This window comes from Corvus cornix, chromosome 2 (assembly GCF_000738735.6).
Source record: "Corvus cornix cornix isolate S_Up_H32 chromosome 2, ASM73873v5, whole genome shotgun sequence".
Lineage (NCBI taxonomy): Eukaryota > Metazoa > Chordata > Aves > Passeriformes > Corvidae > Corvus > Corvus cornix.
The window spans coordinates 68,378,659-68,439,606 of record NC_046333.1 but is presented as its reverse complement, the minus strand read 5'-3'; the positions used below and the strand labels follow the sequence as shown (position 1 = coordinate 68,439,606).

At 39.5% G+C, this 60,948-nt stretch overlaps 1 protein-coding gene across 4 annotated transcripts; it reads right to left on the bottom strand.

Annotated features, from left to right (window-relative positions):
- Positions 1-1,591: 1,591 nt before the first annotated feature.
- On the bottom strand, positions 1,592-27,996 carry ECI2 (enoyl-CoA delta isomerase 2). 4 transcript variants are annotated; one of them, XM_039549525.1, is made up of 12 exons: positions 27,891-27,976; positions 17,698-17,753; positions 17,019-17,208; positions 13,028-13,190; positions 12,049-12,147; positions 10,133-10,324; positions 9,240-9,309; positions 7,774-7,876; positions 6,089-6,209; positions 3,955-4,044; positions 2,973-3,116; positions 1,592-2,143 (listed from the first exon to the last, which is right to left on the bottom strand). In XM_039549525.1, exons 4-12 carry the CDS (start codon positions 13,148-13,150, stop codon positions 1,988-1,990), a joined length of 1,098 nt encoding a protein of 365 aa, XP_039405459.1. In that variant the 5' UTR covers positions 13,151-13,190; positions 17,019-17,208; positions 17,698-17,753; positions 27,891-27,976; the 3' UTR covers positions 1,592-1,987. The 4 variants fall into 4 exon arrangements, with proteins under 4 accessions (XP_039405459.1, XP_039405461.1, XP_039405460.1 ...); XM_039549527.1 differs by lacking the exon at positions 17,019-17,208 and having other exon boundaries at positions 27,891-27,981; XM_039549526.1 differs by lacking the exon at positions 17,698-17,753 and having other exon boundaries at positions 27,891-27,956.
- Between the last annotated feature and the right edge of the window lie 32,952 nt (positions 27,997-60,948).

Sequence of the window (60,948 nt, the reverse complement as noted above, 5' to 3'; positions counted from 1 at the left end):
TAGGAATTTTAGGTAGGGACAAAGGTTTTGGGCTTGCTTTTTCCCCCCAAGGTTTTACATTTTGCATTCTAGACCTACTCCACCTACTTATGGCTAAAATGTATTGATACTGATTGGTATTGATATTACATAAATATGTAATATCAATACAGAGTGCATTTTAATGTTTGCTCACTTGCAAATCAAGGAAAAATAATCTTCCAAAAAAATCTTGCAAATGGGAACATTTTTCTTGATTTCTACACAATTATGCAACATGTATAATTGTCTGTAAGTACCCAGGAAAGTTTCTAGATGCAGGAAACCTTTTAATGATGATCATAGTTTAATTTTTCATCATAAATTCTAACCCATTTGAAAACTTTCTATATCCTTGTTCAGATCAGAGATCTATTACATTACCTTCATGGAAGTGTTCACATGCAGGTGGAACAAGGGAGAGGCACTTCAACACAGCAGAGTTGTTACAGGATATTTACTGTAAATTCAGTGTTAGAAACACAAAAGCTGGCTTCATGATGCAGCCTGAAAGTACCGAGCACATCACTTCCATGCAGAGTTTTGTGGGTTCTGACAGACTCTGGCTTTCTAATTGTTGGTCTCAAATGTGCTCTTAGTCAAACAGATGTTGTATTGGCAGTAACTATAATGAATATAATCCATGAGTGTTGCAGGTCTGATCAGTGTAAGCTTAGAACACCTTATTTTCTGAAATGAGGCGCAGGTTTCTTGTCCTTGGTATTCGTGTGATCTATTGGATTATTTACCTGTGATTCTACGCAAGCACAGTGGCAGAGAGTAGGTGTGTTTATAACTGTGCCAAGCAGGACCTGAATCCTGTTGTACATTGCACCCCCATTAGGAAAATGGGCACCATCCAACAGTGACACCTTGGAAGGGAATGTTCAGGAACACTGATGTAATTCTCACAATCGAATTATAATAGATAAAATTAATAAGTGACTGTATTTCAGAAGAAATCCCAAGCTGCTGCTTTGTTGTATGGACTAAATAGAAATTGTCTTAAGAGACTCATCAGACTTTGTTGTACTTAATACCAGACACCTCTAAAATGTGTATAAATTACTAAAGATGCTAATTCAAAACAAACATTTTGTGAACATAGAAGTTAGGAACTTTCTAAGTGATCTGAGACAATGGTTTAACTTTTTCCAAAAGTTAACCAAAACCACTCAGGAGTTCCATTCCCTAGAGGTAACGTTGATTTATTCTCATTACTCACAGAGAGCAGTGGTTTATCTCCCATTGCTGGAAGAGGTATGCTGGCATCTACTGATCAAGGAATCCCTGTTTCTGCTACTTCATCCATCAACAGGTTATCAAGGGCTGCATTTTTGCTTTAGGAAAGCAAACACATCACACTTTTCCATAGAAAAGGGGTCATATGAAGCAATTAATGGAAAAATGCATTGGAGATTAGATCCACAAAGCTCAAAACAAACATCTTTTGAGTTGAATGTGAAGTCAATAGAATGCTTTTTTGTAGGACTGTTATATTAATAGGGCTCCCATGAACTACTTGCCCTCTCATTGAGGATGTTTCACAGGAAGAATAAGAATCACCACAACAGTAATTAAATATTTTGATTTATTGTTTCATTAATACAGCATTTCCTTCCCCACAGACAGATAAAAAGAATCACTCATAAGATACTTATTGAAGAGCTATCAAAATAGGGTGCTATAGAATCTCTTGATTCTTTTGAAAGACAATCTGCTTTAGTATTATTCAGAAACATCACTGGTGCCTACAGAATAACAAACCTTTTCTCCCCAACCTAAATATCCATAATGGATCCAAGGCACATAAGAGTGTATTAATTTTGTGAACCAGGTTTAACCCAGTACTCAGAACAGAGATATACCACATGAAAATATATAAGAATTATTATTTGAAGAGAAAGTTCATTAACGATGACGGCAGATTAGGCTACTGCCAGCTGGTGAATTATTCTACTGGTGAAGATTAGAGTTTTGATTTCCTCTGGAAGAAGCTGACAATAGCATTTACACATTCATCAGACAACCACCTCTCCGTCAGCACTTCACACTCTCTACTGTTGACTGCATGGAGCTTCTCCTTTTCCATACTTCGTAACAGCTGCTTTGACACTGCCAAGGACTGGAGAATAAAGAGAGGAACATTAGGAGGGTGAGTTTTCTATACTTGAATGCTTCAGGAAATAATACAAAACCCTCACTGCAAATAACATCACATCCTAACCCAACTGCAATAACATCACATCTCTCAGCTTTTAGTCAACATTTTTGCTGGAAGTATTTACTGCATTTAATTCCCCAGACTGCTAATAAGGTGTAGAAGGCTCATGGGAAGCAAACCAGCAGTCCACTAAGTGCTCATTATCAGAGTAGATGGTCAAAAGAAACAAAACCCATTCAACTGTCTGCAGTGTCAAATGCAACCCGCATTATCAGCAGCTGGCACAGCTGTCTCCTCCTGTTCAAGGTAACACAAGACCACTGTGACTTCAGTAGTCTTGCCAACCTTAAACCAGGGAGCAGGATCACTGAATTCAGCAAAAAGTAAAGCCACCCAGCATCATCTTGAGCACCCAGAGTGCACACAGTACAATTAAGATTGCAGAACCAGTGGTAAGGTTCTTAAATATAAACTACTGCCAAAATAAAAACCTAAGAAAAGCCACTCAAGGCACTCAGAGAGACACTGCACAGGTGGAGCAGTCAGGTAATTTGTAAGGCTTTTCAGCCACTGCATTTCTCTGGACAGTGCACTATCTTAGATGCACACAGAGCAGAAGAGAGGGATCTGTTTCCCAGCAGCAAAGGGAGAGATCTGTGCTTGAGGGAAAATATAATGATCCTCATTATTTCAATTAAGGATGAAGTGAAATGAAGTGACAGGAGAGGTTTGGCAGAAGAACTGGGAATGCTACAGGCTTACAAGGTGGAGAAAAATGAAAAATACTGACATTTTTGGGGAGGCTTGCATAAGCTTCTAATCTTGCCCAAACTTCCTTCTGGAAACTGCTGTCAGGGAAGACCTCAGTCACAAGTCCCTGGGCACAGGCTTCTGCTGCAGTCAGCTTTTTATTGAAAAGCAACATCTCACTTGCCTATGTAACAAAAAAGAAAGTGTGATTCAATAAGACACAAGACTTGAGCAATCTGACAGGGAAGCTGCATGCTTCCACATCACATTCATTTTAGTCTCTTGCTTGTTAATATCTGCCCTCTGAAAAGAACAGAGACTAGATTATTATGACGATGATTATTATTGTTATTATTAAGGAACTGCCAGATACTGTCTACTTCAAAGCCCCTGCTCGAGCAGGGTACTCAGTCCCATCATTCAGGCCATAATGAAGCAGTTAAGCATCACGCCCAGTGTCAATGCCTGGGCTTCACCACTAGGGACTGGCCTACAGTTCCTACTGTTCACTGCTGTACATGGACTGTACATGTCTTTTCGAGCAGAGCTCCAAGGTTGCAATCTGAAATTACCTCATCATAAATATGTTTGTTCACTTTTGCAGTGACTCCAAGATTTCTAGAACATGTACTGGCAGGCTGTATCTCACTGAATAGAATACTTTTGATACTGGGATATCTATGAAGCACTTGATCTGCTCTTTACAGATTTAAACCCTGCTCAAAAAAATACATTATATTAATGCATGAAACATCAGAGAAGTCTTTTAAACTGCCAAGACTTTTTCTGTGGGATATCAAAAGAAGAAGAAAGGATTTATGCTGTTCTGAGAAAATTTGGATTCTGCTTCTTCATTTTTCTTTCTACTTTTGATTTTTTTTTTAAGTTACTATTATGTAGTTTCCTCATTTCTAGAGCAGACAGAGAAAATAAAAGATGGACAGACTACACTTGCTCTCATGGTCAGAGGATACCAACACACGAAGGTCAGATGATCCCACAAGCAGTGTAGTCATTCTTACCTTGGCTAAGCCCATGATTTTTGGAAACAGGTAAGAGGAACATCCTTCTGGGGACTGCCCAAGTTGACTAAATGGGCTGTGAAATGTAGCCTGGAAAAAAAAAGGAACAAAATAAAGGAAACCTTACATCACAGCATGGAATTAAAGTACTAGCACTTAATTTTCATTTTAAATCTTCTACTGAGACAGAGTTCACCAAACACATCTGAACTGTTACCATAATAGGCTTCAAACGCCATCTGGAATCATTGCTTCATCCTTTCAATGCACCCCAGAGCTGGCTTGTATAATTCCATTCCCTTATCCAACAACCCTATTGATGAGTTACATTATTTGAATACAGCACTTAGAGAAACTAATGTGCAAAGTCTTTACAGAAAGGATGTTCATGTACATCTGCCTTAAAAGTTATTAAATACGTGTTCCAAGTAACTTAGGAGGCAAACAGAATTTTTGCCTTCCTGAAGGCACACCAAGTTTATTCTTCTCCTGAAAAATTCAAGTCACTGAATCTTCTTTCCCCAAATTTTAAGCAAATCTAAAAAGAGCCTGTGCCAGAAATGCAGCAAGGGGTCATACAAAATAATACCATAATTGCAAGTTAGAACTGAACAGTGAACCATCTTTTAGAACAGAGAACAATCAACTTTGAGAAGGCTTCCATAAACTTGAAGATAATAGGAAAATTGTCATGAAGGATAATCTAAGTAAAAGGCTAGCTTAGATCCTATAGAAATCCTCCAAGAACTGTTACCTAGGGTACAAGCAAAAGCTGTCCCAGCGCAGGTAGGAAGGTACCAATAGACTCTAAATAATGAGCTTGTCATGGACTTTAAACACAGACATACAGAAAGTGAAAACTATGTCAGACTGTAAGTATGACACTAATATAAACCTGCAGGGATTTAAAAAACAATAGAAACGCAAGGCAAAGATACGATGCATTTATCAGGCAGTAAAGGAAGTTCAAGTATGAATTTCAAGCCATTCAAGAAAGAAGGATAATATTAACAGGACAAAACATTTCATGCTTATTTGGATTAAACTTCAACTAAATCTATACTAACTCATGGCTGTAAGGAGATGATGCGCTGAGTGGAAGTGATTAGACTTCCAAATAGTCTTAATAAAATTGAGAGGTATAAGTAAGAAGATACTATTGAATATGGACAAGTTAAAGTTTGTCAGGAACAACTTGGTATGCAGCATATGACACACGACAGGGAAAACTGTTTTACTGGCAACTTTATAGCAAGGGATCCAGGTGTTAGATCAGCCCACAAGTATGTAAATCAACATATTGATTTTTGACACCCAACACAGTGGGATGTCAAATCAGAAATACAGCCTGCAGAACGTGGAGAAGTTCTTCTGCTCCATTTCACGTCAGTAAGACATGAGCTGACGTGTCCAGCTTGTGCCACTACGCTTAAAGAGACACAGAGCAAATGGAAGGAGTCCAGAGGAATGTGTCTACAGGCCACATGAGGAAAAGCTGAACAAATGTCAGCTGTTTAGCTCAAAAAAAGGAAAAGATTGAATAGAGAAGGTAAACCTGAGATATATCTAATAGGCTAAGTACACTGATGGCTAAGGTTATTCTAAGGGAGGATGAATATAGACTGCTCTTTAAACTGAAGAACTAGAAACAACAGGTTCACCCTGTAGCAAAAAAAGATATCTATGGACCATAATTGACTGAATAAATCATGCACATTAGACAAGCACATGACAGGAGTGACATGGTCACAAGTGACCTGTAATGAATTACTTCAGCCAGTTACAGAACTTCCATTCCAGAACAAACTTTTTCTCACCTTTCACACCTCAAACGGGCCTTACAAACATCATTTCACATCAGCTTTGAAGAGGGGCTCTTAAAAAAGAGTCTGTAAGCTGGAGTTAGTAACTTGATAAGCATAACTACAGCACAGGGAATTCCATGCATGTTAACCACTGATGTACCCCTGATGTACCCCTGTGCTGGTAATTAATACAGACAGGTGTTCCTTGATGTGATATACAAAACCTTTAAGACTTTTCTGAAGTGTTCTTTTCTTTCAGATTACCCCAAATCAAATATTTAATACAGACAGAGGCTTAAAGACTGTCTTGGGATAGGCCATGTACTTACCCTGTCAGAAGCATAGACAAGGTCACACAACCCAAGGACTGTTACACAGATTCCAATAGCTGGGCCATTTACCACTGCAATCAGTGGTTTAGGAAAATCAATAAAATGACCCACAAACTCTCTAGAGGGAAAAGAAAACAGAAGGTGTAAGATGTAAGAGACACATCTCAAGTGTTTTTCATCCAATAGATACAAATTTCAAAACACGTGATTAGACACTGCATAACAAAACCCAAGAGCTAGATAGAAACTACATAGTCTTTGGTTTTTCAGCCTCTCAGAAATGAATTCTAACGAAATAAGAGCTATTTGAAACAGCTGCATTTCCTTAGCAACTAAGAATCAAACATGTACATGTCAGCAGAGCTTTTCTAGTTCCTGCGATCAAGTTATGGAAGTGTTTTCCTCTTCAGCTACAGTTGCTGAATACAGGTCACTGACAAGAGTCCTCTGCCTGTACATCCATCCCAACTCCACCCATGGGATGGCCATTCCCTTCACAGACTCTGTTCTGCAGTGAAGCCCCAACAGGCAGCAACACTGGGATGTTACCACAGCACAGAACTCCCTAGTGCTCTTTGCACAGGCTCAAGAAACAGCATTTTGTTTCATCTGACAGCTGCTTCTCCATCCAAGAGGTGCGAAATGAATTCTCAAAATCAAGCATTTTCCAAAAGTGAACAGTGTTGTAAGAACTCCATTCCTCTGGCATCTCTGTGCATTGGTTGTAGTGGAACACTGTGCCTGTGTAAAAGTAACAGCCCAGCAAACACAGGCTTCTCACAAGAGCAAGGTTAAATACCACAAAGCACACGAGACTGCATTGTGCTGAACACCCTACAAAACACTGCAGGCTGGAACACTTGCCAGGTGCCACTGAGTAACATCTTCACAACAGGCTCACACTGCATCATGATCACTTCGAGGGGCACCTGTGACCCACAGAGACAGCTCACCTAAGTAAAAGCTACAAAACTGAGTACTTGCAGTTCATCTTTAAAACATAAATCAAAACCACTGCTTTTCTGTGTATTTTAGCTTTTCCACCAATTGCAAGTGCCTGAGGAAACAATCCAACTTGCAGGCATCTCTCAGATGCAATTATCACATACAGAAGTAAAAAAGAAGACAAAATCTGCTTAAGCAGGGAAAAAAAAGAAAGAGCCCCTTGTGTCAGATGATATCCCTGATCTTCTTGGCCTTAGAAAAGAAATTCATTTAACCGGTAAATTCAAATTTAAACCAATATCTCAGAATTACTGGGCAATTTTGAACAAGTTCATTACACCTGTCTCTATTCAAAGAAGTCTGACAGCAAAGGTATTTTGGCACTTCCTGCTAGTGTAGACACTGCTGGATATCAAAAACCCCACAATTTTTTCATGTACAGTTAAAACAATTTTTCATTATATCTGCATGTACTTTGGGAACTAAACAATGAAATCAAGTCTTCAGCATCACTGTATTTAAAAAGACTTCTAATATTAATCTATTTATTTCATACAATTAATACCACTTCCTCCCACACCATCTTTGTGTTTATGCACAGGGTGCGCCCTTAGACACAGTCACCTAAACAGATGAATCGTAGCATAACTGGGTCCCTGCTGTTTTCTAACCATGCCTGCAAATTATATTTTACCCATTACAGTAACTTATGCATATATGAAACCAAGATGTTCTACTTGAGTAATACTGCTCCATCCTTTGCCATCTTCTCCATTTCACCAGGCTGGACATTAGTGAAATTATTCAGATCATTTCCACTACTATAGTAGTCTCCATTTCCTGCAGAGAACACATAGGAGTAAATGCACCAATGGTTTCTGAGTAGGAAAGAGAAGCTTTCATTTATTACATTTACAAAAGAATTTTATCCCCAGTGTCTAACATTGTTAAGTCATTAGAGGGATTTTCTCGAAGTATACACAATATCTTAAAGGACATCTATGGTTTAAAAGTAAGTTTCTGACTGTCAATTTGTTGAAAAGAACGATCAGTAAAAAGCCAAAGAATATTAACTGTGAAATATTTGATGGGGAAAATTAATTTTCTTTTTTTTCTGTAACAGTGTCAGATGGAAAAAATATTTTATTTCTTTCCCTGCATACTTCCCCAGGTATTTTTTTTCTGTCAATTCACAAGCATTCAAATAATTAGATGCGAGAAACTTTTTTTTTTAAACAGGACAATGGAAATGTAAGTTGATGCATCTCTCTTCACCCACCTTCAAACTGATGAAGAAATCAAAAGTAGATAGAATAACCTATTTAATATGTGGTAGTTTCACATTTTTAATGATCTATTTAGAAAAAGGCACAGCAGTCTAAGGATAAGACTGACAGCACTGCATTGCCATGACTGTACTGGAAGATGGTTCTTCAGTAAGAAACAGATAAGCTGGTATTCAATGTATAAGCCAGTTTGAGGCACCACCAAAAAAGCAAGCAGCATTTAAAAGCTAGACTGCATGACTTAATTGCCTGAATCGCTCTATGTTCCATGAGGACATTCACAGGATGAGACCTACTTTACACTGCAGTGCTCTTATTCACTGTGTGCAAAGGAACAGAAAGGTTTGTGCAGAGGTGTTTGCTGTGGACTCATAGCTATACATGTGTTAGACTTTCCAGCTCCAGTTGTGTGAATCACCCTTCTTATCTTGTAACAGCTGTGGTGCCCAGTCATTGCTACTGAAAGGAAATTCAGCATCCTGGGAATGGGAACCAGGTGTCAGTAAAGCAGACAGTGGAGAAGAATTTGCATGCAATTACCTCAGAGTAAACAGGTTTAAGCCCAAATTCACCTTCAATTCACACTACTTAGTTGCCAGCCAAAACTCAAGTTTTGGCTAAATTCCTAAAAAGACACTTCTCTGCAATGAGGATGGACCAGACAGGCAGCTATTCAAAAGTAATAAAGCCCTTAGGAGTATTCCATGTCCATCTTCTCAGCTGAGAAAGATGTTTTGATGTAACGGCAAGCTTACTTAAGAATTTGAAACACCAGCTCGAAGAAAATCTGCCAAAACACCCTGGAAAATCTTTGGTCTATAATATAGGAAAGAATTTCCTCTCTTAATTTTATCTTAGTCTAAGCACAGGTAGGAATTTCATGTCAGTACTGTACTTTGGTATAATATAAAACATACCAGTAATAACTGCTATGGTAGAATCATTTTTTCCAGCTTCTTCAAGTGCTTTGATAATTTCTCTGTACATCTGCATAAAAGGAAAATCAACAAAGTACAAATGTGATGCTGCAAAAGAACATAAAAACGAGATTGACACTGACAACAAGGAACTCAAGAGACAGATTAGCTATGATCCTTTTAAGCACTGAAAAATTTGTCATGTGCAAGAAGTTTGGTATTACACGTGAAGTACTTCTGACCATAAAGACACACACTTGCAATACTCAAAACTTCCAGTGCAAACGTAAAGGACAAAATAAGGTCCTTTGCAGAAACAAACACTGACTTGAAACAGCTAATTTCAATACAGCAGTTTAAGTGGACAAAATAACACATGAAAGAATCAGCAGCAGTGGTGTGAAGACCCTGCTCTGGTATCTCTGCAGTTGTGAACCAGGATGATCATGATGCTTCCAACAGGAGGGACTTACTCATGAAGGTAACTACAGGAAACAGAGGATCACCTACACACGCATGCAGCAGTGCTGAGCCAAAGGCTGCACAAATGCTTTATTATACTCAAGGCTGCAGTCAAATCTTGCATGCAAACCACAGGCCAGTCCTCCTGCAGTTTGCCGTTTTAATTTAGTGCAGACCATAATCCTATATTGTTTGAAAGAAATCAAGAGACACAAAAAAGCCTAATTTGTAAAATTTTAGCTGAATGATTTCATTTTGTACTAGATGTTTATTCCTTAGGTTGTTGTTGAAGTCACAATACTAATCCCTCATAAACTTCAGACCACCATGCTTCAGTCACTTCTGCTAAACCTGTAGTAAGGACTCTAAAGATTTAAGTAGCTTATCCAGAAAGAAATAAATCATTAATCCTCCCAAGTTCATTTCTTTACCTGATGGTTGATGGCATTTTTCCTATCAGGTCGGTTAAACATTATCTTCGTGATATTATTTTTGGTAGTAACTATTAATGTTTCGTAGCCATCATGTCTGCCCTCTTCTGGAGAAGCCTCTTTCTGCTGGCTAGCAGATTCTGCAGAGACCAGACTTGAGACAAGTTCAGCATATTTCTGTCTGGCATTATCCTGCAAGAAAATAAAAGAAATTAAAAAATAGGGAAGAAAAAGAAAGGGAAAAAAAAGGAAAAAATACTAAAAAAAAAAGGTAAGATGAAAATAACACACACAAGATTATGAAAAGCTAAAATTTAAATCAGTTACAGTATTAATAAAATGGGTACCTGGATGCAGGGGGAGGGGAAGGTGACTGCTTCAGGAGAAAAGAAAACAAAAATCTCTATTATAATATATTCCAATGAAGGGGGTGAGGACGGGAACACATATTATTTGAACACTGCAGAACATGCTTCAAGTCACCTTAAAAGCAGCAGCAATAGATTCACAAAAGAGAAGTGCATAGATGCTTGGATAATGACATTTATTTTGCTGGAAGAGTGCCCCCATCCATGCCTAAGCTTACCAGAGAGACCTCTGTCATATTGCCAGCATTTACACATTTCTGTGGATCCTTTGTTTCTGCTTTCCAGTTGGACATTTCTCTAACCGAAGTTTTTATTTTAGAATAGTGTTGCCAAAAATAAGAGCACTGAAATGGATCTTACAGCATTTTAAAACTGCTTGAAGACAACAAGTTTTCACTTGCACTAACAAGTTTTCATTTAGCACTAACATGACACTCAGAAGCCTAAAGAATCCTGTCTCCCTATTTCTAAAGTAAGCAGTGATTTAAAAGAATTTTAAGTACTTGGTTGTTACAACCTATTGGCTTGAAAGGATAATATACTTTGAACAATTCTATAATCCATAATGAGTAGCACATGAAATTGTCTATCCACTCTCCACTCTAACTTGAGGAGCCAATTCTTCTCCTTAAGTATTTCTTGACTACTCCTAAAAGCAGCAGGGCCATCTCAAAAATAAATCCAAAACCTCAAGCTAAAAAAAAAAATCAAAATGCACCCCAAAAAACCTAAAGCAGAACAGTATGTTGTATTCATGAAATCATGCAACAATGTTTTGTTTAAAAAAATAAAAAAAGGAAAAATACAAAAAACCCCCTCTATATTAAAGAATCTTTTTGACTGAGCTCAGCAACTACTACTGAGCAGCAGCCCTAATGCAGCACAGCTGATTTGAAAAGTTTGTTTCCTTCATTTAATAGCGACTGAGGAAACCATGGTACCTATATGCAGTCAGACTTACTAAAGCCTGCATGAAAAAGGAATGCTTATGTATCTCTGCATCTTTATTCTTCCGGCTTGCTTCACTTGACTTCTCTAAAGGTTATTAAAGATGCTAAAAATGTCAAGATGTATTGAGAAAGAAAGAATGAAGAGGCTCTCAATACACCAGTTTTTCCTAGCCTTTTAGTCAACAGTGTAAGAGACTGACATTTTAAAATGACAAAGTTATGAATATGCTGAATTCAGAGATTTGGGTTTTGTTGTAAGAACTGAGAAGCTCAATCCATCTTTCTTAAAGACAAGAGCAGAATAGACCATAATACAAAAGAACACTACATTTACTGAAAATCACCACATAAGATCTCTTGCACAAATACAAGCTAGCAGCAATAACGTAGAACTAGGCTTACACACACACACAAAAAAAAAAAATCTCCAAACACTGAAGCAGTAAAGTGATTGAGGAATACAGAGGGAAACATTTTGATGGCTGAAGCAGAATTGCTCAACTAGCATGTTCTTGTCATCAGCCACTCACTTAAAGACCAGACACTTCAAGGTAGAGTAATCTACACAGTATCTAAGGGAAATTATGGGTTTTGTCACCTGAGACAAATTGCCAAGAGAGTTCCACGCATCCCACTTGGCTTTCTTGACAAAGTCCAGCATACCTGGTTTTGGAGCATTGCAGGGACCTTCAGTAGCCTGAAAAGAGAGTGAAACAAACTTATTTAAACCTTTGATTAAAGTATTCTATGATCAGTTTTCCTGAAGAGAAATAAACTATTGGAAAGAAATATTTCAAGTGGGAAGCAGGAAAGAAAGAAAAAGTACATTTATGAGCTCACTATTATTAATTAGTAAAGCTACCTGGAACCATCAGCTGTCTTTAAGGTTTTTTGAAATGAGTTACTGATTGCCTTCCTCAACATAACAAGCCACAGCCTGTACTGACCCTGCAGTCACTCCTGATCCACCAACACTTCCCCAAATACCAATACAAGCCCTGCTATGGACATAAAGCTATTTCTAGAAAGGTCCCCTTTCATACTGTGTAAAGAATAACCTTCACTCAAACTGTGGAGGAACAGTTCCTTGAATTCAAAATAGACAAACAAAAAACCCCAAACAAAACTTACAATGACCATACTAAAAAAAAAAGAGAGGAAAATACCACAGAAATCAACTGTCAAATGTCAACACCATTATATTATAGGCCCAGATAACTGTAGATACAAGAAATTTAAGAGGAAGCATGCAGCCTACTTTTTTTTTTTCCTAGGCATAAGCCATTTTCCAAAGCTGAATCAATATTATGATATGGAAGGCATCCCACAATGGATGTAATTTTGCTCTGTTTCTTTGAATAAAGGTTCCTACTCAAAGCATAAAAAAACAGGTTTGGCTTCCCTCAGAATTTAGGCATTTTAAGGGGCTAAAATTTCAAGAACAGAATTTGAGCACGTAAAATCAAGGGCCTGTTAATGCACAATACATTTGAACAGCCTGTATTTTAAATAAATTTTACAGGTCCATCCCCTCAGGTTATAAATGCTCCTTACTAAACAAAGTAAGTCAAGCCTACCTGTTTAAACAGAGCATAGAGTTTCAACTTGGTTTCATTCCCAGGATCCTTTTTCAAAAGCTTCAGCTGTTCTTGAGCCTTTTGGAAGTCCTTCTGGCTGACCTGCATGGTGGCTGCAGTCATGTGCAGATGAATCGCTGGAGTGCAAACAGCTTGTGCTGGCCTGGGAGTAAATGGGGAAAAAAAATCCCATTATTTGACTTTTGTGAAAGGCTAGAGGAGAAACAAATATGCTGCTTTTTAAGACATTTAAAGTAAATGTGAAATATTACATACAACACTAATCAAAACAACAAGAATGATATTAAAAGTCACAAGAAAGTTGCTTTAGAAGTTTGCTTTTGCTATGATATAATTAACCTTTGGACATTATTAAATTTTATTAATTATTTAAATCTCACCCCCTTGTACTCAGCGCCTTGAATAATGCATTCAGTTCTGGGCCCCTCACTACAAGACAGACATTTTGGTGCTGGAATGTGTCCACACAAGGGAACAAAGCTGGTGAAGGGTCTGGAGCACAAGTCCTGAGAGGACCAGCTGAGGGAGCTGGGGGTGTTTAGCCTGGAGAAAAAGTGGCTCGGGAGGGACCTTACCACTCTCTAAAACTGCCTGAAAGGGGGGTGTAGCCAAGTGGGAGGTGGTCTCTTCTCACAGATAACAACTGTGAGGATGAGAGGGAACAGCTTCAAGTTGCACCAGCGGAAGTTTAGATTGGCAAAGAACATCTTCCTAATATCCAGACAGGTGGCCAGGCACTGGAAGAGGCTGCCCAAGGAAGCAGTGGAGTGAGCCACTGTGCCTGGAGGTATTTAAAAGATGTGTCTATGTGGCCTCTGGGGACGCAGTTTAGTGGCAGATTTAGCAGTACTGGTTTAATGGCTGGACTTGATGATCTCAAAGGCCCTTTCCAACCTAAATGATTCTATGATTAGCAGCTTTATATGCCCACGAACTGAGGTGAGGATGCAGCCTGTCTGCTTTGTGATCTTTTCAAGTGTGTGTGCTTCTAGCTAGAAACATCTCAATTTGAAAGCCTGGTTCTCCAATCAGGGCAGCACAAGTGAAGACTAATTTCAAAATGTTCTTTGAAAAAAGACTGTCTGTAAGCTAGCTTGTAGGCACTTAAGAAAAAAAAAAAGGCAGTCAAAATATTCTGGGAGAACAACTTCCCACCACAAAAAGGCAATTCCACCAAAACCTCCCGCAAAAATACCAAACCTAACCCAACTCTACAATGCTTTGTAAAAACAGTTTTATTTCAGTAAAGTTTGGTATCAAAAGCAAAGAAGTCCAATAATTTTGACTTATTTCAAGAGGGTAAAAGCATGTTGTCACAGGGTTTTTTTTGGTTAAATGGCAATATACATTAAGCATTTTTACTGTTTTAAAGTGTTTGCAGTTTATGTCTGAACCTTCCTTCTCTATTCTATTAAAAAGAAAAATAGCCTAACTTTCCCTACTCTAACTTACAGACACACCTGTCTTGTTAGAACATCATACATAATAGATTTCATAATCAGTCTCATTCGAAAAATTAATGAATATCTCAAATGGAGACTGACAGAATGCTTAATCAACTTAATGTTAATATTTCAGTTACAGGACAATCATTTAAAAACCATGGAAATTCTGCCTTTTTATACAGCTTAATGAGAATTTTAAAGATGTTCTACAGCCTACCTCAAAAATACACTCATTGCTCTTATTTCTTAAAGAGAATTCAATTTCTGCTGCAAGCCTTAAAGCTGCAGGCAGAAAGTGCGAAGAATGTGAACTGCCCCCCATTAATTTTATTCCTCTTTCATTTTATGCAGCTAGATGGTTTAGGTGTCTCGTACAAATGTTTGTAAGATCTATTGGTTTTATGTCCTGTTACAGCCTTTCTTCGTTAATAAAATCTAAGTTCTGACATTTTGGAGATACCAAGTTTGAATGACAGACATGGAAAGAATTTTTTTTTTTTATACACAGAGTTTCCTTTGAAGTGAAAGAATTTCAAAATTTGCTTCAAAATTTGCTTCAAAATCTTATGCCAGTAGCAAGAAACCTATCTGAACAATACAAAATGGAATAGGCTAGCAGAAAAGGTTGCAGGAACAGAAAGTCCTTTTAACTGAGTTGATGCATTGTAAACTTATTATTAAGATAGCAGCGCATCCAGACAAACATGGGGTTAACAACTCTCACTGTAACCAATATTCAAGCTGGTGTGTTCAGAAGCCTCTGTCAAGAGTTTAATGAGTTCATCCCTTAAACAGCTGGGGATTATTTAGCCAACTTGTGGACTTCGTTTCCAGCATCAAAAAAAGACTTTCAACAGGAAAAAGTGCACCTAAATGGACACAGATACAAGTTTTTTTAATACTGCATCCCTTTCATTAGTCTGCTCCAGAGTCCCAGAACATGACCCTTTCAGATCCTATTTCCAAACATGTTTTTGAAATCACATTTACAGGAAGAAGAAATGAGAGCTCAGGAAGAATAATTGTTTGTTTTGGTTTGGCTTTTTTTTCCCTCCAACTTTGCTAGCCACCTTTGGAATTACTGGAATGCTACTGTCCCCAAGATGATCTGTGTATCTGCTACGAATTTTCTTGTCAGTCTAGGCAGTGACTGAGGTAGACACCATGTTTAAAAATGGAGATTTGGGTTTACACCATGTTTGACAATCTGGATTTCACTCCAGCCTGGCTGTGGTCAATATCATAAAAAGGCTTTAAGAATCTCTTTTATATACAATTTGATAATGATCATAAATTAATGAAAGTTGAGGATGGGCAGCTGGGGAGAGGAGAATGCCATAGAAGCCAGTCTGAAGGTATGTACACAATATTTGCTGTTAAGGTTGGCTTGGTTTTTTGGGGTTTTTTTGGGGATTTTTTTGGTTTTTTTTTTTTCATTTAGCAGGTCATGGTTCTCTTCCTTATTATGGATGCAAAGTAGACAAGTTAGAAGAGAATGAGAAAACAATTAGGTGAATAAAAAAATCTGGCTGGGGAAAAGTGGAATGATCTTTCAGTCAGTACAGGCTCAGAAGAACTTTGCTGTTTGGTTATATTCACTTTTGCTTGTAAGTTAAAAAATGTTTGGGTAAAACTATCCACTTCAAATACTTAATCTTTCTTCTTTTCCTCCTTACCTACTGATTTGTAATAGGAGATTGTGCAACCTATTAAAGTCTGTTTATAAGAAAAGGCCTTTTATCTTTCATTCTTCCTTGCTGCTTATAGCTCAATTCTCTGCAGGACTTGATGATTCACTCCATTCCCTCTGCCTTCTGATCTCAACAGACATTTCCTACACATCAGAGATGCTCATCAATTCTCGACATGCTAAGGCTAAGCTGATTACTATGATTTCTCTATTAAAATAACAACAAAGGATGAAAACACAAAGGAAAAATTAAGTTCTTTCACAATTAATTCATCTTGGACAGGACTTCATTCTTCAGAGGCACAACAAACAGCAGTAAGAGAGCGCCTCGATCCCAAGTAAATCACACAGAGTGAGGAGATGACTCGACACCTCTCAGCACACACAGAAGCGCTGCCACCTCTGGCACTGCACAGTGGTGCTGTGCCACAGTCCCAAAGGCAGAGGAGCTGGAGAGGCTGCTGCAGCACAAGGACGGAGAAGCAGGAGGGGCTGCTGCAGTACATTTTGGGACAACTTGCTCCCTCCATCTGCTGCTCTCTTGCTGTGATACTGAGTCCTTCTTAGTCACTCACTGAGCAAATCCACACCCCACTTTAGTGGCCACATTTTGTGGAAACGACGCAAGGTAGGCAGAGAGCCTGGAACCTGACATACAAGCTTTTAATTCAGGCAGGAAAAGAAACCTAGGAAAGGCAATCAAAACCCCCCCTGTATTTCCCTTTCTCATCTACTCACAGCAACAAAGCAAAATGATTTCCTTCACAAAGCTTCCTGTTTATGGCCCTGCACCCTGTGGACAATTAGCTGCCACTGCCCCACTGCTACAAATTACCTTCGCTGTAGTGGCAGCCACAGAAGAGCAGAGAGGGCTCGGTAACCTCCCCCAGCTGGGTAAAAGCCAGCCCCCACCAGAGAGACAGAGTCACAGAGGAGTCACAACTTGGCAGAGCAGTCAGAGTCCATGACAAATGCCTGCATATTCCTGCAAGACCAGCAACTGGGGATTTCGCAAGGTGTACACTCTGAAAAAAGAAATAAATCCTGGGCATCACTGCCTGAACCTGAAACATCCAGGCTGACAATCATTTCATGTTTATTCCCTTGTTTCAGACATCTCTTTGTTGCTATTCAGTCATTCAGGATATCTTGGAGGCTCGCCATTCATCCTATTCATTCTACCTGTTCACTTAAATGTCTCTCATCCCAATAAAAATTCAAATCTTAAATTTAAGATTTCAATTACACTGAAAGTAATTTCTCACTGTTTATATGATTCACAAAAAGACTTCAAAGCCTGTTAAAGGCAAGCCTCTCACTTCCGTGTAGCTCTATCACTTGCATAAGGACTTTAAAAGAGTTAAAAATGCCAACATTTTGTAAAATACTGACTGCTCACTTTCTAACTTTTAAAGCAACATTGCAGTTTCCTCATTAGGATTAAACAGAAGTCAAAAGATCTCTTTGCACAGGAAACATCAGGTACATTCAGCAAAAGAAAGGGATGGATATACCTGAAATCCATCTTCCATTTACTTAGTAAAAGTTTTCTTTTAAACGTTAGTAGATCCTGGGGAAATAAAGCACATAGAAAAGCAGTTATAAATCCCATTAGGATTAAAAGCAGTGGCTGGTGCTAGATACACATGGGTTTAAAACTCCTGAAATGGAAAATGGTCATTTCACATTATTTTAAGCAGCTTTAGGGAGACAAGCATGAAAAAGAACAGGAAGTGTTGTTAGACAGAAGCAAGAAGCACATTAAACTGTCACTTGGATGAATCCTGCAACATCTTTTGTCCATTATGTTTAACACTTCAGATAATGTGTGCAACATCCCTTCTTTGCCATGATCACTATCTCAAGGTGCTGTCATTTTTTCCATTGCTCTTTCCACATGTTCCTCATGCAGAACAGTGAAGGGCATGGTAACCACCCCATGCCATTTCCCACACACAAAGGGTATTACAGCATCATAAAGTGCTGCTATTTCTGCTCATGTCCTTTCCATCTTAAGACAAAATAAAATGAAATACTGGTTTGCTGCTGCTATTGTTTGAAGAGTTGTATGGGTTGGTTTTTGTTGGTTGTTTTTTTTTAGCTATGACACAAAGCAATCAATTCCCACAAACCTCAAGATGCTAAGTGTTTGGTTATAACCTAACACAAGCTTCTGACTGCATGCCTCTCCAGAGTCCCTGCAAAGAAGAGAGAGAACATTTCCCAGCCCAGCCCACAACTGATTTGCAGGTGTCAGCCAGACCTTCAATTGTTCTACAAGGCTCAGGAGCCTAAAACCTATCCCAAGAGCACCAGCAACTGCTCTTAGGGGTGCTCTGAAGTCACACAGGAGAGCAGCTCAAAGAGACCTCCTTGCTCCCTGTCCTCCTGCTGTGGGGATATATCCATCCACAGCGAGGAACCACGCATGCTCTCTGCCAAGGTGGCTGGGGCGGTCCTTCCCTGCTGGTGCCTGGACAGTACCACTCCAACCAGTTTCAGGCTTCAGTCCCCCTCTTTCAGTAGCACTTCTCTCATTTTGATCCTCTCTTTAAATTATCCTGATTTTTCTCCCCGGAAGGGAAAAGGGATTTGGAGAAGGAATAGCAACTTTGGATTATTAGTTCTGATACATCAAGGGGCACAGGAGCAGAGCTGGTGGGAAAGCTTGTCCCCACTGGAAATTGCAGCAACTGCTAGGAAATGAGGTGTGTGAGGGGAATAGAAACCTGTATTTAAACTGTAACCATGAGAAAACGAGTGGACCATCTGAAAAAAGAAATTTAACCTGATACACCAACTTCTCTCATTCCCCTCCTCCCAAGCCTTCATATCAGAATCTCTAACAAGATGAAAATAAAAAGAAAGTTTGACAAATAATTACAATGAGCAAAGCATTAGCAGTACCACGCTTCCTTGGTAACCAGGAAAATAATATTTATCATTTTCCATAATTTTCTTCATGCAGCAAATGTAAAAGTTGTACTTCATTTTGCTGACAAGAGGAAGCTATTGTCTATGCTGTTAACACAAAAATGATTAGAAAATTTTAATCTGCAGATTCCCCAAGTTATCATTCATCATGCCATTGGTCACATTCTACTGAATCCAAACAGATAATAATGTAACTTTAAGGACTCATACATTTTTTTACATAGCCCGAGCACTCACACAGCAATATAAGAGCTTTTCCCATACAGATTAAAGTGGAGAGGGCTCATTTCTGCTGTATCTCTCCAGTTATTCTCCCCATACAAGCTACCTAGGTCTGAGCTGGGAAAAAGAAGAGGCACCTGAAAATGCTAAAGCAAACTGAGCATCCTGTGGCATGTTTGGAACACTCATGCTCCTTTGCTGTTGGAAAAAAAAGGAGCGCTATGGAGAGCGTAGATGGTAAATTTACAGATAAATTCTGGGTAGTTTCTTCTGGCTGTAGCAGTTTCTTTCTTTATGCCATCTTATTACAGGCTGCTCCCGAAGAAATTCAGATCATTTAAATATACACACTACTTCTCACCATACACTTTTTTCAGTTGAGTTTTTTTTTCTTTTCTTGCTACTAAATTATTTTTTTATGTGTGCCTCTCAAATCAATGACGCCTGTTGCTGCTGTTAGACTTCTGGCTGCAAAGCACTCTTCCTCTAAGTTGTATAGACAGATTTTCTCACAAATAGGAGTTGTGCAGTAGGCAGTGACACTATAATACTAAAAGAAACCTCAGCTTGACAATTTTTACACTAATAAAGGCAAATTACTTCAGGTTTTTATTTCTAGGTCTGTCCTTTCAAGTTTCTTCTCTTATACTGGGAAACGTGGAGTAACCACTAGGAGAAGAGAGGTGGTGAGCGAGTGGCTTCATGGTACTTCAGCTGAGGTTAAGCCACAACAGGCCTTTTTGATGCCCAAGGTGGGGCACAAAGGGTTGAGATAACAACAGATCTGACCAGAGCATGTTAGAACAAATTTGTTAAAAGCATTGATTAATTTAATAGTGGCTGGTTACAATGCTGTTCCATTTGCTCAGAGTTCCTGCATGTGGGCTCACAGTCCCTATTCCATCCATGGGGTCTTATCAGCATCGAAGTTATTCTCTAGAAATCAATGCATTTGTTCATTTGGGGATGAAAAATACCAAGTTTTATTAACCATGGCGATACCATGAAGGAGATGATGACTCAGTAGACAGAACTCCAGCCTTCCTAAAAAAATCCCCAAGCCGTAAGGAAACAACTATCCATCCCTTCCTGTTCCACCAGCATAGTCCCTGGCTGTACCCCACTATACTGCAGCGTGGAGTAAACTAAAATTTATTGCTATCAGGCAATAGGAATGTTTCTAGTGTTCTCATATTTCCAGTGTTCCTAACTAGTAGAAAACATCAGTGCAAATACTCTATAAACAATTTGCTTGCTGCTACTTTAATAAACAAAGAAATGAGAGTCAAATTCTTTTCTCCTTTACATTAGAATGTTTCAAGAGTTGCTTTAAACACAAGTTTTGTGTATAAATCCTTATCAGCTTTTACTATTTTACACTCCTACACTGTTTTGACATATAAAAACGGGAGGATAATTATGTGTCTGTTGGCAAATTGAAGTGCTGAATCACTGTTGTTTAGTGCAAGTGGCTCAGCTGCGCTTGATAGTTTCTTTTTCAATATTAAAGAATAGCTAAGAATGAAGGCTCTAGATTACCATTCACTGAGATATGAAATGCTCTGATCTTTGTGCTCTGTACAGGCAGAGTTTTATTTTACTCATCCTCTCATCACAGCTGCTGGAAGGGAAACTAGGATCATCTCCTGAAATCTCCACAAGAATTCTCTTTCCAGCAGAGTAACTAACAGAGTCCTAAACCTTTTCTTTAGGTTGCCTGGACATGGTGAATGACTAAAGCATGAGAGAACCTCCTGTATATTCTCAGCCCATATAAGACACCTCTACGAGCAGGAAGATTTACAGATAGATATCCTGTGAAACACATTTGAAAGTTAAAAATAAGAACATTAGCATAAAAAATATACAGCTGCAATACTCATACATGTGACATTTGCTGAGAACCACTGAGAGTTTATTGCAGCATTTGGAGAGCAGCAAACTCAAATAGGTTCCTTACACATCCTTATCCAAGGTTACTTAACAAAATGCTATGAACAAATACTCAAAATAATTTTGTTGCTAATGGAAAAAGGAAAAAGCCATTTTGATTTGGCTTGCAGGGACAAATCTTCTTGGTTGTATGAAGAGCAAGAAAACATGTAACTAGTTTAATGTTAACAGCCAACGTAGGTAGGTTTCTTGATGCGGATACAACCAGCTGCTGGAGCTCCTACCCACATCAGAACACACACTGACACTCCTCATAGTGCAGCTGAATCAGTGAAAGGAAAGAAAATTTTTCTCTGAGGCTTACTTTCTCTCCTGAATCCATGACACCTAGATACAATGGGGGTGGACACAAAGAATACTGAACAAAACAGTAACGAAGTAGTATTTGCCAATGGCTTATCCTGTACAAATCCAGAGCTCTTTCAGACAGCTTAGAATTAAACACTTTAGTTCTAAACACAAAGTAGCACACTGCTCTTGGTTTTGTCAGTGTTTCCAGCATCCACAGTCAAACAGACCAACAGGTTGTCTTTAAAGACCTGGAGCAATTTACTCAACAAAAATCCAATGAACTGAAAAGGAATTATACACATTAAAGGGGACTTCGTGTCATGTCTTACCAAGACATTGTAAAAAGCTTAAATTATAGCATTTGGAAGGCTGCACCTAAAGCAGCAGCTCCCAAGACAGAGGTCAGAGGATCATGTTGAATTGTGCCAGTTATAAGCAGGGATACAACAAGGGTGGAGCCAAAGTGGCTTCTATCATTGTAGAGATCATGAAGAACTGTTGGTCCGGGAAAGAGGCGGACAACCCATATAACTTGGAAGTTCTTCCTCTGAATAAAAGTGTGCTTTATCTGGCATCTTACTGGCAATTAAGTAAAACAACACAAAACCAAACAAAGATTCTTTTGTTTCAGAAACAGGCTGACTATACTGACACATTTGAAGCAGTCAGCATTTTACAAGCATGAGTATCATGGTATGAAATGACAGCATATTTGAAATTAATGGTTAGCTTCTAAGGATCAAATTATTAAAGAATTACTGACCATTCTATAAGCTATATACTTCTAACACCAGACCTTATACCAGAATAAATATTATCACAACACCTTACCAGAAAAACAGTAGCCACTCTTTTGGAGGGCCAAAGAAACAGCAAAGAATCCATACAGCACAATATTTCTAAACCTCAATAAATCATTTTTATTCCCAATTAAGAATGGAACCTCTTCTATTCAACACCGGTGAGACCACACCTGGATTACTGATTACTGCATCCAGTCGTGAGTTCCACAGCACAAGAGACATGGTCATACTGGGAAGAGACCAGAAAAGAACAAGGAAGATGGAGCATCTCACATTGAAGAGAGTCCTAGAGAACTGGGATTGCTCAGAAAGCTGTGATCCAAGACAATCCATCCTCAAGACGTCCAGACACCTTGGCTATGAACTGTGAAATCCAGCTCAATTACATACAGCTTGCTGCTCTGGATTACATTTTGTTGATTTTAAGCACTGTGTGTATTTCCACTCAAAACAGTTTAAGAGTGTCCTTAAATAAGCACGTAAGTTTACCAAGACACTTCTCTGGAAAACTATCCAATCAACTCACCACTACCTTTTATCTTTTAAATTGTATTGGTAAACCAGCATGTGCAAACAAAAAAACCCTGCAATTAACATGAGTATTTGCAGAGAAAGCCTCCCATTAAGAGAGTTATTTGTTCATTTTCCTTTGACTAGTTAAGCCCACAGTGGATTAGTTTATTCCAATGGCTGTGTTTCAGAATCCTAGGCCTTAAAGAGAAATTCAAGATCCATTGGTGGTATAAAGACCCTTTCTGAAATACTTGAAAGTTACCTTACAAATGCTAGAAGAAGCTGATTTTACTAGTATTCTACAAAAGCTTACTGCAAAAGTCAAATGGCACAAGGTTTCAAGAAAGGAAAGAAGGTGGTTTCTTTAATACATAAAAGAAATATTACTACTTAAAAGGTAAGTAAAGTATGATGAGCTCTCTAAACTTACTATTGACTTGCACCAAGACAGAAAAGACTAAGCTTGGGGAAAAAGTAAGTTTAAAATCAAGGCAGGTATGTGCTCTGCTTGCTTTTCTGGTGCTCAGGCAAGGGTCTGTGACCCACATAACTCACAACATCAACTAGAACTACAGATCTGACCTACTAAAGATAAGCATGGTTATCTCGAGCAGGAGGAGCACAGCAGAGTACCTGAGCACTACAGAATCCAGCATAAGCTAAGGAGAGCTGATAAACGGAAATCTGTCATAGAAAAAGATGTTGGTTGATAGGAATAGCAAAGAGTCGAGCAAGGTGCATTGGTACAGCCTGAAATATAGCACCAAGAGGCACAAGCGTTAGAGACTCAGAAACCAAAACACAGGAGTCTGTGTAAGACAGCAACAGGGAGTAAAAAAATACTCCACAGGGCTTTTCTGGTGTAGGATCAGGGTATGTGTTTTGTACTGTGGATAAGACACAGCCTTTGTATGTGGACACTTTTCCCATGTCAGTGAGCCAGGATGCATTCCCACTCAACCGCTAGTGGGTGGGGAAGTTGGCAGGCAGATGTTTGGGAGGCTGCAGGACATCTGCTGCCTATGCCACACTGAGATCAGGAGGGAAACAAGACCCAACTCACCTACATCTGGGGAAAAGCTTCAGGCATAAAAGCAACTTCTACTGCCAGCACCAGAGGTTTTGGTACAGACCCCCAGGAGACTCAGGAGTGTTTACAAACAGAGTTTTTAAGAATATAGTCTGATCTATTACTTGAAAACAACACTACAAAAACCCAGTCTTCCTCCTTGTAAAAGGGAATTGGATTAGGGATGACAGCAGACAGCCGGAAAGAAAAGGAAAGCAGCTGCTGCAATACAGAAACAGGCCCTGGTAGGAGGAAAGTAGGTGAAGAGGCAATAGTGTCCTCTTTGCTCAGCCAGCATGAGAACATCCGAACAAAGCTACTAAAATCTGTACGTCCATACCCAACCACAACTATCTGAGTAAGATCGACAGAAAGGACTAGACATTTCCCACCACAGGGATACAAGGCAGACTCTCTCTGAGGCCAAACAGGTCCTCATGGCCAAACCTGGAAAAAAGAAACAGAACAGAAAAGGGGATACCACCAGACTTACTCGTCACCTCCAGGATGACAGCAGACTCAAAGATGTTTTCCACAAGGCAAGGCTTACATGTCCTCTGGGTGTGCTGGCATCCACAGTTCCCCCCAATATTATCTCTCCTCACATATTAAAAAGAAGTAAACAAAAACCTGTGATGCAGGTAATACACCATAAACAGCAACCAAGAAGCCTTTTCAGGGAACGACCTGGAATACTGAACTGCTTCTCACTGAATGAGGCCCTGAGCACAGGCATTTGATGAAACAAGAAATAATCTCTCAGCTGCAAGAGATCAGTTCTTCCTCCACCCTCAGTGGAGCAGCTTCCTCATAAAAGCACAGTTTCAGGGCAAAGACAAAGCTTCTGGGCCCTAAAGACCCAGGACTTTACATCTGACTGGCTTAGCGGGAGGCAAGGCAGAAAAGACCCATAGCTCTTCTCTACGTGTCCACAGGGCTGCAGTTAGACAGAGGTAAAGGAGGAGATGGAAGGGTTATAATGTCCTGCTTTGCCATAAATGTATCAAAGGGCCCCTGATATAATGACCAACAAATGCAACTGCACTACCAAACAAAGGGTAAGCAATTCAGGGAGCAGGATCGTTTAACTCCCAGGCAGAAGTACAAGAGGGTTGAATAAGGACTGTTGTGTATTGTCCTGGAACTTTATAACACCTGAGCTCCTGCTATGTGGGTGGGCTGTAAACATCCAGATGTTTTGTCATGAGATGATGAGGGGATGCCAAGAAGAGATTTGGAATGCTGCTCAAGAGACAGATGGAAGTGAACTTGAATTCTTAAGACTGCTGCCTCCCAAGCTGAAAACTAGATACTGTAGTAAGGAGAGATTTACTGTAAGCAGGAATCAGGAACAGGGGAAGACCAACACGGCTACAAAAGCAAGAAGAAGCCAACAGCGTAAGACAAAATTTACTGGTTTTCAATTCACTTTACTTAAAGACCAGCATTTAATAGTGCTCCTATGAAACAGGCTTTTCTGAGAAATAAAAGAGTAGCTCATGGAAAATTGGTCTTTGACAAGATCTGACCTCCTTTAAAGCTGCTGAAATAGCTGAACCAAGGACTACACTTGGAAGTTTGCGTGCGACAATGTTACTGTCTCAGTTTGACCAGGAGAGTGCTCTTGGAGAAAGTCTCTGAGCTGCTGCCAACTCCACTCCCTTGGATTGTGCAGCACAGCTGTCTTGGCACATACAAGTCAGATCCCTTCTAGACTACATAAAACTGGGAGATGTCCTCCAGCCACAGACAGGCATTCAGTGCTGGGATCGCACGACAACTAGACCAAAGGAACCCCTCAGAACAAGGATAGCACAGATGCAGGTTTCCCAGCAGCAAGCATTCAGTGCCCAGTGGTCTGCCTGACCAGATATGGCTTCACAGCAGTGGTGCTGCGGGGCCTCCAACCTCAAAGATCTGAAGGCAAAGACTGTCAAGTACGTACAGCCCCAGTAAGACTCTTCTGAATGTGCACTTGTGTCAGCTTTCCCCCTCCTCAAATGAATTCAAACTTGAAATATTATATATTGCAACGTGGCAGGAAAAGAAGAGCCTGTGGAACTCACAATTCCATTTCTGAAAGGGTTATGAATGTCTTGCTTAGGAAAACAAACAAGCCAAAACAAAGTCAGAGGAATCCTTGCATTTTGCCTTTAATTTCTACAAGTCTTTCTCTTTCCCTGTTCCAAGGATACGACTCTTTTTTCCAAGTTTAGACTGCAAAAAACGCTTCCTAAATTCACTGGCACAGCAATGTTGCTAGTGTCTTTGATATAATTCTGCTTGCATACTGCTAATACAGAAAACAAAGCTCATCTGTCTGGTGCTCTGGTATTGGAAAAATTGCACTACTTTATTATATCTGATTAAAACACTAAAAGCATGAACCCATTATTAATACTGATGTATGAACTGCTATCTCATAGAGAATCTTGCCATTTCAAATAGATGTGACTCCACCAGCCTAATGATGATCAGCAGGCCAGTCTTTTACATGTTCTCCCAATTTAGAACTGCTTTCCCTCACTCTCACTGTAACAATTTAGCTACATTAAATTAATATTATTTAGCTGAGAAAGCTTGCCTAGAGAGTTCTTTTTTTGAACTGAGGGCAGAAGTCATACAATTCTCTTTTTTCTCCCTCTATCTTATGATGTTCATGTACTTAACTTCAAATAATTTCTTACAAAGCTTTGGGTGAAAAATATTACAATTTAATGCATAAATGTCTTACAGTCTTCTGGTCAAGATGCACTCGTGTCTAACTGACTTGGATACTTGAGTAAAAGCATTTCACATATGAAAGCATGCATTATAACAGTCAAATATGAATGTTTTTAACAATCAGAGTATCACACATCTTTAAATCTATTGATATGATGATGCTTGCTTCACTATCCCATTTAGGAACTTGTTTACCAAGTATACTTAACGCACCAAATGCTTGCTTTTTCTTTAGTATTAAGCTATTTTTGACTGGAAGAGGAAATTCTATGAATTAGCATACTTTGTGATTCTTATTCACATACAAGCAATTTTATAGAGGAATTTCCAATTCAGCCATTTCAATTAAAATGTTAATCACGCAATTCCAAGTGTAATTGCAACTCAAGCCATCCCTTCTGCTTTCCACTGCCCAGCTAACCCTGAAGGCGCACAGCTCCTACACTGCACACTCCTGCACGTGACACTTTATTTGGAAACAGCTTAGAGACAGTATACAATAAATAAAGGCGTAGAAGATACTGCATGATTATTTGGAAAGCCAAAACAGTCTTAGCAAGAAGCCCTAATTAGCTGGACCCACAATTAAACTTGATTTTGTCAAGGCCAGGCTGGATGGGGCTCTGAGCAACCCGGTCTAGTGGAAGGCATCCCTGCCCGGGCAGGAGGGTCGGAACTAGATGAAGGTCCCTTCTAACCCGAGCCATTCTATGATTATATGACCGATGGGCCTGGTAAAGTAAAATAAAATACAGAAAACAAGAAATGGCCAAAACACATTCTCCTCTACATTTCAGTACGGTTTTGGATACCTCACCAACAATTTTTCTGCTGGTTAAACATTCGCCTCAGGAAGGCATCAAACACAGGTTTCCCACTCCCACGCTGTGTTCAAACACTTAAAGGTGGCTGGTACGGCCGGAGGTGTCCCCAGCTTTAGCAGAAAGACTTCCCCCGTTTGTCAGGATGAGAGCGGCGCCCGGCCCGACGCACTAACGCCGGGGCCATCCAGGGAACGCCAGCCCGGCTCATCCAGCGGCGCGGGCAGGGCAGCACCTGCTCTGCACGCCGAGCCCCGGCGGGAGGGAGCTGCGGCTGCCCAGCCCCCGGCAGACGACCCCGGCCCGCGGCTGCCGGCCCCGGCCGACCCGGCCCTTGAGGGGCCCCGCCGGGCAGCCCCGGTGCGATCGGCACTCACCTCGTCCCGCAGAGCGACCGCCAGCACAGCCTCCGGACAAAGGTCAGGCCCGGGGCCGCCATAACCGGGGAAAAGAAGGCGGAAGGGGGGAGGAGACAGCAAACCCCGCCCCGCCGGGGAGGCCGCGCCCCGGGCTGGGCGGTGGCGGCCGCCCCCTCTACCCGGGGGTGGATCACCGCCTCCATCGCCGCGGGTAGGGCGGCCTGAGGCGGGGCTGGGCGATAGCGCCGTCAGGGCACTGTCGGTGGAAGAGGTGCGGTGCTGCGGTGTGTGGCGGCGCTTCGAAGCTATGCCCGGGAATCACAGAATCATTTAGGTCGGAAAAGACCTCTGAGATCACCGAGTCCAACCTATGACCCAACACCACCTTGTCAACTAGACCATGGCGCCAAGTGAACTAAGGGAACTTCATGCAATTGTTCCTTGAACGCCTCCAGGGATGGTGACGCCACCACCTCCCCGGACAGCCCATTCCAATGTTTAACAACTTCGTCCGTGAAGAAATTCTTCATAATGTCCAACCTGAACCTCCCCTGGTGCAGCTCGAGGCTACGTCCTCTCATTCTGTCGCTGGTTGCCTGGGAGAACAGGCCAATCCCACCTGGCTTCAGCCTCCTTTCAGGCAGTTGTGGAGAGTGGTAAGGCCACCCTTGAGCCTCCTCCAGGCTAAACACCTCCAGCTCCCTCAGTACTGATAATAAATGATGGAGAGCAGCTTAGTGAGCCAGCTCCCTCAGTACCCTTGGATAAATCTCATCCAGTCCCTTAAACTTGTGAGTGGCTAAAGGTGCTTTAGGAGCTGCTCAGGACCCGAAACTCACAGCAAGGGTAACAAGAAGACCAGGCAGTTCCACATGCTGCAAATTGTGCAGGGTCAGAAATGGAACCAGCTGTGGCGCAACCCGGGTGGGCGGCCGAGGTCACCATAGCAATCAGTGGAAAATCAATTGATATGAAACCAGAGCCCTTTCATGGGCAAAAGTCATGGGCTTGCCTCAGTCCCCCCCAAAAGCAGCTTGTAGTGGGCATTGCATCATTAATTAGAGCCACTTACTATACTAACTTTCTATTTAGGTAGCTCCTAAAATGTTTGTATTGTTGCTTGTGCCCACAAATCACCTGGCAGGCCGCTGGTTGGCTTGGTGTCTGTACATCAGTGGCACTGGCACTGTGTAAGGGCAGAATAAACACTAGTGTCTGCCCCATCTAGCTTAAAAGATATCACTATTTATTGCTCAGCTTTTGGTCTTTCATCTTCATCTCCTGAAGGTATATTTAATTTTCCCTTGCCAGTGTTATCTGCTCTGTGAAAGATGTTTCTGTGTTTGCTTATGAGCTCTGAAGATCCTCATAATTCCGGTACTCATCTCTGTTAGTGTCCTTTCAAAAGACATCCAATAAAATCACCTTTTAGTCTTGGGGATTCCCCTCCCTCCTCCCCAAAAGTAAATGCATTTAAGACTCTCCTCAAGGATAAATGTTTTGAAGCTGCTAATGACCTTCAGGGTTCCCCTTCCTTAAATGTTTTATTGCAGTTTTCCAAATAGTACGTAACTGTTAGAGACTAACAATCAGGGTGACACAGTTTTTTCCCCTCATACTGTGAAGGTCATGATGTGTGACCTGGGTCAAATCACACGTAGCTGACTTTTCCTAACGTTGCCTTGGGTTTCAAGTACAGGTGTTCTTCTTTGAACTTGATAGACCTTGACTTTTACTCATGATTACAGATCCTAGCATTTCTCAATTTCAGACACAATCTTTACTGGTTTACAGTTGTAGCAGACCTACTTAAAGCAGGTATTTCTTTGTGGCTTATCTTCTCAGTAGCAATTTACATGTCTGCTAGACAGGGCTGTGAGGTGAAATCATTTCACATTTGTAGAAGACTTTAAAAGCACCCTCCTGAAGGTGTTGTAGTAAACGCTCTTGTTGATCTAGATCCTTATTTTCCCCTAATCAAGCAAAACTCATGGCTTACAAGTATGTAACTTGTTAGAGACAGTATTTTGAACATGTAGAGAATCTGTGGGCTAAGTTTTGCTCTGAGATATAGGAACAAGGCTTATTCTGTGAGTAAGAGGAGAATTTGGCTCTAAAATGCCAGCAATTTTTGGTCAAGTTATAGGAACACTTTTTTTTTAACCAAAACCTTATGAACACAACAACTTTAGTCTTGTTATTTGTAAAGGCCAGAAAAATCACTACAGAAATGTAATGTAATGAGTATCAACTGAAAGTTTACTGTAGTAGTATTGTTAGCACTAAAGTAATGAATCTAGAGAGGGCTCCCTAAAGGACTCATTTAGTAATGATTTATTAGCTTCAGATTTATTGTTTGACAAACAAGTCCCTCATGGCAATGTCCTCTCTAGCATTTTATTATTAATGGTAAGATGAAGATTTTTTCCTGGCTGCACTTTTATCCTTGGGTAAAAGTCTCATATTCTTTTCCTTTTTTAGTTCATCTTCACATTTTGTGCTACTGTCTAGGAGCTTAATTTTGCTTAATTTCTTTATGCTGAATGTATGTGAGTTTAAATAAGCCAGCCTTTTTAATAAAGTCCCACTGGAACTTCTGAAAATGCATGAACATCTTTCAGTTTTGCCTCAAGACTGCAAAAAGGCATCTTTGCATTCAAAGATGGATTGTATACTACAGGATAAAATACAGACACCAGCAGTATTCAGTGCTTACAGAGAGGGCCATAGAGAAATCGTAACCTCAGCGACTTCTTTTTCTCATCACCTCTCTAAGATACAGATCACAATCCAAGTATTGTGTCTACAAGAGTGCAATTTGCTGTATGTGTCTGTCTCTAGAAACCTGTATCTCCAGGTGTTCTCCTCCCTTTTTTCTTTTCTCTTTTTTCTTCTCTTGTCTTTCTCTCAACTTCCTAGCATTCATCAGACTGCTCAGGTGAGCTAATACATAACCACCCTACCCCTTCCCCCCCCTCCCCCCATTTTATGAGAAGCTCATTACATAAACCTCTTTCTACCCTATAGGTGGTGTTATCTTTTCCTTACATATGCAATATGGTTTCTTTTCTAAGCATGTTTTTAACTGTTTCTTCTTTGTGATGTGTTCTTATTCTTGGAAGTGTGATCTTGCGGGAGGAAGGTCACAAACCTTACAACTTTCAGTGTGGCTCAGTGTTATGCTCTTTTGTTCTATCCCTTTATATATGGGCACAGGTACATTTTGCCAGTTCTGTCCTGTCCTAATAAATATGAGGTATGGGTATGCTAGAGAAAACACTGGGCCCTTATTATCAAACACCAAATCATGCACTAAGTTTTCAGGCCACCAGATCCTGGTGTTTTGTTTGCAGAATGATTGCCTGTTGCAATCTATACTTATGTGCTGTGTTTCAGCCTAATTGCAGGGTCTCTGACGTGTTGATACAAGCCTTTTGCATAACTTTGTGTTGGAAGGGAGGAACACTGCTGACACAAAGCTGATTTTGATACACTGAGGTGATCATTCTATCATTTACATCACCAGTTTCTTCAAGAAATTTGGATCACCAGCTTCTTCTTCTTCATATGTGCAATATTCTACAGTCTGACCAGCACAATCATCTTTATCATCTTTTTTTTTCTGTGATGACAATTCTTGCATCTTTGCAATAATTTCTGTAGTCTTTGTGTTGGGTGTTTGATTATTTTTCCTGTAGATTTTCCAAAATATGCTTTTTGTAATGTTACTGGACTGAACTCAGTATTAAGGAGTTGAATATTTGCAATTCTTTACCATGACAAGGCAGCTGTTCTCTCTTTGATGGAAGTGTTTATCCAGAAAGCAGATGTGTTGTGTACTTATTATTCAGAACTTGATTTCCATAACAAATGGTTTTCCTGTTGAAAACCAGTCCAATAAATCCTGCAGGACTTAATTTGTGATGATATTAGCATGATTTTTGCACTGATGATGACAACCTGTTTCAGATATACGGGAGAGGGATTTTCATAGTTTTGCTGCTACAGTGTAAAAAACTACAGTATTAGCAAAGGACATTAATCACCAATGTTTTTGTAAGCATGGCTTTGGAACCTCCTGTTTACGTGGGCCCTGTTTTTTCTTCAGCATCAAAGGTATGCTCAGTTCTTGACACTCAAGAAGGAATTAGACTTTGACCTATTTAGTTAAGCAGAGTTTTTTACCAGCAGAGAAATATAAACACGAGACTTAATCAGGAGCTAACAAATTATACTCCACTTTTCTTGGCCAGATTGCTGGTTCATTCTCATGCAATCATTAATTCTGGAGTAATGGCCTTTTTGCAGCATTGTGCTTACTTTGGATCTAAAATACCAAGTTCTTGGTCCACAACTCCCAGTAGTCACCTCCACTGACCACCTGGTACATCTTGAGCTATCTCTGTCTTCTCACGCTTTGCCCTAATGTTCCATCCCAAAACATCCCTGTTACCCCTAGCCACTGCAGTTCTTTTACCATGAATGTAAATTAATGTATCCCATCTAGCTGCAGATTATCCTCATCTAATAAAAATATAGCCTCTTCTATCTTGAATAATGAATCTTTCCAAAACTCTCAGCATTCAGTAAGGTTGGACAATACATATAATTTTTATTAAGATCCTATGTACTGGACTAGAAGTTTAGGCCTACCTCACTGAAATATTTTCACAAAGGACTATCTGGGGGGCTAAGCCTCCTGTCTGGAAACTACTGTATGTTATTTAGGCACTATACTGCTATTGAAGGACTTGCCTCAAGTGTGCCATAAAGTTAGCTGTCACATTGTATTTTTATTGCTTAGTTCTTCTCTCTGCATGCTGTAATATCTCTCAATATTCTCTTTCAGAATTTACAGAATTCACTGTACAGTCTTTCTGATCCCTTTACAGTACAGTTGCAGGATGTGCCCGTGTTGTACAGGGTCTAGTACAATTTTCTGTAGGTAGAACATGGGCAGATTCCTATTTTCTTTGGTCATCCATTATTTACTTACAGTATTCAGACACTGGAGAAGGCTGTTTGCTCTGTAGTCATCATCATCATAACTTCTGGGCTTCTTAACACCAGCACTTAGCTGCTCTTGCAAGTCATGGTTGCAGGTTTAAAGAAACTACTTGGCAATCTTGTTTCAAGGCCTCTCTCTGTAACCAGTGTATTGGTGTTCAGAAGTTGCTACACTTTCCTCATCAGCTTGCTTGGTTTATTGAATGAGCACTTAAGCGGCATAGGAATATTATTCTAAAGATGTTTAACCAGAACAGAAACAAAAGTGCAATTGCAAATAATATTTTTTTTTTTTAGGAAATAACATGAAAAGCAGTCTCAAAGATACTTTGTGGAGCTTTACACGGTAGCACACAAATCTAGGTACTTAGCTTTTGAAAGACCTGTATGTTTTCAAATATGTTGTAGATTTGCAACCCCTATTCACAATCTGTGGAATGTGTACATTCTCATCCTCCTGTTCTGAAGTTCTACAACTGTTTGTGAAAGGTTACATATCATATCTCATTTGTCAGTACTTTGGCAAGATATCCATTAAAAATAATCTGCAAGTGCAGGAAACGAGAAAATCCTGTTTGAAGGTGTGTAAAGTGATATGTTGAGTTCCACTGGTTTTTCACACTAAAAGCACCTGGTAAAGAAACATTATTGCCTGGAATTAAATCAGGAGATGTAGTTACAGGAGTCTTATTTAACATATGAATCAACAAATGGCAGAATTGTTGTTAATTAAAGGAATTGAAATCTTCTTAAGCTGGAGTCCCTTTTAGTTTCCTGAACCCTTAAACGATGCAGGTGTTGGCTGTGGGCTCATCAGACCCTTTTGCCAAAGAACTGGCACTCCCGTTTTTGCGCTTTCATTTGAAAAAAAGACCCCCAAACTATTTAGGGCCATCATTTCACAGTTTAACTTTAAGCCAGAATAAGCAAACACTGCTACTGAAGGGAGCAGTTTCTCTATTTTCCTCAGTCCCTCCTAGTTCACTCCCATGCCTTGTTTTCTGCTGACAGGGCTGTTTTCATGGCCGCACATTGACCCGGTTCAGGGAATTGATCTGAGTTACAATTAACCAGGCAAAACCCAAGTAAGTAAATGAATAAAGGTTAATCGTGACCCAGATCAAACACCTTATCCTTTTCATCACACAGATGAATGCATACTCATGCTGGTGCCAAGGAGGGAGATGTGAGGGGGCCTGACAGGCAGTGGGATTGCTTCTTTCAGCAGCAGTTATGTCAGTTTATGACATTAAAGCATTAATGCACTGCCTCTGGGGGATTTGTTTCGGTTTCTGTCATAGCCTTGAGGGATGTGGTATGCTTTCTGTCTTGGGCTGTTTATATTGCTAAAATGTTTTATTTTGCAGAAGGCAGTATACCTGTAAGTAGGTATAAATGGGGCTGTTACCTGGCTCCTTTAGGAAGCATATTATAAAGCAACAGTAATCTGCATCAATTAGCATGTTAAAATGAAACTTGACAGAGAGATAGGGGAAGATATTAAATCCCTACACATTTTTTTGTTGACAGAGGAAAGTGAAACTATTAATGGTTCCAGTAAGCAAAAGTCTGCATCACAAGCTTCGTCCTCCATCAAACAATTGTTGTAGTAAACGTTTTTCTCATGTGTGAGATTCTCTGGGCCTTGATGGACTGTAAGCAGCAGCATTCTTTACTTCTTATTTGTGCTCACCCTTGCACAGCCCATTGTGCAGTGCTGACACCGGTATTTGTGTGGGCATTCAGTGAACCAGATCAGAGAAGTGAGCCAGTTAAAAAATAACCCACGCAAGGAGACCCATTAGATGGACCAGTTTCCCATTTTGATTTACTCTCTCCACAAAAATAGTGGAGCTGACACAGCTCAGAGCATAGTCACTCTTTGAGATGGCATGATTGCTGAAACATTTACATTTGGACTGCATCCATATGTTTAGTAAGACTTAGTTCCTTCACTACTTCACCTTTCCACATAGTGACCAGAGTCAGCAAAGGAGTTTTAGCAGTAAATCACAGGTTGGTGTTAAATGCAGCAGGGCATTCTGCTTGTACCCAGTGTAATTTGGAGACTGGGTCCTGCTAATTCATTTCCTCCCACAGCCCAGGGCTTGGATGACCTAGCAGACTCCAGGGCACCATAAATCTATTGACAAGGGTATGGTGTAGGTCCATGTCAGGAGCTTTGCTTGAACTGCTTGCACAACTCAGGTGTCAGAGGCTGGTGATTCCTCTTTAATTTTGAGCCAGTGATTTTCTGGGGTGTTGATGATGTTCTTGGAAGCTACCCTAATACATAATATTTTTCCTTTGTAATCCTTATTTGCATTGTCTCTGCTTTAAGGCAAGTTTAATTTTGAAACTGTGGTCAATTTTAGTCAGTATGTATGTCTTGGTTTAACCCCAGCTGGCAACTAGGTAACACACAGCCTCTCACTCAGCACACACACACAGAAACTGATGGGATGGCAAGGAGAGTTGGAAAAAAGGTAAAACTCTCAGGTTGAGGTAAGAACAGCTTAATAACTGAAGCTAATAATAATGATGATGATGATGATAAGGGAAAAAACAAAAAGAGAAGTAAAACCCAAGAACCAGCACAGAACATATTTGTTCACCGCCCACTGACCAATACCCAGCCCCAAGCAGTGATTGGCCTCTCCTGGACAATTCCCCCCAGTTTATATACTCAGCATGATGTCTGTGGTATGGAATATCCCTTTGGCCACCTCATATCAGCTGTCCATGCTTCTTCCTAGCTTCTTGTGCACCTCCTTGCTAGCAGAGCATGGGACACTGAAAAGTCCTTAACTTAGGGTAAGCACTGCTTAGAAACAAACATCCGTGTGTTATCAAAGTTTTTCTCAACGTCAATCCAAACCACAGCACCATGCCAGTTCCAAGGAAGGAAACCAACTCTATCCCACTTGAAACCAGGACAACATATTTCATGCACTGCTCTTTCCTCATCCACTGGTCCAACAACTCTTGATGGAGTAGGAATAGTAGGAACACAACAGGAATGATACATGCCAATGGAAAAGATATGCATAAGGACATCAAGATATTGAGTGACTGGATGATAAAAAGTCAGATGAATTCAGTCTAGAAAATTTTATATGGTATTCATTCCATTTTGAATAGATATGCTGAAGTATTGAGCTATAATAGTTCTCTGATAACATCAGTTTTGTGCTCAATAGCAAATAAAACAGAGCTGACTCTACATCTTTGTCCACATCTGTTGAATTGGATTGAAATGCCTCTATATCATATGAATCTTATGAGCATGAGGAAGTAAACCTGCTACCTAGACGGTTTGATACTAGAGGTATATTACTTTGAAATGATGTAAAGCCTAACTGATTTATTTAATTTGTTTTAAAGTTATAATTTCTGTTCTAAATTGGGTTGATAAGCAGGTCATATAAATGAATCTATTAATCATTAGAATAATAGGAGTAATTTCCTAAGGGAAATCACACACACTCCTCACCCCTTAAGGAGTCCTGTAACTTGAGAGTCAATTTAAGTCAATTTATTTATTATACTTGGTCAAAATTATGAAATCCTGATACTTAAAATCTAGTGTCCCTTGTTTTTTCTTAAGTAAGTTATTGCTTTTCTTCCTGTAGGTTTTTCTTCTATACCTCTTATTTCCTTTTCTCAAATTTCCCTCTCAGTCTATATTCTCCTGCCTCTCCCCTACTCTCCACCAACCCAGCCTCAGACATGCTCCTGTGTTACTAGTTGCTTTGAAAAATTTGTTCAATATTTATCTAAGGCAGGTTAATCCACATAGCTGAGATGCTTCTCTTAGAGGAGAGTGTTTATAGAAATGCCTTTTTCCAGCTAGGTTTTAGAATGTTTTGGTTTTCATGCTAATCCATAGCTGTTTAGATCACAGAGAAAACCTTTAAATCATGTCGCTGTATGGAGACCACAGCATTTACCTGTCTTTATCATTTGATAATGATCTCGCTCTCCATTGTTACTTACCTTTCCATTCCATGGAGTCACCACTAAGGAAATCAGGAATCTTATGACTTTGAATGAAGTGAGAACTTGGGCTCTGGCTTGATTGCAAAATGAACTGGGGCAGCCCTGAGGCCCTATACTTCCCATGGAAAGAACCTGAGCATAACAATTAAATGGCCCTGAACTGTAGCTGAAATGAAGGTCAAGATTGTTTCTGCTCAAAAAAGAAACCCAAGCTCCTTAAAATGGATTTGGTGTAGCCAAGAGTAGAAGTTGTTATCATCCTTCAGTCTAATGGCACCCATTTTGTACCAATAAGCAAAATTGTTTCTTGAATAACAAGGCAAAGTTTGTTCAAAAACATGATGCCTCCTTCCTGCACATATGCACTTAATCTGTGCATCCCAACTGTGCTATAAGCACCATGAGCCACAAGTGTTGCCTCATGATTAGAGGGGCAAACTGTGCCTGACAAAGAATTTTGTGTTGTTGCAGTAAGTCAATAGAATTTAATCTCTCTGTCATGGTGGAAATGCTTGGTGGAGGAAAGGATAATGGTTCTCCTTCTCCAGTATGTAATGAATACCCTTTAATTGCCCAGTGCTTTTAGTCATGTGTGGAGAGTGCTTTGCAGATATTTCCCTTAACGTTAAAATATTAATTACTTGGAAGGTGCAGAGCCGTAGTTTGCCTCTCAGAAGATTTGAACTGGTCTGTCTTTGAAGACTCTAAATATGTTGGTTGTTGATTTTGGATCTGTTTTGGCAGTACACAAAGAAAATAGAGTGTTAGTTTATGGAGAGAGTACCTGATGTATGCAGTTATGGTCATGACAGCAGCTCTTTTATGTATGGCTCCAATTCCCGTGATGGCCTAGAGACCCTCAGCAGTGACAGTGATTCATTGCTTTCAGTGATAAAAGCTGTTAGTGGAACATCTCAGTGCTCCAAATTATCCCATTTATTATGTCACTGAAAGCAAAATTGTAAAATTCTTGCAATTAAAATAAAACTTTATTTTTTACTGAATATCCTGGGATGATATATTTGAACATGTTATGTTTGGAAATAGGGATTTCTTTTGCAATCCTAAAGAGGCATGCAATGGAATTGTACCAAGCTTATTTCTAATTCCTAGCAAGTAGGTGTCCAGATCATACCAGTCACTGGCACCAGCTGTCATGCTGGTAGACAGCAGCATGCAGCAGAGAAGCAGAAGGATGAACAGACATGAAGAGTGAAATGATTTCTACTGCTTATATATTGTAAAAAAGAGAATGATACAAAAGGTAGGGAGAGGAGAAATATCAGGAAATGACTCAAGTATCTCATTCTATGATAGAGAGGGCTAAATGATGAAACAGAAATAGAATGAAAAGAATAAAGATATAGTGACATTATTTAATTTTTATATATGTATTTCCTGTTAACAGGTGAAAAAATTGTAATTTTCTCATCCTTTCCTGCTTTATAAAGAAATTTGCTATTAATCTGGGTTAGGAATAAAAGTTGAAACATTTCAGAGCATGGTTGGCTTGTAAAATATTTGTCATGACTATTGCTTTGAAGGGGATGTTCACAGTATGCTGTTGGTGTTTTACATCTCTATAACTAAATAGTAAAGCTGCTGTAAAACTGAGCAGGAAATAACATAAAATTCTATAGGCTTCAAATGAAATTCTTTGCTAATTTCTCCCCTGGGATTTATAAATAATGAGTACACTAAATTTTTAGAAGACACTGGAGTGTAATATATGCTAATTCATTTTTTCCTTCTTCTCTGGAGAGAACTCAGCCAGTTCAAATATAGATTTCAGCTTCTGATAGACTTTCCTACAAGAAGGGACATTTGCATGGACACACATGTGACTATGCATGAATCTCGGCACTAACAGTTAGTTCCACTCATCATGTATTTGGGAGAAAGAGTAAAAGCTAAGAAAAATAGCTAAATCTATTTATTAGTGACCTAAAATTGTTGAGGTTTTTTTAAAGAATAGAAATCACATTGGATAATTTCAGAGGACAAGAGTCTAGTGCAGCCTTTATCCTGATCGTAAGAGTTGTAAGCAGTTGTCTGAAATACTTGTACCAGTAGTGGCCGAGTCTGGAGCAAATGCTCGCTGCGGGTGTGTTCAAAGATACATGTTCCATCTCGTTACAAGGCTTCCTACAGCTCCTCCTCGTGGTAAAGCACTGGAAAACGAGGACAAGGAAGACGTTAAGGCGGCATCCTTTGTACTGGAGCAGCGCAGATAATCTAATACAGTATAAAACCCAAACGAAGCAAACCTAATCAAATGATTCATGGTCTATCAAATAATTAAACTGAGTATAGATAAAAGAGAGTGTTGTAGATGCTTGCTTTCCTATAGAATAGTTTTCAGATTGCAAGGTGCAGTGCAATGCCAGTAAGTAAATGAAGTAAGATCAGAAATGTTAGTAATTGGTCACATCTGAAGCATAAATTCTAATGATGCTTAACTCCACATCCAGGCTTAAGTAGTCTTTGGTAACCTGGATCATAGCAACACTGATGCCTATTTCTAATATCATTCCCCTCCTCCCTACTGGCAAACACAAGCTGTAATACTTAACCCATGCTTCTTTAGTAACTAAAGATTCTTAACACGATTTAAGAAATATAACACATACCCATTGTTTTTTAAATAAACACAGTATCTGTCTTCTTGGAGAACAGCCACTAGGTGTCTAAGTTAATTATAAGGAATGAAATGTAAACTTGAGACAACCTACTAATTTTCTTTCCACCAGTCCACCTTAAAATGATCTTTAGTATCCTTTACTTCACTGTTTATTTGAAGAGTGTAAGTTTATAGCTAATACAGCTCTATGTTCTAGGTAATTTACTGCAACCCAGCCAGTTGTCTGAGACTGTTACCAGAAGAAATTATCCAAGTCCAGCTTTACTTTTGCATAGGGTACAAGCCAGTATAAGTGGCTCTTGCAGAGCAGGAGCTGTCTGGAGTGAAGTGGAAAATTTCTGGAGCAGAAGAATTGCTAATGGCTTTCACTAATATCAGTTGTTGCACTTGTAGTGAAATGGGTTGAAACTGAAAAAGGATGCATTGAGATTACACATTAATAAAAGATTCTTTACTGTGAGGGTGGTAAGGCACAGGAATGTGTTGCTCAGATGTTGTGGATGCCTCATCCCTGGAAGTGTTCAAGGCCAGGTTGGATGGGGCTCTGAGCGACCTGACCTAGTGGAAGGTGTCCCTGCCCATGGTAGGGGGTTTGGAACTCAATGATCTGCAAGGCCTCTTCCAACCTAAACTATTCTATGCCCCAACAATATAGATGCCATGGGAATTCCTGCAAAATCTGAGACAGAGCTGGGGAAACTCCAGACTTGCTGAAGCCCAGAAGAGGTCTGCTGAAAAATTCACCTGCTTGCCAAGACTACAGTGTTTTCCTTTTTCCCTCACACTGCTGATGCAATTTGTAAAGAGGAATCCTGCAAAGGCTGGTCACTGCTTTGCAGGTATTGATTACAAGTGACCACATTTTCTTATTAGACTTTGTTTTAGTTTTCCCCTCACTCTGTCTTTTTCTGGTATTCTATACAGGATTTCATTCCTATACTCCTCTTGATGGAATGTCTTCAGAAGTGACTGATTTTTTTATACCTACTGAGAGTGAATTAACAGGCATACGTCTCTCCTCCATAGAAAATTTGAGGAGTTAGGCTTCCTCACAGTGTTCTTTGGCTATCGTAAAGCACAGGAACTGCTTTAAGTATTATAGAAGTGTTACATACCTTTGTCATGCTTATGCTTTTTAATTGTCCTTTTGGGTCAAACATTTAATGAAATGCAGTTTATTGATGAAGATCTGCAAAAAAGTATTTATCTATCATATTGTGATCTGCAGATGCACTCTTAAAACAAACACTTTTGTAAGTCTCTGTTGTACCTGTCAGCACATTTTATTGCCGTGCCCCAGCATGTATGCATTACCACATCAATTCTAGGTTTTTGCACTGTTTTGATTTGCCAATGACCTCTCCACAAACTCTGCAATTCACTATTAACAATATTTGTTCTTTGGCTCAAACTTAGGCCAGCAATAATACCAATCTGGCCAGGGGCTGGTTTTAGCACAACTCGCATTCTCTGCTGCTCCTTTTCCTGCGGCTGCTTCATTCTGCATCTTTAATCACACTCTGTAGAAATTGAGCCTACTATAGGAGAAGGAGAGCAGTTCTTGAAGCAATAAAAAGGACATTAAAGCAACACTTAACATGGTCCAAACAAATCTGTCTTGTTTGATGATAACATTATTTCCTGACAGTCCTGCACCCTTCTCTTTCAGATAAAGTCCAAACCCTTGTAAAGTTCTAGTAGGTGTTTTACTGCGTTTCTCTGTTCTTTCTAGGCAGATCTGGAAGCTGTCTTCTCATTGCTCCCAATAAAACATGGCCCGACTAGTTTCACAGGCTGACAATGGCCTAATCACTGCTTGCTGGATCCATCCAGTAGTTCATGAATATTTTGAACAAGATCCCAAAATCCTCTTGGTCTCTTTGAATCCCAAGCCTCCGTCATCTGCAAGAGTTCAGAATAATTATTCAATTGCATTGTGTTTAGCCAAATGTCTATATACAAGTACTCTGGTGTCAGCAATTCTGTGATGCTTATCTTCTTATAAAACTAAATCCTTTTAAAACTCCTAAAGTCTGAGAAACATTATTTACCATCTGGACTAAGAGTACTTTCAAAAGGGCTTTGAAATACAATCTGAACTAAAATCTTTTATTTCGATGCATGTAGGCTATTCGATGGCTAGCTGACAAAGTTACTTTATGCACGTTGTAGACAAACAGACATCCTGGATAGTTCAGCTTGTCTGGCCCTCTCAGTAATTACACTTGTAGCATCCAGTTCCTTTTATTAGATGCCTCTACTCATATGGTAATATGGGCATTATAGCGAGAAGAAACATCAAAAAATATTAAGTTTCCTTGCCACAATCTCATGAGTAAACAAAGAATGTTTCAGTAAACATAGTCTGTGAAAATGAATAATTCTGGAAGGTGGTATTACATTTTTTTTGGTAGATGTCATCGTAAGTACTGCTGATTTGCTGAAGTGCCCACTTCGGGAAGACAGTATATCAGTGAAGTAATTAATCCTTCATGATTCCTTTGTGCCTTGAAGCTTTTGTTTCTTGTCTGACAAAAGAAACATTCTGTCTCTTGTTGTTGTTTCACATGAAGTTTGCCACTTCCTAGAACTTTATTCTTAGCTGGAATTGTAGCTGCCTTGCTCTTTTGACAAAGTAATATTTGAACATCATTTCACTGAGAATGGGGAGCAGCACTTTATTGAATCTGTGTTATTTAAGTCTAGTTCAGATGTTCAGGCAACATGAATTTGCAATGTGATTAAAGTTCTGTGAGCTCCTGGGAGAGTGTCCCATAAATTAATGCTTTGGAGGAACACTAGGTGGACACCTGGATCTTCTGAAGCTGTGTGAATTTTATGTTACATGTTCTCATTTAGAATGGCATGCACTAGGTCTCCCTTTGTTTCTATTGCCATACCTTTGGCACTTGCCCTTCAAACCTGCATTCACTATTATTGTAAACAACATCAAGTACTTGTTAGTGTTATGGAAATAATTGCAGTACCAGTAGATGCAGGAAAAACACTGACTTTACCAATTTTGGTGACCATCTCAGAGAAGCTGCTCATACAGAAAAGCCACTCTGTAAACAATAAGCCTCTGATCACCCCTATAAATCGACTTGTCACCACTGGTGATTTTTATCACTCTAAGGGACTTGATCTTGGCTGTGAAAAAGCAGCACATTCTTCTGTCTCACCCCATGGTGTCCTGGCACAGCTAAGACTGATGGGGCGAGGTAGAAAATTGTTGGTCCATTAGTTTCTTTCCCCTTGTGAGACCTAGCGGAAATAGCTACAGGTAGTAGAGACGTGAGGGACTCTATTCTCAGTGCAAAACAAACATGAAAAGCCAGCCTTGTTAGATGATGCACAAGAATCCTTTGTGGTTTGCAGAATCCCCTAAAAATGAGCTCAAATTATCTAGCTATTTCTTTTTCACATGCGTTAAAAAGAAGTCATGTCTTAAAGTGTTTTCTATGAGCATCCCAGAAAAACTAGCAGACTAGGGAACAAAATATTACATTATGAAAATAAATTCTGAGAGGCACGCCTTAAATGTTTTACATGTGCAAGTCACAAGAGCTTTATTGCTGCTTTTCAGATATAATACTTGTTTCTTAATTCTTAGAACTTTGATAGAATGTCATGGTGTAAGGTGAATGTGGTGAATTTGCTTCAGGAGTTTATTAGGGACATATTTAATACAGGACTAAATCATTTAAATTTTGACGGAGTCATGTGGCATGCATCCAGGTTTCAGAGCATAAGAGATTCTCAAGAAAAATACACAGAAAGTACAAAATGTTATGCAAGTCAGACTTCATGAAAGGTCATTTTTTTATTATTTATTTGCAGATGCTTAAAAGTGTTGGCAAATTTATTCATGTTGGTGGAAGGAGAGACTAATTTATTCAAATCTTACTCAGAATAGTCACTACTGGAACAAAAAGATGTTCCATTCCAAGTATCCCCACAACGAAACTGGTCTGACATACAGACACAGATGAGAACACAGAATCATTCATCAGTGTTCTTGTAATCCCGGGCTATTTTGATTATGCTTGAATAGACTACATAGCTGTAGACCATTTTCTTAAACACTGAAGTATTTGGGATGAGAGTGACTGTCAGTACTGTTGGACCACCTCTCTGGTGACCTGAGTAGTGTCATCTCCAGAGGCAAGTTATTTTGTTGCTTCTCTTCTAAAATGCCACTAAATGTAGTGACATTTTAGGTAGCCCTTGCTAAGCTTTGGAAGGAACTCAACTTACCAAATAATTGTAGAAGAAACAGTTTGTGAAAACCTGTGAAAAGAAGAACTGAGGCCTTTAGAGACAAACTGTTTTTACTTTCTTCATCATCCATGAAATTGTGCACCTATTTCATGGATGGTGAGGAAAGTAAAAACTTGCGGAGTTTGTGCAATTTTTTTAAAGGTGAAGTTTATTCTACATGACTGTATGTCACTGAAGGCATGATGAAACACTGGTGTTCTGGTGTTCCAAAGCTTTCAAAAATGAAAGGTAACCTTTCTCTGGGTCCAAGCATGTACTGTAAAAACTGAAGTACAAATATGTCAATCCCTCAGTGGAAGTTAGTAAGAACTGTCTTCCTCTATCATGAAGAACAACATTGTGTCCTTTCCGATTTGTTTTTCTGTTATTTTTGAACAAAACAACTCACTGTAACAAAGATCAGTTTGCTTTCTTTCTCTGGCAAAAGCAGCCTGTAACATGGTCATCTTTCTGTGCCTCTGTCTCTCTTCAGAAAGCTGATTATATCTGTAGATGACATATTGGGCAGTATTTACATTACACATATTTGAAGAAGATTATTTGGATCAATCTTCTGCTCACTGCAGCTGAAACCACTATCTTTGTGAAGATGTGAATGGAGCAGCTTCTGGAGTCTAGCTGAGCTGGGTAAAAAGGGTCTAAAATGTCACCTATAAAGATACAAAAATAGAAAAAATTATGAACATGTGTTGCTTAGTATTATGGTAACGCTTAGGAACCTCATTCCTTGTTGTTCTGGGTGCTGTTCAGAAAAACCCACCACAAAACAATGAACAAAGAGCTTTTCTGCCACAAAGAGCTTACAATTTAAGAGACAACAGGGTGGAGAAAGACAGTGAGGCATAAAGGAATAAACAGCTGCCAGTGAATTCATAGGAGGCTGGTACAGTTGTCATTGCTGGGTATTTAAAGGGAAGTGGATAAGAGCATGGCTTCAAAATCCTTCGGTGCCCTATGCTGTAAAGAATAAATATATTTATGTGACATGCCAGAATTGATAACTCTATCTTGCAAAAGCTGATATAAATTCCCCTAAATAATGAAATCCATATACACATGCTGTACAGTCTTTGCTTTTTCTTCCATTTTTTAGAAAGGAAAAGAAAATGAACATATTTTTTGCTGCACAGTGAACTTTCCTCTGCAAGTATTCTGAGCCCTGGGACTTCAGCCTTACAGGAGTGATCTTTACAACCTGTGTTGTAGGACCGAGTATCTCAGCCCTTTGAATACTATGATCTGAGATGATGTAGTTTCTTGATGTGGTCAGTGGTAGACTTGTCCCAGTGACCATAGAGCAGCAGTGTTCAAGATCCTGAGTGGGGTGAGGTAGGCAAAGAGCAAGGGAGAAATTCAACTTCAGAAGAGAAGACTTTGGCTTATTCATGGTGAGATCCTGTAGAAGGCATCATGGAAGTGCAAAGGAGCTCAGGTTATTATTGATAAGGAGCAAAATGTTGCCCATGCCAGGACTCAGGAAAATATGTATCATGGCTTGACAAAATAGGAAACATGTGGCTCAGTTCCAATGCAAAAAAGACATACATAAGAAGCAGAAGCAGACTACAAAGAAAGAATACAGAGGCTGCCCATGATGGCATGGGTGGCAGTAGGAAAGCAAAAGTTCAGATAGAGCTGAAACAGACAATAAACATCAAGGGCATGCTTACTGCTACTTTAGCAGCAAAAAGAACAAATGATGAAAATGTAGGCCCATGGCTGAATGTGCTGGGTAAGTTAGTGGCAGAAGATTAAAAAATGCCTCTGTCTTTATCAGCACTTCCCAAGCCTTGTGCCCAGAGACGTGTTCAAATAGGAGAGATAGTGTTGGATGGTCAAGTGAGGCTTCACTGAAGAAATCTGAACCCATAAAAATACATGGGGACTAGATGGGTGAACCTTGCTTACATCCTTTGGAAATTATGGCTCAAGTCCTCTTGAAAGCCAAGCCTCACCACATGAAGGAGAAGAAGGTCACTGAGAACAGACAGTGTGGATTTACCAAGGGTGATACGCTTGACCAACCCGATTCGTGTTATAATGAAACAACTAGATCTATGGATGAGGAAAGAGCAATGGATGTTTGACTTCAGCAGGATGACAAAGTCTTGCACAGAGCTGTTCTGTCTAGGTCATAGTGTTACGGTCTAGGTGGTAGAAAAACTGAAAATTCTAATGGTTTCAGTTAATTCTTCCGTCAATTTTTGGGTGTTTTCAGTAGTACATCTTCAGCAAAAGGCCTTTATCCTGCCCCGTATTCCAGTTATTCCTACTTCTACAATTAACATCAGGAATTTTTTTTTTTCTCGAAATGTTCCATTTCACATGTAATGATATGAAATAGCCTACTCTGCCCTGGCAAAAAAGTCATCCCTCCTCACTCCCTGTCTCACTTACTACAGATAGCTATGGGTTTTTTGTTGGCTTTTTTTTCCTCTGTTGCCTTCTTTCTAACTTAAATGTCATTATTATATACTCAGGTTCCACTCAGTGTTGATTCATGCAACACATTGGTAGCATGCTCTTCTGAAAATTGCTGTGTTGCTTAAGCAGTAATTAAACTCTTACTCCCTGAGGTTAATCTTTCCCTACACCAGTTTTTCCATTGGTGTCATACTGAAATAGACACCTTGATCTTGTTGGATGCAAGTTTGTGTCATCTGTATTGGCAGGAAGAACTATTAGAAAAGAAGCTGCATTTTCCCAAAGCCTTCTCTGCAAAGAAGTACTGACCAAATGTTTTGAACTATGTAACATTCATATCACAAAGAGATGATTCCATGTCCAAGTTGGCTTGGAGGGGAGCTTCAAGAGCATGGGACTTACAGGCTGGCCACCAGGGTCTCCTCAGTTTTTAACACAGTACTTCAAATACCTTAAACTTAGGTTTGTATTCATTAGTGTAATTCATTGCATATTCACGATTTGGTGCAATGGTAAATTTTTTTCCTTTTATCTACTTAAGAAATGCATCTAAAAATTCCTTTAATTTTGCAATTTTCCTTGATCTTAATTCACATAGAATAAAGGAACAAAGTATTCATGAATATCTTATTAAAACTGATTATAAATTAAGATTAACTTGCTTAAATTTTAGTGTACTTTGAACCCTTGTAACCATTTATGCATTATGTAACAGGACAAGTTTTTTTAAGAAAACAGTTCTCTTCTGATGGCCCTTCACTCTAAAGAAAATACAGTATTCCTATAATTCAGAAATGCTTATTTAGATGCTTCAGCTTTGAAAGGTTTTCACATTCCATTTTCAGACTGAACTGTAGTGGCATCCACATTTATAAATGTCAGCACAAATTTGTCTCCTAAATTAATTTAATTATCTAAATATCAAAAGTAATTTCACACCTGCAACTCTTACCTAATTCACAAAAGGCAACATAACTATCCTGGCCAGAGTCTTCCAAACAAACTGTGGCTCTTGGATCCAGTTATAAGTATTATGTACCCTAGAGTCTTAGTCTTACTTTTCTTGTCTTAGCAGATTTGGTGGCTATATAATAATGTTATTTTAACATCTCAAAAATGTGTTTAAAAAATACCTGTATCACAACATCTAAAGGAAAGAATAGCATCTCAAAGTATATGAGTACCCCATTTGAAAAATTGGTTGACAGACAGAACAAAAATTGCACTATTTTTTTTTTTCTATTTCCTGAAAGACCAAAGGCAGAGATGTATCACATCACTGTCATAACGGATCATTTTAATTGTGGTGCTCAACAGTGATGTGGTACTGTTATGATTGCACTATAAAAGCCTTTTCTGATACCTTCCTATTTTTAACTTTCAGTGACATTTGAAGGAATTCTATTTTTTTTTTTTAATCAACATTTTTAACAAAGTGAAAGTGAAAAGAAGGTTTTGACTATGTTGTTTTTTTCTAAAGATTTGGGAGGAGGGAGGAAGGAAAGCACATGAGCTGGATTTAATTAGATAAAAAGGTTGCTTAAATAAGAATGAAACAAGCATCTTTTTCTATCTGCCTTTATTATCAATAAGCAAGCACTGAGTTTTAAATAAGGGAGAGGCAATGCATCTTCCCAGCCTTTCCCCATGAACAAATAAGCATAAATTGGCCATCAATAGAATAACCTTGAGGTTAGCAGGAATGTCTTAGCAGGGCACTTGAACACATTAACTTACGATGTTCCGTCTGGTCCTGTGTTTTTCTGCTAAGGGAGATGAGAGTTTATTATCCCCCTCCCATCTTGGAAAAACAGTGCTCCTCCCTCTTAATTTCTTTCCTTCCCTCCCTCCCTCCCTTCGTATGTTCCCTGAAGCCTCTCTGCTGCTCTAGCTGGTGCAGTAAGAACTTGCCCTTCCTGTCTCAATCTATCTCAACCATTGTGCAAAGAAGTAAATCACAGCAGAAACTGGATACCTCTGAACTCATTGTGGGTGGCTCAACATTTCATTTAAATAAAATTTGCAGGGCTTTTAGTCCTTTAAAAATCTTACTTCAAGTAGGAATGTCCTTGTAAGCAGACCAAAACCTAATTTTTCCTGAAAGCAGTTTTTGGAATTATGAAAGTTAAGAAGATGCAAAAGCCTTCATAGGAGTCTGAGATGCAGTAAAATGAGGCTGGATACATGAATAAGTAAGATCCATAGTGGGAGGAGATGCTAAAAAAGCTATGGGACGTGTTGCAAATAGATCAATGTAAGGACAGTCCTATTTTCTCCTGAATTCTCATAAAGTTTCCTGGAAAAAACTGCTGTTGTCAACTGACTACCACTGTGGTAGAAAAACACTGTTTCAAAGTCTGTCTGTAGCTTGCTGATATCACAGATAACAACACGGCAATCTCCAAATGAGTCCCTTGAGCCACTCTTGTCTGCAGGCTGCATCTAGAGTACAGATATTAGCTGTGTAGCTGCACCGGCAGAGGTTCTGCACCAGGTTTTCCTGCTGTCTTTGGTGGATTTTGGCTCAGATTTTTACAGACCAAAGTTAAAAATGTCCTTTCTTAATTTATTCACTCTCTTTTGAAATTTTCACTAAAACTGTTGAGGTTGTTCTCATGAGAGTAGTAATTGCTACTTCCTGGAATGACAAGGAAGTCTCCTGAACACACCAATGCAAACTGATGCTGTTCTTAAATGTGGGATTCATCCACTTTTACATGAGGTACAGTTTGAAGATGCAGCTGTGTCTGACAGGCAAAAAGGAAGCAATGGGGTAAGCGATCCAGTCCAGCTTTCTGAGTGGTAAAGAGGCAAAAGACTGGGCTCAGATGGCTTGTATTTTATTTTAATCAGTATTCCTCCAGACACTCATGCTCACTTTACCTGTCAGTAACGCAGCATTACTGAGACTGAGGTGCTCTGTGTTGTAATAGAGGTCACAGGCATTTTCCTGTTTTGTTTCTGTTACTGATCATGGTTCTCTGTTGTCCCTGCCTAGACTCCCAGCAGCCTGGCCTCTAGTACATTCTTTTCCTCTCTGCAGAGTTTCAAGGCTGAAATATTTCCCGGAAAGTAAACTCCTGGCATTCACACCAGCTTCCTCCTGCTGTAGCTTTGACGTGGTAGATTGATGTGTCTTTCACTTGCACATGCCAAAGACCATTTGATCATTCCTGCATTACATCAAGGCTGGTTAAGAAATATGTGGAATATGATGCTTGTTATGACATTTAGAGCTGTCCTTGGCAGCTTCTGTATGTGCTGTGTAATTTCCATGTAACTCTGAGAAAAAAAAGTAAAAGAGAGAGAAAGAGAGAGACTGGTTTTCTGCCAGGATATCTAGGAAGAAAAGTGTAATATGAATCAAGAGGAAAAACCCTTTTTTTTCAAATAAGGTGTGAAGAGGTTGATACTGGACTCAAAAGGCATGATTGTGGTCTCACCTACTCATTTTACACTGCCTCCAGCTGAATTACATATCCTTGCTGCTGGTAGAAGTGTAATCAGGGCCAAGACTTGAGAGCCAGAAGACTATTGTAGATTGTCCCATGGTTGCAATCAGATTATTGTTTAGCTTTCCAGGAGTACTAATATTTTTGATAAATTTAAGGCCGAATTCTTTGGCTTCCCCAGTTCTTTGACTTGCCTTCCAGAAGGATTATATAAATGCAACTAAAGAAGAACAGCTTGTACTCAGCTCAGCTATTGAAACCTCTAATAACTGTATTTTATATGAATAGTTTTATGAACAAATCATAAACCAATTTGTGCCCTTGCATCCTTTTTTAAAAAGCAAGAAATGGAGTATTGCAGATGTTCAGGTATTTGTGCCTTCCCTTAAGTCAACTGCTTTAAATGTTTAAAGTATGGTACACTTCAAATGCATGTTATTTTGTCTCCCCAATCACTAGTTGGCAGTGAAAGACTTTAAGAAAGCATTGTGAACTTCAGTCACCAAAAGCCAAGTGTACTAATATTTGTAAACTGCAGGACTAATTTGAGAGGAGATTGCTCAGAGAACAAACTTCAGAGGCTGAAAGACATCTCCCACTTACAATTGCAAAGCCTGATGTTCATTAATAAGGAGGTGACTTCAGTCAGCCCTTTGAGTATTTTGTAAAGATAAATCCACAGCTGTGTACAGGATACAAAATTTGATACTCCTCAGTTTTATTGGAAAGTTTTCTCTGCCAGCTGAAGTGTACGTGTTCTTTTTGAAGGAACCTCACTTAAAATAATAAGTTTTGTCATAAGATATTGTTTACATGGATAAAAATGTATAGTTATATTTTAAGGGGAATTATCAACAACTGTTATGTTAGTATACGCTGTTGTATATATTGTTGTTTAACCCTTTGTATTTCTACTTCATGTGTACTTAGAAAAGAACAAAACAGGAGCAAATTTTACTTTCTTTTCTTTGGATTAGAAGTTCAGTGTATTGTTTCTGGTCTTGATGTAGTCATGCTCTTAAAAGACAATATATACTTGCTTAGATGTGCTTCTTTTTGTCCTGATTACACTTCTTCTGAAGTCAATGGATGTTAGTGGTATTAGCAACTGCTTTTGACAGTCCTTAGGAGGGATCTGGAAATTCACTGCACAGTCTTGGTAATCTGTAGTTTACAGTATATGTATTACTCAGTACGCCACAAAGGTGGTATAATTGCTTTTTCTGGGCAGTTTACTTTTGCTTTGGTTTTGCTCTTAGTGGTAAGTTGCAGGAGTCTTTTATTTGCATTGACAATGATCAGACTCAATTCCCTCCTGAAAGAATGAATTCAAATTAAAACAAGATAGAAAAATTAGGAGAGTTGTTATTTTATAGTTTCACGGAGCTCCATTCTAATAGAAGCCAGCAGCAGATGCTCTATGGTTCACATACAAGGTTTTTCTTATCAATAAGGGCATTAGTGCATACCTGTGATACAAAGTCAGCAAGCACACCTAAAACTGGATATGAATGCCATACTTCTCATCCACAGTGCCCTCCACAGCGGTCTCACATCAGTCTCAAAAGCTATTTGTTGTAAGTGTTATTGTAGATGACTGTATTTGGCATGAACGAGATCTTTAGGATGAGTTGTGTGTACCTTAAGCCTGTCTGGATACTTGTAGCATAGAGAAGCTGCTAATCCAATGCCCACAATGTGTTTTTCATGGAGGCTTAGAGCAGATACAAGGAGAACAAGCAAAACCTGCAGTGTTCCTGCACCACCAAACAGACCTATGCAAATTAATAGGCTACAAGCCCTAGTAGGTTGTCCTGGGTTGCAGTGTATTCTGTTACCATCCTCATGAGCTGTTGAAACCAGGTGGGGCAGTGTTTCCTTGCCTCCTCCCCCCAGACTATCTTTCTGTTAATGGCCCATCATTGTCCTGCCGCATGACTCAGAGATAACTCTCTCCAGACTATCTTCTGCTTAATGGGCCCATAAACGCCTTGCCTCATGACTCATCATCCCATTGTGAGATGCTCCACCTAGAAGGAGGAACCGAGCATTTCATCCTGGATATAATCTGAGATTCTGAACACCAGAGACAACCTTTCCACTGGATTCCCAGAGGACAGGAGCTACATAGCCACCACTGGACCTTCTGAGGAAGAGCAGACCCTTCTACAGGATCACTGCTTCGACAGAACCACACTCATCACTTCAAGAGGACTGCAGCCACCATCTTATCAGACTGCTACCGCCACCCTGACTAACAGGGTGTCAGGTTGTATCCTGACTCTGTTAGTTTAACCCAGTGTTTTCTGCCGTTATTTATTTATTTTTTTTAAATTTCCCTATTAAATTGTTATTCTGACTTGGTGCCTCCCACTGGTTTGTTTTCAAGCTAGTACATAGGTCTCTCAGAGTAGTCAGAGGCTGAGGAGGTATGTGTCAAGAAGGATGCCCAGCACCATCTGTCATGCAGACAGATTTGTTTGGTTTTTTATAAATGCTTTATTCTTCCCTAAAAGTAATGAAGAATATTCCCAGACCAATTATTTTCTAGTTTTTAAAAGAATAACTTTGCTAAAGAGATTTACTTCCCAACACTTCAATTAACATTTGATAAGATATCCTAGGATACTATTCATATATTTAAAGAAATGGAAAAATGGCAATAAATCCTTCGTATTTTCATATATATTTTCATATGTACAGTAGGCATTCTTAGACAAATGTGCTTGGTCACTTGGGAGTAGAGAACATACGAAAACTAAATATGATGCCCTGACTTGCACAGCACAATGCCAGCTCTTTAGAAAATGTTCAGGACACCTGTAGTTACCCAAAAGACTAGAACAGAGGATGGAAGACAAAGGAAAAGTGATGATTTTAATCCATCTTTTTCAGGATTTACCTCTGCAAAAGAAACATGTCAAAACAGTGCATCAAATTCATGAAAATTAAATGGCGTATTATAAATTTGAGAGATCTGAAACATTTTTGATGAGTCTGCCTACCCATAAAAAATCCCATCCTGGATTTCTAATCTTAAATCAAGGAGGCCATTTTATGAAAATCAGAAAGGGTTCCTAATATGTGGCCGTAAGTACTTTAATGTGCTCCACCTGATACTTCCCTGAGATCCAAGTCACAACAGACACTTGCTGCTGGTTTTCAAAAAACTTAAAAAGTAGATTTGCTCCCTGCTCTGACATGTCTAGGCAGATGAAGAGCAAATAAATTGAGGTAAATATGAAGTAAGTTTTACGTATTGGATGTGTGCTGTTATGTTTCTGTATGCAATTCTTCTATATGCCTTCTAGTGGCACCAGTCAACAGCATTATACTAGGATGGTGTCCATCTCCATGGAGCCTCGAGGCTTTGTGGCCAAGACTATTCCTACTGCCAGCAGCGTGTTGGTAGCAGACAGTAATTGGCTGTGCCCGGTTTCTCAAGGCAGGTGTTAAGCAATACCTTACCAAGATCAACACTTAGAAGCATCGCTAGTAACTGACAACCCTTTGATTTTGAGCTCTTTGAGGCTGGCAGTCCAACTAGTTTTCCATGCACATGAGCCATACCTTTCCAGATAGGATGAAAAGATTCTCTGGGAGACTGTGTTGAGAGCCTTACTAAAGGCAAAGTAAATGACATCCACTTTAATACCCTTATTTACTGAACCAGCCATCTCATCTCCTTCATTTGTCTCCTTCATTTGTCCAAAAATGATGTTCAGGAAGATTTCCTGCATTTTATTCTCAGGAACTGAGACAAGACTGACCATGCTTCCCAAATCTTTCTTCATCCAAGGGGAGTGACATTTGCCGAAACAGCCTCCTGCCGTGCCTACTCAGCTTAGTGCACACTGGAAAGGACTGCTGTCTATGTTTTGAGTTTGCCCTGGGAGGTCAGCCATTCTTCTGTTCCCTGTCTCATTAATAGACATATGAGATACTATTGAAATCAATTACACTGTTCACCTGTTTAAAAATGGACAGGATATTAAATATGTGTTGAGTTGAGGTGCTGAAGCACTCCCATTTTAAATGGCCACACAACAGATATTAGCTAGAAGATATCATATTCAAAAATTTTGTATCTCATTTTCAGAAAAAACAAATCAGAGAAACAAACTGAAATGTTTGCCATGTTTTTAGGAAAATTGATCTTTGGAGCCCAGCTTTGTTCCTTAGATCTGTCTCTAGTCAAGGCTGGGAATACTTCATTTCTGAAAGACATAATTGAGGCAAAATTAGTTTTAGGTATTTTCAGACAATCCACCAAGCTTTCCCTAACTGGATTATTTGTATTACTGGGAGCCAGGCCTTCCTGAAATCATGCAGCAAATATTTCACCATGAGAAGTTTCAGTGGGAATAGTATAAAGTTTTATCTCACCTAATTCCAGATGTAATGCATTCTTCTTCTAATTGCGGATGATACTTCCTAAAGTTGCTAAATGCTTCAGGAGCAAATATTTGTAGCTACATGAAGCTCCTGAATGTTCTTTAAAAATATCGGCAGTACTCCTTAGCAAAGAAGAGTCAATTTATTTAATTTTATAAAATCTCATCCTTTCAAAACTTCAGAGCATAAAAAGAAAATTGAAATAAAGGAGTTCCTAACTGATAAGGGAAGCAAGTATGCTATTAAGGACGAACACTGCATATTTTGCATGCAGTTTATTTAAAGTATATACAGTTATTGATCTTTTCCCTGGGACCTGTCTAAAGCATGTGGAATTAAAACGCCATCAGGAATTTTTGTTTGTGTCTGGTTAGCTTTTTCCTTCTGCTTCCTATATTGATCACAGATTTCACACTTGGCTGCCTTTTAACTTCAAAGGAAACATTCCCTGAACCATATGTAAGGTATCACTGTTTTGGAGGTTTGCCATTTGCAAAATTGTTTCCATCTTTCCTGGATTTGGTCAAAACGGTTTGGCAAAGAGGATTTGATTCATGTACTTATCCCACTTATTTCAGATTAGTAGGTCTTTCTCCTCTTTTTATCACCCTTCTTGGTGCATTGTACAAGTTTCTGTTGCAATCCCCTGCGCTGTGATAGCGGCTGTCTGTGTGCTACCCGAGAGGTCTTTCACAGTCTTACAGCCTCCTGATCCTGTTGCGTGAGAAGTCATGTTTGGGGACTTAACTGCAAAATGAGATAGCTTAAGTGCATATTTTTCAATATATGGGCAGAAGATGCAGAGTTTTATACATTCTGTATAGGATCAAACCCGCCAGAAATGATAGTTTTCATCCAAACCGGGAACTGATTGAAGTTTCATCTGATTATCTGGAATGCTGTCATGGACAACGACAGATTGCTTCAGCTATGTTGAAGTCATTGTTCCACATTGTGATTCTTTTCAAATTTAAAGTAGGAAAACAATTTTCTACCTAGGCATGGTGTATTTCTTTGTTATTACTATCATTTAGAAAGCACAGTTCTTGATAAGGTTTGCAAAAAGCCAGTTCTCCTTGAAAATTTTTGTCTAGTTTCCGAAATATTCTTGCCAGTTAGAGTACAAAAACCTTCCTCCCAAATATGTACTTTCAACTTTCATAGCTTTATTTTGATTTCTCTTCAGATATCTGTAATAGAATGGCAATAGTCTTGCAAGGTAGATGATTCCTTGTAATGAAAGAGAATTTTCCTGGAGAAAATTTTAACATAGCAAAATTATATTTTAAATTTCTGTCTAGGTTTGTCCTGCTGTATTATTCATGCTTCTGCAGTAATATTTTGTGGGTCTCTAATATCTAGGTACTACTTTAACTTTTGCCTGCATACCCCTCTTTCTTTCAAAGATATTTGGAAGAGTGGGAACCATTTTCCTACATCACATTACAGAAGATTCAGATGACTTTTGTCAGAAAAGCACCCTGAATTTTTGGTTAAAGTGAATGAGAAATTTTCCAGTGGTGCTGTTGCTTCCCAGCAGAAAATACCAGTTCTGTGACTCCAAAGATTTCATTTGATAGAGACTGACTTCATGTACAATATTTGTAATGTTGCCCAAATATCCTGGGCATAAGAGCAAAGCAGAAAGGCTCATGTGGAAGCCTACATGAATGGCAGATGTGTAGAACTCCCAAAGACTGTTCAGTGGCACAATCTTTGTGTCCTCCCTAAATGCATTTGCAGGAATCTGTGCGATGATGATCCAAGAGGCCCCTGCAGCAGCAAATGGAGCTCTACGTTACACTTTCTGTGCGTGGCCCAAAGTGGGTGTATGTCGACATCAGCAAGTCATTGCAGGCACATGCTGAAGTGATTTGGAGCTTGGTTTTTGACCCACAAACATGTGTGTAGATACAGATGACACTTTCGCAAATCAGGAAGATATTTGTGGGGCCCTGATGAAGAAATTGTCTTTAGAAGAATGCTCGGAGGAAATGATGTTAGAAATTTGGTTGAAAGAAGAAACAGAAAGGAACAATGAAACTGGTGAGATGTAACAACAGAACTGAGAAAAATACTAACATCTATATCTATATCTATATCTATATCTATATCTCAACACAGTTGACATTGTAATAATTTGGTAAATGAGGAGCTGCATAATTCTGTTTCACCAGGGGAAGACTGTCATACTTCTCCCTCTGCACTGTTTGTTTGTATTCCTCTTCTTCAGAGGATTTGTATATCTTCCTTCCCATAAAGTAGTGCCATATTGAGTGCAGACAGATCTCTGCCATCCAAACCCACCAGCAGGTCAAACAGTTGTCTCGTATTCCTTTATGACTCCACAGAGTAGCTGCTGTCAAACACACACCACCCATCCCAACCATCTGTTTGCTGTTCAGAAATACTTTCTATAGGTATTTCCCATACTCCTTTCTTTTCTGGATCATCTGGAAACTTCATTGTCAGTATCTAAAGTACCTTTCAATGAAGAAGTTCTTACTTTTTTGTTTGTTTGTTTGTTTTAATTTCAGTTCTCATTTTCCCTCCGAACTTATTTTATGCCCTTTTCTTCTGCCCAGACACACTAAGATGCATTTTACAGCAAAGAAAAACACACTATAATAGGCCCTCATTATGCGTCATACTCTATGACAATATGATTTCCTTCATGGTTGTGCGTATAGAAAACAGGCAAAAAAGCAGATAAAGAAGAAAGTTTTGATATTAAGAATGCAGATCCCATCCTGAGGGGGGTGGCTCTGTGCAACTCCTCAGAAGTTAGTGGAGATTCACTGTCCATTTACTTTTGAATGAAGTCTGTTCCCTCTAGCAGGGGGTGTTACAGACTGATCTATTTCATTGCATTTGCTATGTTATCAAGTTGTCTTCTTGATAAATTAATAATGTGGTTTTTAAAGAGCTAATTGATATTACTGTAAAAGACCACAATTTAATTAGGGATACTATAATTGCTTCAAGAAAGATACTAGTTAATGTAATTAAAACATGAACTTAGGAACTATTGTACTTATAGTATATCAATTTCAAGGTTATATATTTTAACAATGTTTTGTTGTTTTTTTCTTAAATTCATTACTTCTTTTTCTGCCAATCCATAGTCCTATGGTTCTTTCTTCTTGCTCCTCCTCTCTTATTCTTGAAGTATTTTTGGTTTTATACTGAGGCCTTCTCAACTGGACCATGAGATGAAGGCTGATATTGTTGCCCTTCCGTTCCTTAGTATCTATAAAAGACAGAATGGTTCTGACATTAAAGCCCATCAAAACCCTTACTTTTGATTTTAAAATCTTGGTTGCAAAAATGTGTTGACTAGCATGTCTTAGAAGTTTGGTATAGATGCAGAACTTGTGCTTAACACACATTTAACTACCCAAACTGAGCTCTCGGGATCCATCTTTCACCCATTTCTTGTTAGTCCTTCAGATAAAGACCCCTGTCTCTGCTTCCTAATTGTGACTTCCCCTGTTAACATGAAAGGTATTCCCTGATCTAATTGCAGAGCAGATAGCTCTTAAAATAGCTTAGAGTACTGTGCAGAAGGAATAATTTACTACAGTCACTTACTGTAGCGTGTGTCAAGGGAGAGGGGAAACATCTTTTCTTTAATTTTGCATTGACATCCATGGTGGCTGCACTAAGGAACCACAACCCACTGTAGACTCCCCAGCCATACCCAACTGCAGTCCTGTTGGGCATAACAATGGATTATAACAGCTTCCCAGCAGGCTCAACCGTCTGATTAAAATGTTACTGCTGGTGTCTGTGTTACAACATAAATTGGGGAGCTCCCCCCTGGCCAGAGTGCCAGGAGCCTTTGCAAATTGTACTTGACAACTGGCCCGTTGGAATCGTTCAGCCCGAATAATCAGAAATGCCAACTTCTGTGCAACTTTGGAGTGCTTCCTAACTGACCTATTTTGGTTGGACAAAATATAGAATCAGTAGCTGTGCTCTGCTTGTACTGCAATATAGTTTATTTGCAGCAAAAACATGGAAAGCCTTTTCTTTCTTTTTTTTTATTAAAGGAGGGACAGGATGAGCTTTGGTTTTCACTTGTTAGGAACAATGTTAACTAGACACAGTCAGAATTTCAATGTACTGAAACAATGCAACTTAAACCCAGATCTATTCTTGGCTTCAGCACTTGTGACAAGACCTGGGGACTGAAACCAACGGCCTCAATATCGCCACACGTAAAATGAACTTGCTTGAAACTGTGCTTTCAATAAACTAGTAGAATTAAAATAATTAAATATTCACTTCCTCATTGTTGGAATACTTCCTGGATTAGTGCACTTGGGAGTTTGGGAAAAAGGTCTTCTTTTTCAAATAAAAATGTAAGAATAGAAGAGTTTTGGATGTCAGATGGCCTGTGACTAATTAGTGGTGTGGCGTTGTTCAACCAGCATTACCCTACATCATTTGTGTCATCTTTACTAGTAGCTTCAGATGGGAGGCAAACAAAAAACCAAACCAAAACAAAACAAAAAACCACCAAAAAACCAAAACCAAAACCACAACAAAAAACCAAACAAAAAAGCACCAAAAAACCCACCAAACCAAAAGAAAAAATCTGTCATGGGGAATGAACTGTGTTCTCATCCCTATAAAAAGGAATGAGGAGACAATTTCTCAAAGAAGGGAAAGAAGGGGTAAGATGTTGAATACAGACTTTAAAAGACCAGCTGATATGCAGACATTTAGGTGTCGAAGGAGGAAGAAAGATGATGAAGATCAAATAAACAATAATAAAGGTATCAAATAAGAACATGTCACGTTCTGAATCCAAACAGGTTCTAGGACTGACGGTAGGATAGTCTTGACTTTTCATGTCAGTTATCTGTAAACTCTTTATGGGCTGTCACAGAAAACAGCCATTTTTTCCTGATCATGAATTGCAGATTGTTACGTGTGCAGCCTGTAACAAAAGTCCATGATTTTTCTATTGCACTGCCTAGCATATGGGATACAATGATTAACATGTATTAAGAGAAAACCAGCCTATCCTGTCAAGGTCAAAAGCAGCTCAGGTTTGCTATAGGCAGAAGTCCATCTTCCTGGTCCTTGCTAAGTCTGCCAGTAGAGTATTCCTGTAAGAAACAGTCATTACAGGGAGGTGTGTTAACCTCTGCAAAATGTAGACATAGTACTGGCAATCTGTGTTTGCTCTGAACTACAAAAGTATTGCAGTCAGAGTTGTGATTGCCATTAACTGGGAGGTATCATAATGATACCCATTAGTATCCACTAGCTTGGGAGGGCAACCTGGAATCATGACATGGTTGTGGTGCAGGAGTCTCCAGACTTCTCACACTCCCAAAGATGTGCTTTGAGATTATTCTTAAACTCTGGGGGTTTCAGTTCAGCACTTCTCTTGGACACTATTTTTTTTTTCCAACATGGCAACCACTAGTTTGTGAAGTCTCCTCAGCAATCAAGCACATTACATTCGAATATTGTGTATCTGCTCACTCAGTCTAAATGACATTGCCCAGAACATGCCCATGCTACTTCCCTGTGTTGATGCACAAATGTTTTATGTTAACTCTCCTCCTGAAGAGAGAACCCTTGAAGTTACTGCTGTTATCTCCACACAATGTCTTGACATGACCCGTTTGTGCTTTTACTTTCCATTTGCAAAATTTTGGAAGAGAGTTTTCTCTTTTGTTGCTGTTTTAAGGCAGGTAGAGCTGACTGCCACACCAGCAATCGGTACTGTACAAATGTCTTGCTGTTTAAGGTCCCGTCGCTGGAGAGACGCTTTGCCTCCGGGTGCTGAGTGCCGTCGATATTTGTCACCTGCCAGCTCATGCCATAGTTCGGCTGGTTGTGAGCAAAGGGTTAACAGCAAGCCAGCGGTGATGCTGTAATCCTCCAGGGCGGCCAGCACGCTGCACTGTTGTTGTGTCGGTTCAGGGGAGTTTGAAGGAGGCTGTGCGGGCTCCAGCAGCTGCCTCAGTCACGTCTGTCATTTTGGGTCTCTGCTCCTAAACAATATGGTTGGCGTAGCAGGTAAAAAGATTGACTGAAACCCACATTGGGAAGGAAACTATGTTCTTCCCCTCCCTACCGCATCCAGAAAATGCACGGCCTCTGAGAAAGAGCCCTCACCTCCTCAGAAAACTAACACAGTGTGTCAGGAACGTGTGCCCTTGGGGCGTGGGGAGGAACAAAACCCTGTTTCACAAACAACCCTCGTCCTGACTGAGTGGTGAAAACAATGAAGGTAAACCCAACTGCCCTCTGCCCTACTTCTCTTCTGCTGTAAGCAAATAATTCTCCAGCAAAATAACCAGAGGGAGCACTTTTTCCACAACATTGCTATTTTCTAAAATCTGCATTGACTTTGTCCTTACATTGACATTGCAACCATCTGGTACGAACGGTTTGATATGAAGTGGGGCAAATCCACCCTCTAGCTTCTAAAGAAGTACTCTTAGTGAACCATGCTAGATTTCTCTTTTATTTTTAAAATGGCTATGTGCATTAAATTGGGGGAGATCAAAAGCCATTTGGAAATGTCAGAGCTGGACTTCAGCTCCATTTGTAGGCATGTAGTATAAGTTCAGGTATTTTTATGGTTTCTGTCTCACTTGCTATCAAAACATCTGACATATTTAGCCAAGTAAAACCTTTGCAGGATTAAAAAGCAAAAGAAAAGAAAAGAACAACAAAAAATACCTGCCCCAAAATTGTTATCTTCTAGGTTGAAAACCAAGGCACAGAAATGGGTGAATACAAAGTAACAAAATCATCTCTGTCTAGTTTATCACCCTAAATCTCTGGATTACTCTTCTACTTGGAAATCTCCCAAGGTACTGACACCCACGATAGGAAATCCTTATTTTCT

Excerpts from the sequence above, each read along its gene's own strand:
- ECI2 (XM_039549524.1), bottom strand. The coding sequence starts at position 27,952 with ATGGCGGCCCCGGGCCTGACCTTTGTCCGGAGGCTGTGCTGGCGGTCG. Across the intron at positions 7,877-9,239 it reads TACCATAGCAGTTATTACTG|GAAATGGAGACTACTATAGT; the intron begins GTATGTTTTATA and ends TGTTCTCTGCAG. Across the intron at positions 4,045-6,088 it reads TTGTCTATGCTTCTGACAGG|GCTACATTTCACAGCCCATT; the intron begins GTAAGTACATGG and ends TTTTTTTTCCAG.